The following is a 72,089-nucleotide window of genomic DNA, read 5'->3' as shown; positions in this document are numbered from 1 at the left end:
CATGCAATTCAATGCATGTTTTAGCTTGGGCTTTTAAAATCTGAGTCATTCCTGAGATAGAGTGATTGTGTTTATCTGAGAAAGCAAATCAATGCAGAAGTGTGGAGGGCACGTGGAAAAGGCAAAGGAAGACGTGAAGCAAGGTGATGTGACGTGGTTCTACTGGTGTACTACAATAAGCTAAGAAAACCAGGGCTCAGCATGTGTAGGAACTTTTCTAGGAAAGTTCAGGGGGAACCAGATTGAACATTAGTCCATGAAAGAGAGGAGTGACTATTCATGTCAACTCTTCTCTCTTCGAATCCTTTGGTCAGAGTTTACCCAAGGGGGAATTTATTAAAAGAAACTTTTATTATACTGCCCCCTAGTGGCCATTTACAGAGTAAGATCTTAGGCTCATAGAATGGAATTCTGCTACAGTACAAAATAGAAGGATAACCTGGACCACACAAGATGTTGACCAAGAGAATAGGAGATAGGAAATCTAAGGATATACACAAATTTGTATTCCACACAGTCCACCTCTTGGAAAATCAGGTGCTCATTCCCTCCTACAGTAAATGACTTTGTAAATGTATGACTTTTGTAGTTGTTGAGGGCCCTGTGCTTAGAGGGACCTTATGTTTGTTTTAACCATCTGCTCTTACCATTTTATTTCTCAGACACAGTGTACCCCTTTGCTGAAGAGGGGATGGCCTCATCCTAATTCAGTAGGCATTCAGTCACCCCTTTTCCTATGAGTTGTGTCAGAGACATACATAGCATCCTTGCCCCCTACAGACACTTCTATTAGCTTTGAACTGCAGAATCATCTTGCAAAGCAATGGTCAGAGCATTTTGGACGCTGGTCTACACTGGATATACAGCTGTCTTGAAAGCAGCAACTTTTAGGGAAACTCCATAAATGGTTCAGTGCAATATCCTCAAATGTAGTATACCTGGCTCCAAAGCACAACACGTATTATGGGACGTTTTTAGTAATAGGAAATAGAAGATAGCACAACATGCCATTTACTTTAGTAAGGATGTTTGCACAAGTAGATCAGACCACTGGACCCCTTAAACAACATTGAAGGTGGAGGTCCCTAAATCCTCTCTTACTTCTCTCTCCTTATAGTGCTTTTCTCTTCTGTACTGTTATGATATTTTACAGTATTTCAGGAAATTCCCACTTCCTGCTTATAGGTACTAATTAGTAGAACATCACTAATATGTTATGTTTAATGAACATAATGTTTGAAAAATGTAAATGAAACTGGGAGAAGAAGAGATGTAATTCTGACATACCTCTGCAAGGTGTGCTATAACAACATTATAAACAAATGTTAGATTGTTTGATTTTCCCCAAAATGGCTATAGATGGAAAATTATTCACCAAATCAATAGCCCGAAATGAAGCATCACAGGCAATTTTCTGCTCAGTTAAGATTCTTCTCTGATTGCCTCTGGCTATGGCACAGTCAGTAGAGGTTAATTAAATAGTGACATGAGAAGGAACATGGCTCCTGTGATTTACAGTGTTTTTATGGTGGCAGAAATTAATTTCATTCCCTAGAGAATGCAGTTATATTGTCTAACAGTAAGGAAGAATTTCAGAGGCTTCCCCATGTTCCTTTTACAACAATGTCCCTTACATGTCCCTGTAGTAAGGGTCATGGAGCAGATGTTGGTGTGAGGTGAGGGCAGGTGGCTATTCTGAAGGTCTCTGGTGCTGTGGAGGAATGGTTCCTACCGGGCAAGGAAAAGACAAAAAATGAGGAGTATTCTTGTTTCTTGGATGAACTCATTCACTGCAGTGACTGCTTTAGGGGACCAGAGAGATTTCCATTGCTTTTCATATGTGCAGGTTATTAGTCCCAAAAATTACATTAATACTGCAAAAATTATACTTGAAACATTTTTATCTCAACATCTATCATAGTACTATACATGAGTCACATGCATAATAAATGTTGAGTAAATGAAATGCTGAATTATTGAAGTGGATAATAACCAGGATTTGGATCCAAATAGTGTTTATATGTGAATTGTATGTGTGTGTGTGTGTGTGTATGTGTGTGTGTGTTATACATGACCTTGTACAAAGTAAAATAATAAAGAACTGAATATTTGAGGGATAACAATCTCCATGAGATCACTAGATAACTGATGATTTACAGAAAAACTTTGTACAATGTGTGCATAGGTCCTTGTAGAGACCAAATTTTCAAGTGTTTATAGAACCTCAGTGCTTGGGAAGTTCTATACACCACTGAGATTCTCATTATCTTTTTTGTACACATTAGAATATTGTGATGTTGCTTGCCCATAACTCAAGTAGCCAGATTAAAATATGTAAATAAGACAGAGCAAATCAATGCAAATAAATATATCTTTATTTCCATGTTTGCCTATGAGATTTTAGTGTTTCCTTCATCCTCAACTACCACAGACTCCTGTCTACTGAGTGTGGAGGCACAGTATCTGTTTGAAGCTCAGTTGGTCTGTCTTGGAAAATGCATGTTTGTCGTGAAGAAAACTGGTTATTGACAAATCTTGATGTTCGCTTGTTTGTTATTGTAGATGGGAATTTTAAAAAGTTGAGTATATGAATATTGAAGAGTCAGATATACTTGGCACTTTAAATGAATGTGTGAACAAATCTTCAGCAGTATACTAGAAATTGGGGCATTCTGTTATAGACAATGAATGGTGTTGTACAGAACATATTTGGAGTCATTTTAAATGTGGAGTTAGTAACTGGGAGTTTAGGAAATGGATTCATAGCACTGGTGAACTGTGTGGACTGGGTCAAGAGAAGAAAGATCTCCTTAGTTGATCAAATCCTCACTGGTTTGGCACTCTCCAGAATTGTTGTGCTCTGGTCAAACATGGTGTATTTATTGGTATCTTCACTGTACCCAGGTTTAATGATCACTGGAAACATGTTAAGAATCATTTTTAGTATCTGGACAGCAGCCAACTATATCAGTGTCTGGCTTGCTACAAGCCTTAGCATCTTTTATTTTTTCAAGATAGCTAACTTTTCTTATTCTTTTTTTCTTTACCTAAGGTGGAGAGTTAGAATAGTTATTTCAGCGACACTGCTGGTGTCTCTGGTTCTATTATTTTTAAATATTATACTTATAAGCACACAATTTGATGTCTGGAATAGTGGATATAAAGGAAACCTGTCTTACAGTTCCAGTTTGAGCAACGTTGAACATCTTTGCAACCTCTTTTTTATCAACACTATGTTCATGCTCATGCCTTTTATTGTGTCCCTGACAACTATTCTCCTGCTAATCTTCTCTCTGTGGAAACATCTGAAGAGGATGCAGCACAGTGTCAAAGGGTCCAGGGACGCCAGCGCCACGGCCCACGTGAAAGCCTTGCAAACTGTGACCACCTTCCTGCTCCTGTATGTCATTTACTTTCTGTCGCATTTTGTACAAGTTTGGAAGTTTCCAGAGAAACATCTGATCATTTCATTGATCTGGGTTATAGGAGCAGCTTTCCCTTCAGGCCACTCATTTGTCCTGATTCTGGGGAACAGTAAACTGAGACAGGCCTCTCAGTCGGTACTGTGGTGGCTGAGGTGCTGGTCCAAAGATGTGGAACCATCGGATCCCTAACACATTTTGAGGATTGTCTGGTGTATCCTAAAGGAAAATTTGATCATAAGAAATTCTTGTATTTATGAATTTTTACTTTCTGAATAATTTGTTACATGTAAGTTTATCAAATTTACAAAATATGTTTGGATTAAGCAGTATTTAGGCATTTAACAACTTTAGCAAAATACATACAAATATGTATATTAGAATACTTATGAAAGAAGGATATAAATATATCCTTTGCCTAAATATAAGAACTCTTTTTTAAAAATTTTTATTGTTGGTTGTTCAAAACATTACATAGTTCTTGATATATCATATTTCACATTTTGATTCAAGTGGGTTATGAACTCCCATTTTTTCCCTGTATACAGATTGCAGAATCACATTGGTTACACATCCACTGATTTACATATTGCCATACCAGTGTCTGTTGTATTCTGCTGCCTTTCCTATCCTCTACTATCCCCCCTCCCCTCCCCTCCCCTCTTCTCTCTCTACCCCATCTACTGTCATTCATTTCTCCCCCTTGTTATTTTTTTTCCCTTTCCCCTCACTTCCTCTTGTATGTAATTTAGTATAACCCTGAGGGTCTCCTTCCATTTCCATGCAATTTCCCTTCTCTCTCCCTTTCCCTCCCACCTCTCATCCCTGTTTAATGTTAATCTTCTTCTCATGCTCTTCCTCCCTACTCTGTTCTTAGTTACTCTCCTTATATCAAAGAAGACATTTGGCATTTGTTTTTTAGGGATTGGCTAGCTTCACTTAGCATATTCTGCTCTAATGCCATCCATTTCCCTGCAAATTCTATGATTTTGTCATTTTTTAATGCAGAGTAATACTTCATTGTGTATAAATGCCACATTTTTTTTTATCCATTCATCTATTGAAGGGCATCTGGGTTGGTTCCACAGTCTTGCTATTATGAATTGTGCTGCTATGAACATCGATGTAGCAGTGTCCCTGTAGCATGCTCTTTTTAGGTCTTTAGGGAATAGACCGAGAAGGGGAATAGCTGGGTCAAATGGTGGCTCCATTCCCAGCTTTCCAAGAAATCTCCATACTGCTTTCCAAATTGGCTGCACCAATTTGCAGTCCCACCAGCAATGTACAAGTGTACCCTTTTCCCCACATCCTCGCCAGCACTTGTTTTTGTTTGACTTCATAATGGCTGCCAATCTTACTGGAGTGAGATGGTATCTTAGGGTGGTTTTGATTTGCATTTCTCTGACTGCTAGAGATGGTGAGCATTTTTTCATGTACTTGTTGATTGATTGTATGTCCTCCTCTGAGAAGTGTCTGTTCAGGTCCTTGGCCCATTTGTTGATTGGGTTATTTGTTATTTTATTGTTTAATTTTTTGAGTTGTTTGTATACTCTGGATATTAGGGCTCTATCTGAAGTGTGAGGAGTAAAGATTTGTTCCCAGGGTGTAGGCTCCCTATTTACCTCTCTTATTGTTTCTTTTGCTGAGAAAAAACTTTTTAGTTTGAGTAAGTCCCATTTGTTGATTCTAGTTATTAACTCTTGTGCTATGGGTGTCCTATTGAGGAATTTGGAGCCCGACCCCACAGTATGTAGATCGTAGCCAACTTTTTCTTCTATCAGACGGCGTGTCTCTGATTTGATATCAAGCTCCTTGATCCATTTTGAGTTAACTTTTGTGCATGGCGAGAGAAAGGGATTCAGTTTCATTTTGTTGCATATGGATTTCCAGTTTTTCCAGCTCCATTTGTTGAAGATGCTATCCTTCCTCCATTGCATGCTTTTAGCCCCTTTATCAAATATAAGATAGTTGTAGTTTTGTGGATTGATTTCTGTGTCCTCTATTCTGTACCATTGGTCCACCCGCCTGTTTTGGTACCAGTACCATGCTGTTTTTGTTACTATTGCTCTGTAGTATAGTTTGAAGTCTGGTATCGCTATACCGCCTGATTCACACTTCCTGCTTAGAGTTAAGAACTCTTTATAGTAACATTATATAATTTCTTGTCACTCACTAACCTTCTGTTAGGGTCTGTAAACAAGTCAGGATGGCGCCTGGCATTTTGCCAGAGGGAGTGGTTTGTGAGGTGGCGCCAGCGAGCCATTAAGTGTGGAGATTCCTTATTGGGTGACTGCTGTATGTAGTTTATGTTAATTAAGATAAGCTGTGTGGAATGTATATATACCCCTCCTGTCCTACAATAAACAGCTCCCACTCCTGCTGTATCAATGTACACAAGTTGCTCGTCACCCCCGGTTATTTTGCTGCAGCCAGACTGCGGCAGATGGTGGCCCATACGGGGAGCCCCGGACACTCCGGGGTAAGTGATGAAAAAAAGCTGCCCGTCTCTAGATAGGATGGGAGCAAATCTGCTCATCCCTAGGCAGATAGGGTGAGAGGAAAAATGGCCATTTTGAAAAAATGGAGAAGATTGATACAGTATGTTTGTGTCTTGTTTTGTCTTGAAATGTTGTATTGTCTTTGTGATGAAAATATGGAAGGGGTGAGAAGTAAATTACTAAGGGAAAGAGGCACCCCAGTGGAACCAAGAATAGTTAGGGCATGTGTTGATAAAAGCCCAGGAACTCTAGTCAGAAAGAAAAAGAAAGTTCAAAAGAAAAAGGATTATCAGGAAAAAAGTTGCAGCAAAAGGCTATTATTGAATACTTTTTGTTACTGGAGGGTGCGTGAATCGGAGCGGCGGCTGCCACGTGCGCGAGCCGGTCATGGTGTAGCAAGGACTTTCCAAGTGGCTGCAGCCGGCTCTTCCCCACCTGCCCTGCCCTGGGAGCGGGACGCCACTGCCACGAGCCCAAATCCGAATCCTGACCCGGAGGCACAGTCTCGCAGGCTCTTGCTCCCTGTGCCCAGTGGCAGTTTGAGTCTGGAACACTCCCCGGACTCTCCCCGGGACCATCTGGGGCTGCCTGGATGCTGCAGGCAGAAGACAGCCTGCGTCCCTGAAGTTTGATCATTTCCAAGGCCAGTAACTACAATGGTTCTCCCACACCTGGAAGCTAATGAGTAATGAGCACTATTACGGCTTATTTCAAATGTAAAAAACCTTGAGATAATGTACTAAATTGTTCAGAAGGTTGTTTTCTTAGTGTTTGCTGGAATACTACAGGATTTTCTTTAACAGCATTGCCAGAGTTCCTGCCTTCATCCCAGTGCCAGTGAAAACGAGGGTGGAAGAATTTCCAGTGTTGCTGAGAACCGGAGGAGACTTCGGATCAAGCTAGCTGCCTGCAGAACTTACCTGGACTATAAACTTACCTGGACTGTGATTTACTTGGACTGTGAGTTAATCTATTGAGACACTGCTTTACCTGGACTAAGACAACAAACTGTAATCTACAACAAATTGTAACTCAGTATCTTTGCTAACGGTGTCATTGCTGGTATAATTTTTCCAAGGGCTTTTTACATGGAGCCATCAATTGGCTTGGTATTGTGGCATTTTGTATCCTCTCCTTCTGCTTGTAGCAGATTATTTATGGTGTTTGTGTAAAAACCACTATGGTCGTTATTTAAATTAAACAAAAGGGGGAAATGTTAGGGTCTGTAAACAAGTCAGGATGGCACCTGGCATTTTGCCAGAGGGAGTGGTTTGTGAGGTGGCACCAGTGAGCCATTGAGTGTGGAGATTCCTTATTGGTTGACTGCTGTATCTAGTTTATGTTAATTAAGATAAGCTGTGTGGAATGTATATATACCCCTCCTGTCCTACAATAAACGGCTCCCACTCCTGCTGTATCAATGTACACAAGTTGCTCGTCACCCCCAGGTTATTTTGCTGCAGCCGGACTGCGGCACCTTCTTTGTTGTGGGCCATCTATAGGTTGTGTATGTGAGCTATGTGCATTTGAGTGTGAGAGGACTGGCCTGGTGTTGCGTGCTCTTTGGTCGGTGCAACACATGTGTGTACTTTTCTCTCACTCTGCCTATGATCCCCACACAAGTAAGATGATCTTAGGTAAGATGGATGTAATTTTCCAAGATGTCGGTCAAATTGCCGACCAAGATATCACCAAGCAAGAATTGACCCTCTGAAACCCGACTCTTTGTTTTCTTGTAATAGTACCTTTCTGCCTTAATTGGATGGGAGGTTCTATGGAACAGTGCTCCCCAATAAAAATTAGGGTTTGAGGCATGCTCTCTCTGTTTCCAATGGATCTCTGAGGTCAAGAGCCGTCCTGGATTTTAAAAAGGTATTTCTGTGCTTGTGTACTTTCTTCGCCATTTTCTCAGTTATTGATTTAGTCAGATTTTGTGAACCCAGCATAGATCGCCAGCTTTGCTAGATGGTGATACTTCTTGATACTTTAAAATTATTTACCTATAACATATATATGTGTGTATATGCATGTGAGACATATAAAAAATAAAATTTATAATCGTATGCCCATAAAAATAATTCCCCAATCTGGAATATGTGCCTACAATTTCAGATAAGAAATGAAGACTAACATGTGGACTTGGAAATCAGATGCACTAATATGATGTTTTAAATATAAGACCCAATTTAGAAAGGTGTTTTACAAATTCCTCAGAATTGTGAGGCTGTTTTATTTCGATTACCTTACCTATATTATTAGTTTTATAATAAGAATTCTTGGAACATATATAGTATTACTAAAAATATGTAATTTATATTTGGAAATATATTGTATTTTCCTGTGAATATCACAATCAATTTTAATTTGAATGCACAAGAATAACAAGTCATGGCTAAAGATAACCTTGTAATTAAATACCACACTGGAAAATTAGTATTTTTAAAAAAAATTTTTTAGTTGTAGGTGGACACAATACCTTTTTATTTTATTTATTTATTTTTAAGTGATGCTGAGGATTGAACCCAGTGCCTCACACGTGCTAGACAAGTATTCTGCCACTGAGCCACAATCCCAGCCCCTAAAACACTTTATGTCATCACATATTTGTATTTTACCTATGTTTTACTAGAGTGGAAAATATTCTTTTTTTTGGGGGGGGGGGAGACTTTATCTACAAAAATGAAATGGCTGGAACATTCCAAATGTTGAGTAATTGTGGTGATGAACAGCAACATTTTTGTAAATGGAGAGTTCCCTAGTGTTTCACTATGAATTGTAATACTGTCTTTAGCTTTAAGATAAATATTTTTAAAAACTCATGTTCAGAGTGAATTATACTTACCTTTATTGATGAAACCTGTGTCAAACATGTAATATTATCAACTGTGTGTTATTATTTATAAATATGATTATATATTTCCCTCTGACCAATGAAAATAATGATATGTGTTAATAGTGGCTCATGAAACAATGGTATATCTTTTAAAGCATGCATTTTTATATTCTATGAAAAGTCCCATTAACTATTCCCCTGTATGTATTTTAAGAAACTTGCAACCAGCAGAGGCAAAATGAAATTCAGAAAGAATCAACAAAGTAATGACAGGTGATATCCAAAGGTAATAGAAAAGCTGTTTTTACTAAATGCACAGATTCTTCATTTAGGCCTACTGATGTCCAATGGGTAATTAGGAGCAGGATAAAATCTTCAGATTCCTGCCCCAAACTTCATGTAGGTATATTAGTCATTTGAGGAGTGTTTCTAAAAACTGGTAATATGAGGCTTTATTAGGTCTAATTTTACTTATCTACCTTTAATGCAAAATACCAAAATAAGAATGACTAAGCTATTTTCAAGATTTTTAGGATTGAACTGTTTGCCTCCAAAATCCAAATATTAAATCTATAAACCCACAATGTGACTTTATTTGATGATAGGGAAAGGATGGATGTCCTTAAGGTTAAAGGGGGTCATAAACTGAGGCCCTAATCTGGTAGGACTGGCGTTCGTATGAGGAGAAACCCAGGTGTCTGAGTGTGCAGAAAAGGCCATGTGTGCTCACAGAGGACATGTCATCCTGTGAGAAGGTGGCCTGCTGACCTGTGGCAAGAGTGGCCTCACTAGCCCTGCTGGCCACTTGATTGGGATCTTCATCCTTGAGAACTATGTGGAAATAAATATGTTGTTTAAGCATCCAGTCCTTGGTGTTTTTTTATGGAAGTCTGGGCACACTAATATAGAGAGATATAAATGAGAGGGACTCATGGATCCAGTGGCACACACTTGTAATCCCAGCAGCTCGTGAGGCTGAGAAAGGAGGATCACAAGTTCAAAGCCAGTCTCAGTAACTAAACAACTAAGCGAGACTCTGTCTCAAAAACTAAAAATGACTGGGGATATGGCTCAATGGTTAAACACCTTGGATTCAATCCCTGGGAGAGAGAGAGAGAGAGAGAGAGAGAGAGAGAGAGAGAGAGAGAGAGAGATCAGAAACAAAAATCTAAGGTGCTGAAAAGAATTGGGTTCATATGAGTTGTAATAAAGTTGAAATTGTTTTTAAAGCAAACTGTTATTAAGATTTTACATGAAATAAACTTAATTCTCATAATACTCAATTTATTTTTCATAAATTCTTCTTTTTAATAAAGCTGGGTATTACAGCAAAAAATATTTACATGACACATATTGAAAGGGTATTTTTAAGCACGTCAAGACCTTCATTTAGATTGAAAGAAGACAGTGATGTAATTCAGAATCATTAGAAAGAGAAGTGTATTAACTATGTTTTAACAAGAGTATATGAACCAATAAAAATCATAAGCAAACTCTAAATAGCTGGGAGAAGGTTGGGGGGAGAGAGAGAGAGAGAGAGAGAGAGAGAGAGAGAGAGAGAGAGAGAGAGAGAAAGAGAGAGAAAGAGAGAATATGAATAATATCAATTCCATCAATCCAAAATAAAGCAGAAAAAAAAAGAATTGGAGAAGGCATGTTAGACTACAAAGAGTAGGACATCAAAGAGTCCCATGAAACAGGTGGGCTGTCAGGCAGAGAGGAAAATAGGCCTTTAGTACATGGAGACTTGGATCTACAATTATGACCAGTCATGTTTGCCTTTTAATTAGATGAACAAAACTTCCAGCTCAACTAGAACAAAAACATACTCCATTTAAATGTCACCAGATTCAAAGATTATACAAGGCACCCACAATTGATTTATGACTGACTGTTCAACCAAAAACAAATGTTCTGAACCCCAAATATAAATGATTGCCGTGGGACTTGATTTTCACAGAAGCTTACCTGAGAGAATGTACATTTCTTCCCAGGAAAATCATATATATAGTCAGAGAGTTCAATCTTGGGTGTAGTCACTCCTCTTTTCTGAGAGGCCAGGGGCTCCTACATCCTGCTTTCAGGGTGTGTAACTTTGCTGTACTTAGATAAATCTTTGCTTGTGCTTTGATTTTGATGTGTCCTGGAAGTCTTTTCAGCAGGAAAGTCAAGAACCCCTCAGGCCCAGTTGATGTCTCATTCTCTTCTTTGGAGGGACCTCCTCTTACCCCTTGTCTGGTAACACAAAGTCATCAAAAATCCATGAAGTACCTTGGTCATTAAAAAGAAGATACACTCAGAGTTGAGATATACACACCTATCTTTAAGATTACATATTCTATATTTTATATAATTCAATATTTTATATTTTATAAATTCATGAACTTTATATGAATATTTCATGTTTTATATATTACATCTTATATACAAGAGTCACACCTAAAAGAAATAAATAATAAGTAGTAAGATTTTGGATGCCTTTGTTAGATGAGAGATAAATAAACTTTTGTCTAATTAAATCACTGTTTTTACTCCTCTATTTATGAAGCTAAATTCTATACTAGCATATCAACTAAATAAAAGCTGGTGAACAAAAATTAATACCAAATGAAAAATATTTAGGTAATTTAAAGAGAGATGTTTAAACTGATAAAGAATTGAAAAACAGGAAAATACAGCCATAAGTGCTTTAAAAATATAGTATCAAAATGAGTACATCCCCTGGGTATGGAAGCATATACCTGTAATCCCAGTGGGTTGGGAGGCTGAGGCAGGAGGATCACAGTTCCAAAGTCAACCTCAGCAATTTAGCAAGGCCCAAAGCAACTCAGTGAGACTCTGTCTCTAAATAAAATACACACACACACACACAAATTATCCCATTTTTAAAAGTGGAGAAAAGACTGAATCCATGTACAGTAGAAACTTTAATTTTTTCATAAGCTGATCTATTAATCAGAATTAATATTTATAAAGAGATGTGAATAATACAATTCTAACAGATAAGTGTAGATTTTTTTTTAAAAAACCAACACAGAATACAGGAACCTTTACATTTTGTGAACATATTCCTTAAATTAGACAAAATTTTTTTGATTATATGTCAGAATGATTATTACATAGAATATATTTTTATCACCATGACTCAATAACACTCTAATGAAATAATGGTAGGAACTCTAATAATAATACTCTATAAATTTGAAAGGAAAATTACACTCCAATGAGTTAAAAGTAAGACAACACATTAGCAATAATCTCAAATTTAGAAATGAACAAATAATGATGTACTACCTAAATTGAAGCTTGAAAGTTTCAGCCAATTTGGAGAATTCATATCTATAGTTGTATTTTATTAACAAAAGTTGAAAAGATGAATTAATAAAGTGTTTAACTCAAGAAGACAGAAAATAATGACAAATAATCTTAGAAAAAGTAGAAGGAAAGTAGGAGAAATAGGTATCCTTTTTATGGACACCAAAATCCATGGCTTTTGTAAAATGTGTGACAATGTAAAATGGTGCAATATCTGAACACAAGCCATTGCCCTTAACTTTCCTTATACTTTAAATCACCTCTAAATTACTTACAATTACCTAATACAGTGTAAATTCTACGTAAATAGTTCGAACCCTACTGTTTGGGAAATAATGACTAAAAAAGTGTATAAATGTTCAGCACAGATGAAAATATTGTTCCCCATGATTTTCAGTATCCAGTTGGCTGTATCCACTGATGTGGTTATGAAGAGCTGACTGTAACAATGAAAGAAGAAATTAATTACTTAGAAAACTAAAATAAAATATAGGTGTGGTAAAAACTGAAGAATTCTTTCTAAAATTCAATAAAGAGAAAAAAATATAGATAATATTGGAAATACAATAAGTCCATAGAGGGGAATACATACACACACACACATACACACACACATGCACATATTAGGAAAAACACAAAAATTCCAATTTATTGGGCAGTTATTGGATCCATAGCATGGACAAGTTCTCCAGGACAAATCCCCAAGTGGGTTATGGACAACAATACCTAGCTCTGGAGAGCTTTTCTCATACAGAGCACCTCTGCCACGTTATCTTTCTATAAGCAGCTTTTTTCATATCCAGAAGGAGGATTTCTGGCCAGGTCTGGGCAGTGGATTTCTCTTTCTGTTGGGTCAGTGGGGGAAACAATTGCTGTTTTCTTCAATGAGATCTTCTTAGTCTTGTATTAGTGTGTGTGTGTGTGTGTGTGTGTGTGTAGAGGAGGCTCCTTGTTGGTTGCCACATGTTAGCCTAGGGTTAACAACTGTTCCTTTTATGTACTATTTCTGTATTCTGTAGAGTCATCTGTTAATTCTTTCTTTTTAATCACTTATTATTCCCTCAACTCTATTATGTATAGTTAATCATTCTTTATGGTGATCATTTTGTGATCAAATTTCACTGTGATCTCTCTCCTGATTGGACACTGACCATTAAGTGGACATAACCAAAATTTTAGCTGAATCAAAATGTGTAGAAGGAAACAATATTGACTCAGTAAATTATGTATACTAAATGAATACAAGAATATTAGGTTTATTGTTGAAATGCAGAAATATTCACATTGATACTAGAATTAAGGAAAGGTTTGTATAGGGATTTTTTAGCTAGTGAAATGATGAAACACAAAACAAACTCATGGAATTTTGCATGCAAATGACAAAAGTTTTATTTTTTGGACACCTACTGTTTTAAAATATGGATATTCCAATGTAATACAAAAAGAAATAAGTAACTTTGTCAAATAAAGTAATAAGTTAAGGAAATTTTGCAATTATGATGTTGAGATATAGCTATTCACCTAAAATATCTAATTAGAATATGACATTTGAAACTGGACTCTTTCACAAAGCAAATAACCCCCCAACCCCACGAAACTAGGACTTATTGTATCTCCAAACTCTGCTTGGAAAACAGTTTTATGTGTTGTATTTCATTAAGACATCTATTGAAATTCTATTGAAAAGTCTAAAAACTCTGAAAAATGTAAATATGTACCATGTTCTTGAGTACATAGAATCAATTTCTTAATGTAGATTTTGTGTACACGATGATTCCAGTGAAAATCACAATGGATTTATGGAATCTCTAGAGAATTCCTGAATCTTTTTTTAAATTGAGGAACACTTAAAAATTAAATATGTCAGGATAGAAGCCATTGTATAAGATTTATGTGCAAGAGACATGATTAGTAAATATTTCGGGCAAACAGCCTAAGTATGAAGGAAGGGGATTTAAATTCCAGTAAGTGCTCAGACACTCATTTTTCATTTTGGAAACTACAGGATAATAATTCATCTCTTTCATTTTCTTGGCATTTTCAAAAACCAAAACTAATGTGTGGGTGGTAGTGGTGAGTTTGTGTTTAGGGCTTGTGAACAATAAAGCTACCTATACATACTAGCTATTGGCACTCAAGTTTAGAGAGATTAGCTTTCATAGGGGTTCCTCAAAATAAATAGGAAGGTTTTGAAAGGAAAAACATGGCGAGCCTCTGGACTGTTTCCTTTCATCTTTCTATTAGATACATTTTCACCCATGATAAACCATCCATGTCATCTCCACAAGAGTATCTCATTTATCAGTTTGTAGGTTTTGGGGGCTATTGTAAGTTTAAAATTTTATTAGCTGAATCCCAAATTGTTGAACCCAAATTGTGCAGAGGTTAGGCAAGGCCAAAAAACCTGCAAAACTATGAAAGATAATATGTCTTCATTTGCATTGCTAGCAAATGAGAATTTAGCTCTCACTCCAACATCTGCTGTGAAAGGTTCTAGCTTATGGCGAAGCATTTGGAAAGGAGATATTTTGAGCTGTTTTGAGAATAAGTGTTTTCCCTAAGAGCAACACTGAATCTATCCTTTAGCATACTGAATCAATTTCTGTTTAACATTAGTTAAAGACTATAAGAGAAAACAAAAACTTAAGAGCATACCCAGAAACCTGGTTCTGGTAGAACTTCGGGTCTGGAGATTGTGAATCACAACCAGGATATTAGGTCTGACTTTTCTCTCCTTGCACTTCATAGGTTTACTATTGAGCATCATTACAATCCAAGTAATGGCAGAATTTATTGGAAATTTTGTCCACATCTTCATAATACAGTGAACTTCAGTGACTCTGTAAAGAAACAAAATAATTCTCAGCTGATTGAATCCTCTGGTCTCTGGACATCTCCAGAGTTGTTTGTTTTGAGAAAATCAACAATATGTAACTATGATTTTCTAGGTTCATGCAGGGAAGGGACAAGGAAGAATTATTGTTCTTTAAATTTTTTTTAAAATTTATATATGACAGCAGAATGCATTACAATTCTTATTACACATATAGAGCACAATTTTTCATATCTCTGGCTGTATACAAAGTATATCCATATAATTTGTATCTTCATATATGTACTTTGGATAATAATGACCACCACATTCCACCATCATTTCTAACTCCCTACCCACTCCATTTCCCTCCCACCCCTCTGCCCTATCTGGAGTTCATCTATTCCTCCCATGCTCCCACTCCCTACCTCAATATGAATCAGACTCCTTATATCAGAGAAAACATTGAGCATTTGGTTTTTTTGGGATTGGCTAACTTCACTTAGCATTATCTTCTCTAACTCCATCTATTTACCTGCAAATGCCATGATTTTATTCTCTTTTATTGCTGAGTAATATTCCATTGTGTATATATGCCATATTTTTTATCCATTCATCTATTGAAGGGCATCTAGGTTGGTCCCACAGTTTAGTATTGTGAATCGTGCTGCTATAAACATTGATGTGGCTGTATCCCTGTAGTATGATGTTTTAAAGTCCTTTGGGTATAGTCTGAGGAGAGGAATAGCTGGGTCAAACGGTGGTTCCAAGAATCATTGTTCTTATTGCCTGGTCAGTAATCAACCATTTTAGCACCAGTCTTGCTACTAGCCTAAGCATATTCTATTTATTCTAGATAGCAAATTTCTCCATCCTTACTTTTTTTTTTCACTAAAAGGAAGAGATAAGAGTGCTGTTCTAGTTGGGAACTTTGATCATTTAGTTTTCTCATCCTGCTGGGGCAAACAAAAGTGAGGCCATGCTGGTGAAGGACTATGAAGGAAATGCAACTTGGAAGACCACATTCAGCAATATGGTAAGCCTTTCAAATATGACTGTATTACTCTAGTGAACTTCACATACTTTATTAAATCCTGATCTGTTTTTGCCATGAATCTAATGCCTGTGTAAATATCCCAGAAAGATGCAGCTCCACAGCAAAGGATGCACAGATGCTGTAAAGAAAGTCCTCAAATAATCTTTGCAAAATGTAGTCTTCTTTCTCTTATTTGCCATGCACTTTTGTCTGCAGCCATATCAGGGTGGAGTTCTAATAAGCTTCTTAATGAACTGGTCCCCTTGCTTTACCAGTCTACTGGTATTGTTTATTCTTCAAGCAATTCATATCCTGATTTGGGAAGGAAAGAGCTGAAACAGTTCTTTCTGTGGGTTTTGTGGCAGGAGAGGTGCTGATTAAAGAAAAGAAACCATCAATGTTTATAGCTGCTCAATTCACTATAGCTAAGCTATGGAACCATCTTAGGTGCCCTTTAACAGATGAATGGATAAAGAAATGGAATATCACTCAGCCATAAAGAATAATGAAATTATGGCATTTGCAGGTAAATGGACAAAACTGGAGACTATCATGCTAAGTGAAAAAGGCCAGTTCCCCCAAACCAAAGGCCAAATGTTCTCTCTGATATGTGGATGCTAACACACAATAAGGTGGGGGGAGGGAAGAATAGATATTCATTGGATTCGACAAATGGGAATGAAGGGAAGGGAGGAGGAATGGGAATCGGAAAGAGAGTAGAATGAATTAATCATAAGTTTCCTATGTTCGTATATGAATACATACATATATATATATTTTTGCAAATGATATAGTTATGACAAAACAGTAGGAAAAATTTTAGAATTATGAATTTATGTGTTTCATATACATACTCTATGCAATCCTTCAATTAAAGTGTTTATGATATATTTTTATACATTATCTAGAACTGCCAACTTTTCCTGGGAAATCATTGCTATTTTGCATTGTAATTTGTATTGCATATATGTACTACAGTGTGTTCTGTTTTCATTATTAAATTAAATTAAACCTGAATTACTTTGGATGGCAGAACCATCCAAATTTAAATCACTTTTGAGGTATTTTTTTGTTTGAGATAGATTTATTCCATCATTAATTCTTATTTCATGTTTAATAAAGGGTAAATGGAATTCATATTATAAAAATATGCAGACAATAAAATCAGAGTGTCAAATATATTTTAATTTAGTATATGTATACCATGTACAGTACTGAAGAACAATAGACCTAACATAAATAGTTTTAAAGCTTAAGAAAGGATCATACTACTGAGACAGAGTCTCACTAAGTTGTTTAGGGCTTTGTTAAATTCCTGAGGCTGGCCTTGAACTTGAGATAGTCCTGTCCTAGCCTCCTTAGCTGCTTATATTACAGGCATGAGTCACCACACCTAGCTCTTAAAATGCTTTTTACAGTTAACATGAGAAGTCTTTTCTATCATGAAAAAATGCCCCATATCTAAGTCATGTAAAATTATATATAATTCAATGAGCCTTTCTAAAAACACTGAAACAGCATTTGTGAAATCCAAATAATGATAGGGAATTACTTTAAGTTTTGTTTCTTGAAATTTTGTGTAAAATGTGCAAATATTGACATATTCATTAAAGAAAAGTGAATTATAAGAATGAAATATGTAAACTTATTCAAGAACTGAGTTCTATATGACTATAATAATTATGCAACTTTAACAGTATTACAAAAACAAATCCCAATAATACTACCTAAACTTTTAGGTAATCACTTCCACATCTGGTTTATCTGTTGATTTCTTTATCTTCTATCTCCCCAGTGCAATGTGAGCATGATAAGAGCAGAAATGACGTCTGTGTTGTTTACTGTTGACTTCCAGGATCTAAGGGCCAGTGCAAAGAATAGATGGTCTAAAATGATGCTGTACTGAAGAATGAATGAATGAATAAACCTTATCAGGACTGGTAAACAAATGAAAATAAAACCCGTCACAAAAATCATGTTGGATGGGTTTCCTGATTCTGGTTTCATGTATCCAAATAGTGTATTTCAGAGTAAAAGCCCAGATAACATGTATAAGATTTTGGTAAATTTATGTATATGCATTTTTCTAGTGTGAATGATGCATATTTTTTACTATATTTTGTGGGTAGCTACATTTACTCAGAAATGCCTTTTGATTTTTAAAAATATATTCAGTAATTTCTTACCTTAATAGTATTTTGATATATTTTTATCCAATATCCTTTCTAATTAGGAAAAAAATAGAAATTAGTTTTAAAAAATATTACCATGTTATAAAACTATATAAGAGAAAAACAAAAGTTGTACAACTCAATGAATACTTTATCTGGAGATTTTCAAATCCAAGTGAATGTCAGGGATAAATATGATGTCATTTGTTTGAGAAGGCAGGTCCAGGGAAAAATGTGGTGAACATAAGGTGGCCTCTTCACCATGATCTGAGAGGCAGTGGGGTGAGCACTTGGGCCCAGGACTTTTCCATCAGGGTCCAAGGGAAACCAGATCCAGCATCAATCCATGAAAGAGAGAGGAGCAGCTACGGATATTCTTAGCTCTCTTCTGTCTTCTATTTCTCATTGGCCAGGGTTTACCCTGCCAGAACCATCATCTCAGCTTTTCTGGTTTACATCATCCAGCCCCTTGGTGGCCGTTTCAAAAATAAGATCTGCTCACAGTGTGGACTTTATGAAGGAAGGATAATCTGCAACATAAAATGTGCTTACCAGGAGAATAAGATATAGTCAGGGAATCTGAAGAAGCACTCAAATTTGTTTCTAAAATAGGCCACCTCTTATGCCACTCAATTGAGATGGAGCCATGCGATAGTTCCTGGCTTTATAAATGTATGACTTGTGTAGTCACAGAGTGCGTTGTGCTTGGAGGGCCCTATGCTTGTATTCGTCTCCTCTTGCTATTTTGATTCTAAGACACAGGGGAATCTGTGGAAGAGGTGGCAGTCTTGGAGAAATTCAGTAGCAGTTTAGTCTCCCTTTTTCCTGAGTCCTTTAGAGATAAGCAAAGCATGGTATGCTTGTACTACGCAAATTCCTCTATCAGATTTGATCACTGACTCATCTGGCACCAAGGGCAAAGCAGCTTGGACAACAGTCTGAACCGGGGTAGAGCCCTCTCTTGCTCTGTGTCCACTTGAACCCTTCAGCCTTTAGGGAAATCTGTTAGTGGATTAGGGCAATGTCTTTGAATATGGTGTATGTTGCCACTTTTGATAGGAAATAAAGATAGGGCAACATGATGTTTACTTTAACAAAGATGTTGCAGCATGTGAAAGAGACCACTGAAGTCTTAAAAATTCATTGATATTGGAGTCTTATCAGATTTTTATATACCTTCTTCCAGAGTTTCATAATAATTAAGAAACTTGCCATTTCCTGCACGTGGGTATCAATTAACATAATGTCATTAATACAATACATTTAATGAGCAGGATATTTTACAAAATATAATGAAACTTAGAGCCAGAAAAGTGATATAACGCTAACAGAAAATGGTAAAGATATGTAATTGCATTAAAGACAGAAAAACAAATTGTCTAGATTTTCTCTCTTCATAGGTTTAGATTAAAAAGTATTTACCAACTCAATTGCCAGAGGCTATCTGGCAATAAGTACTATCTCCTGTAGAGCATCTGGCAATGTAATGTAAATTTATATTAATCTGCACCCATCCTATATCCCAGCTGTTTTTGGTAGAGTCTAGATACTTGAATTCAACAGGGATATGAAAAGGAACATGATCCTCTGCAACTTTTAAGGTTTCTGTGCTGGCAGTAATCTATCCCATTCCTTCAAGAGTGTGGTTTTTAATTTTTATTCATTGTCTTTCAGGAAGAGAGAGTTTCAGAGGTTATTCCTTGGTCCTGCTTACAATCATGTCCCTTACTGTACAGCTCAGGAAGCAATATGAGAGTTTTGCCAATGGCCAAATCTGTCCATTTTAACTACACATTTTGAAATAAGGAAAACCCTCAAGTGTATGAAATCTGCCTTGGAATGAAATTCAGTAAAAGCTCTCAAGAGCATGTGACATTTAGAAGCTCCCATTTCATGCAGTGGACCATAAGGTCCCTTTGAGTTGATTCAGTCTCCATATGTAAGACTCCTAGAGAATGTGGATCCAGGCCTTCTCCTCTGGGATGTTGGTAAATGGCAAAAGGTTTTTGGAAAACGTCATATAAACACACTCTAAACATACTTGTGGTGCACTATCAGGGCACTTTATCAGGGACTGAGGGAAGCTTCAGTTGTTAGACTCTGGTTCTTTGCAGAAGCTCAGTGCTCAGAGTCCGGTGAGGGCCTTTGACTTTCCACTTCAAAGACTAAGCTCAAGAATCAACTGCTCAGCTCTCTTGGTTTATAGTATTATTTAGACTGTAACACCTCTTCAACTGCTGTCTCATGAACTCATTTCACAAGGATGTCACTCTCCCCACTTAATCTGAATCTGACATTGCAGGGTCACCAGTGAGTCTTTGCTGCCAGCGCTCAGGCTTCACCCTGCATGGCCCGTGAGCAGGGTGGAGGCAACTTCCATGCTTCTCAAGACACAGCCTCTCCTGCTCTATACTCTGGCTCATCAAGCACTGCTTTTTAGTTTCTTTTGCTACTTCATCCCCTTCCCCTGTGTTTCCCCAGTCAGAAAATATCAGGCAGCCTATCCTAGTTCTTCAATTTGTAACCAGTTATGCTGATGTTGCTCATGATCTCACAATCTCATTCCTAAGAACATAGCTTATCAGTTCCACAGAGATGGGCAAGGCTCATTATTCAAATCCATATAATGATTTATCTACCTACCTACCCATCTCACATTGGAAAGCATACTTTTTTCTTTACATGTTGAAGTTGGATTTAAAAATAAAAATATTAAAACATTTAGGGAAAAAATGGAAACATCAGCAACAATTTTGTTTGAATTTCTATAAAATCAGGGTAATGGTGACCCAGACCTAATTTAGTGTTATTTAAATTAACAGTTGGGCTGGGGTTGTGGCTCAGCGGTAGAGCGCTCACCTAGCACATACGAGGCCCTGGGTTCGATCCTCAGCACCACATAAAAATAAATAAATAAAATAAAGGTATTGTGTCCAACTACAACTAAAAAGTAAATATTTAAGAAAAATAAATAAATTAACAGTATAGATGTTGATAGACTAATATTGAGAGTATCATTATAGATATAATGATCTAAATAGAGAAATGTTTTTAGATGGAATTATGGTGGATTTACCCCTTCTTGATTACTTGCATTTGGTGCAGTCAGTGTATAAAAAAACTGAAATGAAATCTACTAACATCTAACTTCACCTAAATGTAACATTTCCAGAGAACTGGATGGAGACACTGCTCCTTTCCGAGGGCTGACTTGTTATTCTGCTTTGTGGATGAGATGTGTGGGATTTATCATCTGTGCCATCCTACCTTCTCTGGAAACATCTGTCTTCTCTAGAAGCTATTGTTCGGGTGAAAACCTAAACCATTTCTCATCCAGAGTGAAAGGTGCAGTGTTGGGGCCTCAGGGAGAGCTGCTCAGGGATGAACGAAGCCCTCACTGGGACCCAAGTTCTGTCTTTTTTCTTAAAATGTTCATGAAGCTCCTTTACCAGTGCCTGCTCTACACAGCCCCACCCCCAGGGTTATTTGCATTGCTCTTTGTCTCCTTTGCAACTTCTTTGTTACATGGAAGGAACTGAGCTGTAATGCCTCTTCATTGATGGTATAATTTTTTTCCTCCTTCTTCGTTTCCCTTAAATTTTATCCATACAGTCCTATTTTTATCTTTCAACATATATCTCTCCTATATAAAGGGCATTTGAGAGAAGTTTCAAGATATATTGGATTCATTTCCTCTGCTAAGGAGGGTTGTGTTGGATGTTCACAATGCAATGTCTCAAGTCTTTCTCTGCCATGCCTGAAAGTTAGGATACATGTTTTTTTTCTGCTGTTTCTGATAGCTGTGGCTGTATTTCTCTTGTCTGTCCCCTGCTTATTTCTTAGCTGTTGAGGAGAAACAATGTCACCAGGCTACTTATTCCCTATCTTGCCCAGGCAGGGTATCATCCTTCACCTACCTGGGTGCCTGCAGTGAGAGTCATGGAGCAGATGTTGCTGGGAGATGAAGGGAGAGGGATGAAATCTGAAGGTCTCCGGTCCCTACTGGGCAAGGGGCAGACAGAATGAGGAAGATTTTTGGTGTGGGGATGAACTCTTTTGCTGCAGTGACTACTTCAGGGAACCACAGAGAGATTTCCACCATTTTTCACATGCACAAAAGAATATTCCCAAGGTTTACTGAATATTCATATTTATTAAGATATAATATCAACCTGGAAGCAGTTTTAAAGGAATAACTTATCACTGTACTCAGTATGAGGCAGATGTATATTGAATGTTGAAAATCTTCAATTATTGGGATGGGAGGAGAAGGGGATTTGGATTCAAGTAAATGTATTTTTGTGGGTGTGTTGTATGTGCTACAAATGCATTGGTAAAAAGTGAAATGATAAATATTATTCTCAGTACTCAGCATTGTAGAAATAATGAGCTCCAGGATGTTAGACAATCCTGACACTTTGTAAGAAGAGCTCCGGAAAACACCTGCATAGGTTTCTTTGCATACCTAACTTTAAAAAATATTAAAATCCTTAGGGCTTAGTAAGTTCCACATACTTATGCATATATTCATTGCCTGCCATGTTATTAGAATTTTTGTAATCTTACTTGCTCAGAACTCACTTTGCCAGACTAAAATATGTAATTAAGGGAGAAATATCAAAATAATGCAAATAAAAGATTACAGTTTGCATGTTAGCAAATGGGAGCAAAGTGTTTCCTTCATCATTGACTACAAAAAAACTACAGGCTATTGTGTGTGAAGTACACAATATCTCAATGAGATCAGCTGGGCTGTCTGGGAAATGCAATATTTTCATGATAAAAGCTATTAATCCATTCATCAGAAATTTTTGTTTATTTGATGCTCTATCTGTGAGTTTTAAAGGGTGAATGAATATTCAAAATCAGATATACATAGCATTTTAGATGAGTGCCTTAAGAAATCTTCAGCAGTGATATTAGACTTTGAGGCAACCTCTTACAATGGACCATGTCATAGAGAGCATGTTAAAATCATTTTAAGTGTGGAATCCATAACTGGGAGTTTAGGAAATGGATTCATTGTGCTGGTGAACTTCGTGGACTGGGTCAAGAGAAGAAAGATCTCTTCAGTTGATCAAATCCTCACTGCTTTGGCACTCTCCAGAATTGATGTGCTCTAGTCAGTACTCATAAGCTTATTTGTTCCTTCATTTTATCCAGGTTTATTGATAACTGAAAATGATAAGAATGATTAATATTACCTGGATAGTGACTAATCATTTTAACCTCTGGCTTTCTACAAACCTTAGTATCTTTTATTTTTTGAAGATAGCCAATTTTTATAATTCTATTTTTCTTTACCAAAAGTGGAGAGTTAAAAAGGTGGTTTTTGTGATTCTGCTGATGTCTCTGATTCTTTTGTTTTTAAATATTGTATTGATCAACATTTCTAATGAGATCTGGTTTGGTGGACATGAAAGCAACATGTCTTACAGTTCTAGTTCGAGGAAGTTTGCACAATTTTCCAGGTTTCTCTCATCCACCAACTGTATGTTTATGTCCATACTCTTCACTGTATCCCTGCTGGCTTTCTTCTTGCTAATCATCTCTCTGTGGAAACATCTGAAGAAGATGCAGCAAAATAGCAAAGGGTCCCGAGATGCCTGCACCAAGGTCCACATGAAAGTCTTGCAGATTGGGATCACTTTCCCTTATACTATATACCATTTTCTTTTTGTCTTTTGTCACACAAGTTTTAGGCTCTGAATTTCAGGGGGAAAAGCTGGTTGTTCTATTTTGCTGGGCTGCTGGAATTGCTTTTCCTTCCAGCCACTCACTTGTCCTGATTCTAGGCAATGGTAAGCTGAGACAGGTCCCTCTGTCAGTGCTGTGGTGGCTGAGGTGCAGGTCCAGAGATGCTGAGCCACCAGGTCCATAGGCCATTTTGGGATCATCTAGAAAAAAATCAGTTCACAAAAATTCCTGCATTTGTGAATCTATGTTTTTCTAATATTCTCCTTTTATCGACTTTGTGAATTTTATAAAATTCTGTTTGGCACAGGCACTAATCACATTACAACCACATTTATAACCATGTCATAAATAATAAGTTTATTAATACACTTATATACAGAAATATATCATTATAGATGTTTTAAAGAGATCTTTATAGTAACAAATAATATTAATTTTGTGTCAATTATTAACCTTTTGAGATTTTAAAATGAGAAACCTACAATATACAAGCTATTATGTGTATGCATGCATGTGAGACAGTTACTAAAAATAGAATTTTATAATTTCATACACATAAAAACAAGTTTTTACATAGTAAATGTGCCTAAAGTTTTAGCTAAGATGTCAAGAATAAAATGTATACTATGGGAAATCAGATACTCTAAATCTATCTTTTAACTCCAAGTTCCAATTTATAAATTAAGAAAAATTTCCTCAGAATCCCAAAAGTGCTTTATTCTAATAGTTTTGTCTATATTTTGAGTTTCAAATTCCAGAGTTTTTGAAACATATTTATTATTATTAGTGATATGTTATTTAGATTTGGAAATATATTGTATTTTTCAACATAGTTTTCAAGTATGTAACAATCCATTTTGATTTTAATATACACTAATACCAGATCATGGCTGCAGATAGTCTTTTAGTTGAATATCATACTGGTACATTGGTATTTTAGATTTAATTTGTCTCACCATATATCCATATTTTATTATGGTTGCAAATAAGATTGTCAAAGGAATAGAAATTTTGAAAAACTTATAGGTGGCCCCCCAGTAGAGGGAGGAGGTCCCCAAAATTCAAATGATATATTAATAGAAAGAGGCTACTCACAGACACATCCAGAATCTAGTGGGAAAAAAGACATAAAGGAATATATAAATTTGGTGTTTATATTAAACATTATTAAATACTTAACATGGAACTTGGTTATGTGCATATAATAATAATATTGGTTGCATCACAGAAATAGAAAGTAATTTAATTAAATATGTTAAAAATATAAATAGGTTTAAGTTGTGGGATGAGGAGAGGAAAACATGGTCATGTATATTGTATTCAGTGTTGTTGAAACAGATAAGTTAGAACCCTATGTAATTTCAGAAATGAAGAATTCTTTGTTCATGGCTTATTTTCACAAAGAAATCCCTTCAAATTGTAGAGTTTGCATTTGGAATAAATTTTCTTGTTTTCGTAATATTGCTCATTTATTTATTTATTGAAAAAAATATATGTTTAACATCTTTTCTAGGTAGATTCTATGAAATAAAAAGTGGGCATTGGAATAAGTGGCAAGTAAAAAGAGAAAGTTGTTCTGTTTTTGTGGTAGGTTAATATGCATTCTTCATAACTTTTTAATATTCATGTATGTCTAATATTATTCTTCATGTGAAGAACCTGAGTGTCTGAGATGTTAAAAGACTTCTCCAGCAGTGCGCGAAGAGGTCAGCAAAGAGCCAGAGTGATAATCCCCAGTAGAGGGAGGCGGTCCCCCAAATTCAAATATCTATCAATAGAAAGAGGCTACTCACAGACATATCCAGAACCTAGTGAAAAAAAGACTTAAAGGAATATGTAAATTTGGTGCTTATATTAAACATTATTAAATATTATATTTACAATATAATACATATTCTTAAGCTTTAAAAATGATATTTGGTACTTGGTTTATGTGAACTTAAAAAGGTACAATAATTGTTTTTATTTGTTCATTTGGTGAGTTAGAATGCAATTTGCTAAACTATAGCATATGCTTTGCTTTTTACTCTCATCCTCTTTCCTTTTGCAGATAAAAATATCATATCATCTGCATAGTTATTTATAATGATTATTTTATTATTTGAAATAATGTATTACTGAAAATTTTTGTTGGTTTACATATAAAATGGCTTAAACATTCAAATGCTAAGCAGTTGTGGTAATAATTGACATCTCTGTAAATGGAGAGTTGATTGGTGTTTCACCAATAGCATAAAAATCACTTTAGTATTGAGGTACTTTTAAAAATAATTTTCACGGAGAATATTTTTCTTATTTTTCCGCATATGATATTCCAATAAAACCTGTGTTTAAAGTAGCAAATATACAGCTCTATGAGTTTAATACAAGTATAAAATCATGTATCCACCACCACCTTCAGAGCAGATCATCACTCAAAGACTTGCCATGTGCATCTCCTGGGTGATCAAACCTTCATTCCTCTCTGATTCCTGCAAATTCTCATGTGTTCTCTTTTCCTATGTGACTTTTCCAGAACATTACATAAATAGGTTCACTATAGATGGACCTGAAGATTGCCTTTTTTCAGGGTAATTTCTTTGATATTAATTTACATTTTTACTTTTTATGTCTGGTAGCATTTCCTGTATGTGTGTATCACAATTTGCTTTCCATGACCTCTTTAAGGATATTTGGGTTGTTTTTCCAGTTTGGGGTACTTATGAATAAATTGTAATAAAAACAAACAAAAGTATCAAATGTTTTGTAATTCATTAGGATGATCACATATTTCCCTTTTCTCTGACCAATGAAATAATGATACATGTTAACAGTGATACACAAACAATATATAGAATATATACATATTCTAGTTAATGAAATATCATACACATATTCACTTTTGCATATGTTTTAATAAAATTGCAAATATCAGAGGCAAATTGAAATTCAAAGTACCTACAAAGTAATGGGAAGCAATTGCCAAAGAATAAAATAATCAATCTGAGTTTTCTGAGAAATCTCATCAAAAAATTATACGTCACATACAAGTGATTCATATTTTAAAAGTGATGAGGAATTAAGCTGTAATATTTAATTCTTGGCTAAAAAATGCCAGAGGAATTGAATTCACACCATTTCAGAATAAATAAAATTAATGCTATATTATACACATACTTCAGTGAAAATGTTAGTATTGGAAATAGTATTACGGACTGGATCATTTGCCAGAAAAATTTAGTGTTGATGCCCTAAACCCCAATGTGACTGCATTTTAGGACAGGTTCCTTATGGATATAATTCCAGGTTAAATGAGGACATAAGGAGGAATCCTAATCTAATAGGACTTGTGCCCTGGAGAGATACCAGGAGTCTGAGTGTGCACAGAGGGTCACATGAGCTTACAGAGGACAAGTGCTATGAGAAGGTAACCTGAACACCAGCCAGCAAGAGTGGCCTCAACAGAATCCAGCCCTACTGGCCCCTTGATCTTGGACATCCAGCCTTTGAACTGTGAGAAAAAAAATTTGTTGTTTAAATGGCCAGTTTGTTAAGGCAGCCTAAGCCCATTAATATGAAGACAAAAATTTAAAGGGAAAAGAATGAAGTTGAGCAAATAAAATGTTTAAGTAAGCTGAGAAAAATAACTAACCATTGGCTGAAATAAGGTGTAATAAAGTTGATATTTTGTAATTTAAAGCAAGTTAACGTTAAGATTCTACATGAATAGGAATGAATGATTTATTCTACTGTCTTTCCTATTACTATCCCCACTTCCTTCCCTTCATTCACCTTTGTCTAATCCAATGAACTTCTATTCTTTCCTCCTCAACCCCTCCTTATTGTGTGTTAGCATTGGTATATCAGAGAAAACATTCAGCCTTTTTTTTTTTTGGATTGGCTAACAGTGTACAACCAAAAGAATGGGAAGCTATACTTCATGTAGGTATAATATGTCAAAATACACTATACAATCATCTATATCTAAAAAGAACAAATTAAAAAAAGACATAATTTACATACCATAAAAAGCTTCTATGTAAAATAAAATAACTCAAAATGATTAAATTTTATCCTATGTAGATTATTCTGTGAAATTTGGTTAATAAAACAAAAATATTTATATATGTGTATTGGAAGTCTTGACCTGTGCAAAGGGATTTAAAACCACGTCAAGGTCTTTACTCAGATCGACAGGAGACAGTGATATAACTAATCATGATTAGAAAGAGATGTGGTATGTAAATTGCAAAATGTATGATACCTAATAAAAAAATTAAAATAACAAGTAAACTGCTAAATAGTGAGCTGGGGGTGGGGGATGGGTAGGAAAAAATGGCATTTCCAAGACAAAGCAGACAGGAATATTTAGAGAAGAAAAGAGAAAGCATGATGAGCAACTGAAGAGGCCATTTGAACTTAATATAGTTAGAAATCACTAAATGAATTAAGTTAATCATTAATAAAAACACTCAAATTTCAGATTAGTCTATATTTATTAAACATACAAATTTAGTATTATACACATTTTCTATGATAAATCATATATTTTATAAATATAAATTTTGTATGTTTTTTCATATATTACAGCCTATAAATGAATTGCATCTAAAAACAGATATAAATGGTTAAAATATGTGAATAACTATATAAAAATTTAAATGGTCAAGGGACTGCTAGGTATTTTCCAATATTCATTCTTCCACTTCTGGTTTATGACAGAACCTCAATGTTATCACGTGTCTGATCTACTAAATATTGGATGCTTTTGTTAGATGAGTTGTAAACTTTCATCTAAATTAATCACTAAGTTTTTACTCACTTATTTAGCTTTGTAGTATGATCCTGAATTCTGAAACTACATACCAATTAAACAAAATCTGGGGAAGCAATGCAAATATCAGATAAAATGTTTATTAAAGTGAAATTAATCAGTGTTTGAACAAAGATATTTAAAGTATAAAGGGAAACAGTAATAGACAAAACACAATAATTGAGACAAAGACTGCTTCTAAAAATGTAGTACCAAGATAAATGCATTAAATTTTTTAAAATGGATAAAATACTGAATCAATATAGAGTATATATTTAAGGTATTTTACAAACTGATAGACGAAAAGAAAGTAGTAAACATAAAAGAGGCATGAATCACATAACTAACAAGATTAATATAATAGGCAAAAGTAGAGTCCTTTACTAACAGAATACACTATCATCTCAACGAAATACATATTTTTTACAAACACAGACTATTGATAAGCCACAAACTCTCAGTGAATGTTAAAGATGGTTATTATAAAAATATTTGATTACCTGGTATAAACAGTACTTTTACTAAAAAGCAATAAAAATAATAATAATGCCCAATTTTGTAATAAAAATTGCTCTTTTTTTAAAAAAATATTTTTGAGTTGTCAATGGAACTTTATTTTATTTATTTATATGTGGTGCCAAAAATCAAACCCAGGGCCTCATATGTGCTAGTCAAGCACTCTAGCACTGAGCCACAACCCTATCCCTAAAAATTTCTTTATAATAAATAAAAGATAAAATGTATCTTGAGGTCAATCCATAATTTAGAATTAAACAATTCTGAAGATTCTTCTTTAATATTTTTTAATTGTACATGGATGCAGTATCTTTATTTTCTTGATTTACTTTTGTGTGGTGCTGAGGATTGAACCCAGTGTCTCACATGTAGGAGGCAAGCGCTTTACCACTGAGCTGCACCCCAGTCACCTGAAGGTACTTCTTAAACTGAGGTTTGAAGATTTCAGTCAAATCTGGAAAATTCATAACTATGGAAATATTTGGTTAAAAAATGTTGAAAAGATGAATGGGTAGAATATTTTTTCTCAATTTTTAAAAATCACTTTGTTTATTTTTTATTGGTGCATTATAATTACATATAATAGTGAGTTCAATATGCCGTACTAGTAGATGCATATAATTGAACATTTAAATCAAGAAGATGTAAATTAATGGCAAAGTAATCTTTAAAAAGGAAGAAAGAAGTTGGAGGGAGTAGAATAGTCTTAACTTGGCCTTGTTGTATACAGACAACTGTACTTAGTGCTCCACATGCAAATCATGTTTAATCCCGGAAAAAAGGGTTTTACTTTTGGAATATAAGAAAAATGAAGGATAAAAAAGATGAAGTGAGCTGGGATTGTGGCTCAGCTATAGAGTGCTTGCTTAGCACGGGCGGGACCCGGGTTTGATTCTCAGCACCACATAAAAATAAAGGCATTGTGTTGTGTCCATCTACAAAAAAGATTCATTCTCTCTCTCTCTCTCTCTCTTAAAAAAAACAAAAAAAAAGATGAAGTATTTTGCACAGGTCCCATAACTATAGAATGGAAAAATTTGAAATGCTAGCACAAGCAATCTAATTCCCAAGCCTTGCATTCTTAAATACTTTATAATCTGCACAGTCTTGTCTTGGTGTCTGCAGGGAATTTGTTCTAGGACTCTTGATGGACTTCAAAATCAATGGATGTTCAGGTCCCCTTTGTAAAAAGATATAATATTTTCATATAACCTACCTATATCCTTTCATATATTTAAATCACATCTAATTTACTTATAATAGTCAAAACAATGTAAATGGTATGCAAATAATATTTATGATATATTTTTAGGGAATAATGACAACAAAAGTTTTGTACATGATAAGTACAGATGTGATCTTTTTCCAAATATTTTTTTATCCACATTAGGTTGAATTCACAGGTGGATACAGAGGGACAACCATAATCATGAAAGAAGAGACTAATGGAATAGAAAACTAAAGGTATAAGCCAAAAACCCAAAGAATTTTAGGTAAAAATTAATAAACAGAAAGAAGCAAATAAAAAATATTGGAAACACAATAATAATCTATAACAAAACTTAAAATAAAAATATATAAACACAGTTTCTCACCAAAAGTACAAAATTCAGGCAAATTGCACATTTTTAGTGCTTGGATGCATACCATAGATGGCTTCTTCATGCCAGACTCTGGTGGTGTGTGGTAGATCAGTCTGACCAGGTTTCCCATTTACTATTTCTATATTATGCCCAGTTGTCTATTTCTTTCTAATTAATTTTCTATCCTTTGTAATACTTAATAATTCTTTATGATAAATGCTTCTTGGTCAAATTTGTATGTGGTTTGTACCCCAACTGAAATCTAAACATTAATAGTTATTGAAATATTACTTGACCCAAAATTTCACTGAACCTATAAGGAAATAATAATATAAGATGTAAGTATAAGGAAACAATAATAACCAAATGAAAAGATTATGTGAAACAAGTACAGGAATATTATACTTAATGGTGAAATGTAGACATTAACAACTAAAGCTAGAATTAAGAGAAGCTTAGAGTTTTTGGCCAAAGCAATGAGAAGAGGTAAAAATGCGTGAAAATGTGAATGCAAAGGACAAGATATTTATTTTTTCTCACAGACAATATTTATGATCAATGTAATTCATGAAGAAATAAGTAGTTTGTCAAATAGAAAAAGTAAGTTTAGGGCTGGGGATGTGGCTCAAGCGGTAACGCGCTTGCTTGGCATGTGCGGGGCGCTGGGTTCGATCCTCAGCACCACATAAAAATAAAATAAAGATGTTGTGTCCACCGAAAACTGAAAAATAAATATTAAAAAATTCTCTGTCTCTTCTCTCTCTCTCTCTCTCTCTCTTTAAAAAAAGTATATTTAGAAAAATTGCCAAAAATAATATTAATGTTTAACTATTTACCAGTAATGTCCATTGAGACTTTAACTTTTGAAACTGGACTTTTTCATAGTAGCAACAAACAGTAGAAGGAGGGCTGAGGATGTAACTTGCCTAGCATGTCGGGGACCTGGGTTTGAGCCCCAGTCCTGAAAAACAAATAATCAATAGAAAGGGCATGACACTAAGTCTAATATATTATATATTATTGAAGCATTTATTTAATTGTATTGAGGAACATGAAAAATATGAATAAATGTTGATATTTACCACTTTTTTTGATCAACAGAACTAATTTCTACACCTACTGTGTCCAAATCCTTGTGTCCAATTCAATGCAGTGAAAAAATCACAGTGGATTTCAGAAATGTCTGTAAAATTTGTGAATATTTTCATTAAATATATTCATTAAATATTTTCATTAAATAATAAATTTTTTTCATTAAATAATAATCTTTTTTTGGTACTAAGGATTGAATGCAGGGGTGCTTTACCATTGAGCTACATTCCTAGTTCTTTATTTTTTTATTTTTTATTTTGAGATAGGGTCTCTCAAATTTGCTGAGGCTGGCCTTGAACTTGTGCTCCTCTTGCCTTGAGTCACTGGGATTACAGATGTGTGCTATTATGCCCTCTTGAATGGTTAAGGATTAAATAGAACCAGGACAGAAGCTTTTGTAAAAGGCCTAAGTATGAGAAACATGCTTGATAAACACTGTGGGTTAAAAAGCTTGAGTGTGAAAGAAGGGGATTCAAATCTCATTAAGTTCTCTGAGACTCACTCTTAATTTTGGAAGTTCTGGGAAAATGATTCGTGCTTTGTAGTCTCTTATAATGTTCTTAGAAGCTTAATGAAATACATGGATTTTATGGTAGTTGTAAGTGAGGGTCTGTGTTTATGGCTTGTAAACAATAAAGCTATGTATATGTACTAGTTATCAGCACTCGATTTTAGGGAGGATTGGCTTTCCTGAAGGTTCCTAAGGAAACTGTGAAACTTTTGATAGGAAAACATAAGCAATCTATAGATTATGTTCTTTAAAGTTTTCTACATATATCCAATATTTTTGTTCAAATGAATTCTCAGTGGTGATCAACCATTCAGTTAATCACTAGATAACTAAGTTCCTTCTATCAATTTAGATTTTTTCTTCATGGTCTATGGATTAAGTTTTTAAATTTACTAGCCAATATGTAAACTTAATGAATTCAAATTATGTACATATTAGACAAGGCAAAAAACTGTAAATCCATGAAAGAGAATATGTCTTCATTTGCATGCTAGCAAATGTGAACTCATATTTCACACCATCAACTGTGAAAGATTGCAGCCTATGGGAGTGATATAAAACATGTGCATAGGGTTTATTTTGAGCTTGTTTGGAAATAACTGTATTTTCCATTAAAAACAGCACCTGTGGTCCTTTTCTATTTGACATAGGTTGCAGAATGCTAAAGAAAACAAGAAGTTTAGTGTCCAGAAACCAGGTGTTGGTAGAACTCAAGGAAAGAGATTATAAATCATAACCAGGATTTATTTATTAAACCCTAGACTTGATAAATTTTCTACTGAATATCCTCTCCATCCAAGTAATGGCAGAATTTGTTTTCAGAAACTTTCTCTGTGTCTTTATAACACTGATGAACTGGCAGTGACTAGGTCAAGAGAAAAAAACATTTCTTTACCTGACAGAATTCTCTATGTTTTGGTCATCTCCAGAGTTGGTTTGTTTCGGGAAAGTTAACACACTGATATAAAACTGTGATTATCCAGGTTCATATAGTGGAGAAGTAAGAATTATTGTTATTTCCTAGGCAGTAATCAATCATTTTAGTACCTGGATTGCTTCTAGCCTCAGCATATTTTGTTTGCTCAAGTTAGTCAATTTCTCCAGATTATTATTTCTTCACTTGAGGAGGAGAGAGAAGAGTGTCATTCTATTGATTCTTTTGAGGATAATGGTGGTTTTATTATTTCATGTTGTAGAAACAATTATAGAAGGGCTGTGAGAATGAATATAAAAGAAATTGAGTGTAAAAACCAGATCGAGGGATGCCATAAATTTTAAAATATGATGGCATTTACTGCAGTAAATTTCATACATGTGAAATACTGTTTCCTGCTGTTAATACACTCCTGTGTAAATTTGTCAGGAAGATGCAGCTCTATGGCACAGGGTCCCAAGATCCCAGCATCAAGTTTCATATGAAAACCTGGAAAACTGTGATCTCCTTTCTCTTATTATCTGCCAGATACTCTCCTTCTGCAACCACATTGGGTTGGAATTCTAACAGGCTGTTGATGCACTGATTTCTTGGAGTTCCCTTGGTACTAGCATCATCTGTCCTTCAAGTCATTCATTTGTTTTACTTTGTGGAAGAAAGAAGCTGAAACAAGCCTTCTATCAGTTCTGTGGCAGGTGAGACACTGGCTGAAATAATGGAAACCTTCATTCAGGTTCATTGATTGCTGTCAGGACTATTGAGTGACTTCTAGCAGAAATCCAACAGCTGAAGTCTGTAACATTATGCTTTCTACCACTTTTTCTGCAGTTTAGTATTTGATTAATTTCTAAAGACATGCCCCCAAAGTCTGGAACCTAAACTTATTAAATAAAAGGACACATGGTCATGTGTATCTTTTTAATAACACATGAGTATATGAAAAATATGAGACAATGACAATAATATGCCCTTAATCATTTTTTTCATGGAAATGACCTAATTATTCAAAATGTGGAAGAAAATTTCAGAAAATTAAGCCATGTGCATTTCACATGCCTACTCCATATTGACCTTCCTTTGAAGTATTTACAATTTTAATTTATACATTATGTAGTACTATCAGCTTATCTCAGGGATCACTGCTATTTACTATTGTACTTTGTATCACACATGAGTACCACTGCATGTTTAGATTTCATTGTTTGAGCCACCAATTTTTTTTGGATGACAAAAAAAAAAACTCAGTTCTAAATGGAATATTGAGGTGGATATGATGAGTTCCGTCATAAACTCTAATTTCATGTTTAATATGAATTGTTAAATGGTATGATTATTGTAAGACATGCACATAATCTGATTCAAGAGTGAGAAAAATATTAGAGTAAATTTAGTATATATATATATATATATATATATATATATATATATATAAACCTTAAGTAGTACAGAAGAATATTAGATTTAATGCAAATAGGTAAAAGTCTTAGAAAAAGATCATTTTTATGACAGGAATGAATCTGATTTAATTGCTGTCATATACTTCCATCTGCAGTAAGGAAAGTCATTTTTTCCAGTTGTTAAATTAAGAAAGACCTTTTTGGAATGATTTCTTTTCTTTTTTTTGGGGTTTGTGATATTGGGGGTCGAATTCAGGGTCTCATGCATGCTAGGCAAGTGCTCTACCCCAGCAAGGAAGACCTTTTCAAAGTTGAGATATGATTTTAAATATTTACATTTTGTCCCAAACCACCAGGGTCTTGCTTTCCAAAAATTTCCTGTATCTTCCATTTTAAAAATGCTTTTTAAACTTAAAAAGAATCTAAACTTTCCTTACTTAAGAAAATAATATAAAAGTAATATGGAAATCATCACACATATTCAATGAACCTTCCTGCATCCGTTAAAATGACATCTATGAAACTTGTATTTGAATTACAGGAAATTTCTCATATACCTGTTCTGTTACCATATGTGAAATGTGGAAACAAGAGAAAGTATATTGATATTACCATTGAGGGCAGATTCTTAGTCTCTTTTGCTGGTTTCTCCTAAAAAGTAAAAAGGCAACCAAAGACTCAGTTTTCACTAGTAATCTCATACAGTCTCCTTACTGAGAATGTAACTATGCACTTCCTTAGAGGTGAATGAAGCTGACTGATCAAATCTGTACCTCTATTTGTCTATTTATCTCACATTGGAAAAAGTACTTTTTCTCCCTAAAATGTAAAACGTATGTTTAAAAGTCATACTACCAGAAACTAGAGAGAAAAAGGGAGTTTCAGTACTACTTTTTATCTGAATTTCTGCTAACCTGTTAGAGTCTGTAAACAAGTCAAAATAACACCTGGCATTCAGCCAGGGGAATGTTAGAGTTCGTAAACAAGTCTGGATGGTGCCTGGCAAAATGCCAAAGGGAGTGGTTTGAGAAGTAACAAAAACAAGCCATTAAGTGTGGAGATTCCTTATTGGTTGACTGATGTATCTAGTTTATGCTAATTAGATAAGCTGTGTGGAATGTATAAATACTGCTCCTGTCCTGCAATAAACGGCTCCTACTCCTGCTGTATCAACGTAAACAAGTTGTTCGTCACCCCCCCGGTTATTTTGCTGCAGACAGACTGCGGCACTAACCTATTGTGATGGTGACCAAGAAACTTATTTAGTTTTATTTAAAAGAAAAACATTAAAGATTTATATGTAGGGGAGGATTATGATTACAAATAATGATGTAAGTAGAGAGATACATAGATTTTGTTTGGTTAAATCCTTTTGGATGACTTGGTATAGTCAGTATATAAGTCTTGCCACAAATGAAAAAAAACTAACATGAAATGCCCTAACTTCTAAGCACACCTAAATGTATTATTGATAGAGAAATACTTGAAGATACTGCCCCTCACTGAAGACCTGACTTGTTTTGCTTTATGGATGAAATGTGGGGAAATTATCCTGGGTACCATCTTCACCTTATCTGGAAAAAGCCTGTCTTCCCTAGAAGCTATTGTGCAGGTGGAAACCTAAACCTAAATTAAAGATTTATATGTCTTGAATAATGGTTACAAATAACCAGAGTGAAAGGTGCAGTGTTGGGGCCTCAGGAAGGCCTGCTCTGGTGTGAGCGCAGCCCTCACTGGTACAGGATGGATTTCTGTCTCTTTTCTAAAAGGGAATGAAGCTCTGTACCAGCGCCCCCACCACACAGCCCCACCCCCAGCACTGTTTGCTTTGCTCTTTGTCTCCTTTCCTACCTCCTCTTGTTACATGGGATGAGCCAAGCCAGGGAAACTTCTTGCCTCTACAAGGATGGTATGCTTGTGCTTCTAAAGAGTTTTCTCTAAAAATGTTCTAATGTTGGCTAATTTATTTTCTCTCTCTCTCAGATTATTTGTGGATTTTTTTCAAGTGATCTTGGTTTCATTTCTTAATGTTCAGAGGTCAGGGTCTGCCCTTCCCAGTATATACCTCATGTCTTTCTCTGCCATCTCTGAAACATGTTTTTCTGCTGTCTTTGGTAATAGTTTCTGCATATGTTTCATTTGTTCCTTGATTATTCCTTAGTAAGGGAAGAATGATTATTTCATGTTGCTCATTAAACATCTTCACTAGGCAGTGTACCATTCTTCATAAACCTGGGTACCTGTAGTGAATGTCATGGAGCAGGTGTTGGTAGAAGGAGAGGGGAGGGGGATAAAAATCTGAAGGTCTCTGGTTCTGATGAAGGAATGGTCCCTATCAGGAAAGAGGCAGGCAAAGAATGAGGAGGATTCTTGGTCTATGGATGACCTCATTCACTGCTTCAGGGGACCACAAAGATTTCTACTGCTTTTCAGATGAACAGATTTAATAGCTCCAAGTTTACTGAATATTCACATTTATACTACCCCATTATACTGGAAAATATTTTTAAGCAATGTCTGAACAACTATTGTAGTACTAGACATGAGTCACATGCATAAAAATACTGAGTACCTGAAAAATTGAAGTGAAAAACAAAGGGAATTTGGAACCAAATATGTGTGTATTTATGTGTGAATTGTGTGTGTATGCATGTCCTTGTAGAAAGTAAAATGATTAAGAAGTATTATTCTCAGTACTGAATATTTGAGGAGTAATAATGATATCCACAAGACTCTGATAGTTTGTAGGAAGAGTTTTGGACAATATGTGCTTAGGTCCCTGAACAGGCCAAACTTTGAAGTATTTAAAGAAGCTTGGTGCTGAGGAAGTCCCAGTGAAGTTCCACACATGGTTAGCTTCTTGTTACCTTCTATATATATTAGAATTTTGTAATGTTGCTTGTCCAGAACTCAGGTAGTTAGATTAAAGTAGGTAGAGTTATACAAAACAGTGCTAATAAATGTATCTCCTATCTCCATGTTAACACATGAGGTTCTAGCATTTCCTTTGTCCTCAATACAGAAGACTACTGTCTACTATGTTTGAGGCACAGTATCTGGGTGAAGCTCAGCTGGTATGTCTTGGAAAACACAATATTTTCATGAAGAAAACTATGAACCTGGTTATTGACAAATCTGGATGCTTGCTTGTTTGTTCGTTCATATGAGAAATTTTAGAAGTGGCAATGCTGTGAATATTCCAGTATCAGATAAGCATAGTCTTTTAAATGAATATCGAATTTTTAGCAGTGTATTTGAAGCTGGGTTATTCATTCTCTTACAGGCAATGGATGGTATTGTATATAGAATATTGGAAATCATTTTAACTGTGGAATGTACGATTGGAGTTTTAGGAAATGGATTCATAACAGTAGTGAACTGTGTGGACTGGGTCAAGAGAAGAAAGATCTCTTCAGCTGATCAAATTCTCACTGCTTTGGCACTCTCCAGAATTGCCCAGCTCCTTTTCCCATTCATATATGCGTTGATCTATGCACTGCATCCAGATGTATTTATGTCTAGAAAAATGTTAAAAATAATAATTGTAACTGGGGCAATGGTCAACCATTTCAGCATCTGGCTTGCTGCAAGTCTCAGCATCTTTTATTTTCTCAAGATAGCCAATTTTTCTAACTCTCTTTTTCTTTACCTAAAGTGGAGAGTTAAAAAGGTGGTGTCAGTGACCCTGCTGATGTCTCTAAACTTCTTGATTTTGAATATTGTATTGATGAACACTCAAGATGATGTCTGGATTGCTGCATATAAAGGAAACCTGTCTTTCAGTTCCAGTTTGGATAAGTTTGCACAGTTTTCCGATACCTTTTCATTCATCAACGTTATGTTCATGGTGATACCCTTCACTCTGTCCCTGATGACTGCTCTCCTGCTAATCTTCTCTCTGTGGAGGCACCTGAAGAGGATGCACCACAGTGCCAAAGGGTCCAGGGACGCCAGCACCGTGGCCCACGTGAAAGCATTGCAATCGGTGATGACCTTTCTGCTACTGTATGCCATTTTTTTTCTGTCGCTTCTTGTTGAAATTTGTAACCCTGTGTTTCTTGATAAATATATTATTATTTTAATTGTCTGGTCTATTGGAGTGACTTTTCCTTCAGGCCACTCATTTATCCTGATTCTGGGAAATAATAAGCTGAAACGGCCTCTCTTTCGGTGTTGTGGTAGCTGAGGTGCATGTGCAAAGATGTGGACCCATTGGTCCCTGAAACTTTTTAGGGATTATCTCTTTTTTCTTTTTGAAAGTAATCTTCTTACTTTGACATAGATTAACATCTTTTTAAAATATTTTTTTTAGTAGTAGATGAATACACAGTATCTTTATTTATTTTTATGTGGTGATGATGATCAAACCTAGTGCCTCACACATGTAAGGCAGGTGTTTTACCACCAAGCTACAGACCCAGCCCCAGGGATTATCTTTTATAGTCTAAAAGAAAATCAAATCACAAGAAAGCCTTGTATTTATGTATTTTTATTTTCCAAATATTATTATTGTATGTAACTGTGCATTTTACAAAATATGTAGCAATAGTTAAATAAAAACAAACATAATACTTAAAAAAACAAGCATAATATAGACACAAGTATGTATATGACTATATTCATACTAAGAAGTATGTGAATATGGACCACTTAAATATGAATGCTCTTTTTTTTTTTTTGGTTGGAGGTACTGAGGATTGAACCCAGGGGTGCTTTACTACTGAGTTACATCCCAAGCTATTTTTAATTTTTAAATTTTGAGACAGGGTCTCACTAAGTTGCTTAGATCCTCCCTAATTTGCTGAGGCTAGCCTTGTTGATCTTACTATTGTCCTGTCTCAGCCTCCCAGGTCACTGGAATTATAAGCACGCATCGCCACACTCCAGTAAATACTCTTTTTGTAACATAATTTTTGCATCAATCTTTGTCCACTTGGAGATTTAAAAATGATCAATGGATAATATATGAGACATATGTGTTTATGTGTACATCTAAGACATAGTAAAAATAAAGTTGTATAATTATATACACATAAAAATAATTTCCTAATGTAGAATATGTGCCTAAAATTTCAGATAAGAAATGAAGAATAACATAATATATAGACTAGGAAGCCATTTATATTGACTCTGTACCCAATGACCCAAATTCAGTAATACCTCTGACATGGTTATACAAATTTCTTGAATATTTATTGTACATGTTGATTTTTTTTGTGTGTGTGTGTATGTGATGCCATGGATTGAAGCCAGGGCCTCATACATTTTAAGGCAGGCACTCTACCTCTGAGCCAGGTTTCTAGTACTGGGCTTGGAAATCAGTTGCACTAAATACAATGTTTCAAATATAAGATCCGATTTAGAAAAGTACTTGAAATTCCTCAGAATCATAAGACTACTTTATTTCAATTACCCTATCTATATTGTGAGTTTCAGAATCAAGAATTTTTGGAACATATGTAATATTATTAGGGATATATAATTTGCTTTTGGAATGTATTGTGATTTTCTGGGTAACTTACAGGTATTTATCACAATTCATTTAAATTGAATACCACACTGGGAAATTAGTGTTTTTCTTGTACTTTAGTTCATCACATACTTCTAATTTACTAGGGTAGAATATATCTAAGTTGTCATAGGACAGGACTTTAGAGTCAGCTATGAGTGGTCTACTCATAATTAACATGTACTTATATATATGTATTATTAGTGTTGATTGTATGGCAGAAAAAAAACAGATGCTTTGGTATCATATGTAGTTTGCATTATAAGCTTATTCTCTTGACTTTTGCAGATGAAAATTATACCATCTGTATAAAATTTATTTGTAATCATTATTTTACTTCTTCTAATTATTCATAAATTATTTTTGGTGGTTAGTTACATAAAGAAATGGCTGGAATATTCCAAAGGTTAGATGTATCTAAAATTGTATAAATTTAGTAAAATAGGTGAAGATTTTACAATAAATTAGGTTTAAGAGAGGAGATTGAGAGGGAAACATGTGCCTGTGTTCATTGCTATTATTATTATTATTATTATTTGGTATCAGGGATTGAACTCAGGGGGATTCAAACACTGAACCACATTCTCAGCCTTATTTTATTTAGAGACAGAGTCTCACTGAGTTGCTTAGTGCCTTGCTGTTGCTGAGACTGACTTTGAACTTGTGATCCTCCTGCCTCAGCCTCCCAAGACACTGGGATTACCACCACTCCCGGCTTCCTATTAAATTTTCAATAAGATAAAAGTCTATAAATTTTTAAACATGAAGGATTCTTTGTGATTTATTTTCTTGACAAATCCCTTTGAACTGCTGGTTTGAATTTGGTATGTAGATTTTCCTGTTCTTCTATATATTTCATTTAATTATTTATTCATTGAGCAAATATATGCAGCACAAATTTTCTATTTGTCTTTTTGAAATGTCTGACAAACTTTTTATTTGTAAAATAAAAAGCAGATATGTATAATAGGTAGCCACTAAAAAGAGAATATTATATATGTGTCAGGTAATCCATATATTTTATAACTTTTTAGTATTACACATATATGTGTAATACTATTTTTCATGTGAGGAGTTGTGGGTTCTGAATGATAAAAGAGTTATCTGGTGTTACCTGAGAATTCCAGCTGAGAGTTACAGTAATAACGTGGCATAGGGAGGATCTCCCCCATGTTCAGATTAAATGTCAATTGGAAAGAGGTTGCTTATAGCCACATCCAGAATACAGTGGAAAAAGACATAAAAGAATATATAATTTTGTTTTTTATATTTAATGTTGTTATTTTTCTATGACATTAAGAATTTGATCAACATGCACATGACAAAGTACAGGTATTTTTGTTTGTTGACTTGGAAAGCAGCTGCTTTACTAATGTAGCACATGTATCTTGTATTATAATCTTATTCTCTTAACTTTTGAAGGTGAAAATGATATTATCTGCATAAAAGTTATTTGTAATCATTATTTTACTTCTGCTAATTATTCATAAATTATTTTTGGTGGTTAGTTACATAAAGAAATGGCTGGAATATTCCAAAGGTTAAATAATTGTGGTGAAATTTAGCATCTTTGTTTGCAAATAGAGTTTCATGGTAAGTGTAACAGTAAGCATAGCATTGTGTTCAGTTTTAAGAGTTGTACAAGTTATCTGAAGAGAGAATCATTCTCTTCCTACCTTTTCTGATAATACCTGTGTTAAAAGTATCAATTGTAAAAAAAAATAAAAATAAATAAATAAAAAAGAAGTATTAATTGTATTTTATGTACGAGGATCAATATGTATTTCTCTCTTACCAATTCAAGTCATGTTAATAATGGCATATAAAACAGTGGTATGTCTTCTAGTGTGTGCATTCTATAGTCAGCGAAATGCCTCATATATATTCACTTGTATTTTGTAAGAATTTGCAATCCTCAGATGCAAAGAGAAATTCAGAAGGAATCTACAAAGTAATGATAGGCGAAATAATGAAATTGAACTACACGAGAAAGTCTTTAAAAAGTATGACAGAAGACAATTGATTCACATCATCGAAGTGCAAATAAATGTAACTACAACCCTAAATTCTTTTTTTAATATTTATTTTTTAGTTGTAGTTGGACACAATACCTTTATTTTATTTATGGGGTGCTGAGGATCGAACCCAGGGCCTTGCACGTGCTAGGGGAGCACTCTACTGCTGAACCACCACCCCAGCCCCCTAAATTCTTCACTAAAAGTACATCTATAAAGATTCAATTAGTTAATATAATTTCATACAAAAATACCTGGAGAAATTTCCAGTACCCATCCCCTAACTATAAATGCTTCCTATGGACCTACTTCAGAAAGACTGTGTAATGAACTGAACTGTTTGTCCTGAAAATCCAAATGTTGGATCTCTAACCCCCAACTTGACTATATTTGATGATAGGACAATCATGGATGTCATTGGGTTAAGGGAGGTCATATGCGGAGTCCCTAATTCAGTAGGACTGATGTTTTTATGAGAAGAGGAGAAACGCTGGGCATCAGAGAAGGCTGTGTGCACTCATGGAGGACAGGTTTCTGAGAAGGTGGCCTGTCGACCAGCAGTGAGAGTGGCCTTACCAGAATCCAGCACAGTTGGCCCCTTGATCTGAATTTCCAGCCTCCAGATCTGTGAGGAAATAAATCTCTGTTGTTTAAGCTACATGGTGTTTGATATTTTGTCATGGAAACCTGGGCATACTAATATATATATATATATATATATATATATATATATATATATATATATATATGGGAAGGGTACAGAGAACAATGCTCAGAAAATGAAATGCTAGGGCTGGGGATGTGGCTCAAGCGGTAGCGTGCTCGCCTGGCATGCATGGGGCGCTGGGTTCAATCCTCAGCACCACATATTAATATTATTATTAATTAGCTGTGAATGTTCTTGTCCCAGCCTCTAAACTTTAGATTTTTTGTTAGAAGAGTGAGAGATAAAATTTCATCTAATTAAATCACCAAGTTTTAACTCATTGATTTAACTTTGTAATACCACACTGTATTCTGTACTGACATACCAAACAAATAAAAGCTGGTAAAAAAATACTAATAGCAAATGAAAAAAATCATAAGATTAAAATGTGTTAATATTAAAAGATAGATGTTTAAATTAATAAAAGATAAGAATCATAAATAAGAAAATAATTAGGGTCATAATCAGTATAAAAATAAGTACCAACATAAGTCCAAAGATTTTTAAAAGTGGAGAAAATACTGAACTATGTACAATAAAAATTTTAAATATTTTCCAAGCTGATAAATCAAGCAGTTAATATTTTAAAAATGTGGATAATACAGCTAATAAGTCTAATTTAATAGATAAATGTAAAGTCTTTTACCAGCAGAAAATACACAATCATTTAAAAAAAAAAAACTGGTAACGTATGCAAACATAGATTATGTCCCCTTAATTTTCTTTTTTTTAAATAGCTTTTTTACAATTGATTTTAAAAAAACAAATGACAGCAGAATGCATTATAATTCTTATTACACATATACAGCACAATTTTTAAATATCTCTGGTTGTATATAAAGTATGTTGACACCAATTCGTGTTTTCATACATGTTCTTTGGATAATGATGTCCATCACATTCCACCATCCTTGCTACCCCCCTGCCTCCTCCTTTCCCCTCCCACCCCTCTGCCCTATCTAGAGTTCATTTATTCCTCCATGCTCCCCCTCCCTGCCTCACTATGAGTCAGTCTCCTTATATCAGAGAAAACATTCGGCATTTTTTTTTTTTTGGATTGGCTAACGTCACTTAGCATTATCTTCTCCAGTGTCATCCAATTACCAGCAAATGGCATGATTTTTTCTCTTTTATTGCTGAATAAAATTCCATTGTGTATATATGCCACATTTTTTTTATCCATTTATTCACTGAAGGGCATCTAGGTTGGTTCCACAGTTTAGCTATTGTGAATTGTGCTGCTATAAACATTGATGGGGCTGTGTCCCTGTAGTATGTTGTTTTTAAATCCTTTGCATATAGTCAGAGGAGAGAGATAGCTGGGTCAAATGGTGGTTCCATTCCCAGATTTCCAAGGAATCTCCATACTGCTTTCCAAATTGGCTGCACCAATTTGCAGTCCCACCAGCAATGTATGAGTGTACCATTTCCCCCACATCCTCTCCAAACTTATTGTTGTTTGTCTTCATAATAGCTGCCATTCTGACTGGAGTGAGATGGTATCTTAGAGTATTTTTATTTGCATTTCTCTGATTGCTAGAGATGATGAGCATTTTTTTATATATTTATTGATTGATTGTATATTCTCTTCTGAGAAGTGTCTGTTCAGGTCCTTGGCCCATTTGTTGATTGGGTTATTTGTTTTTTTTTTTTTTGTGCTTAGCTTTTTGAGTTCTTTATATACCCTAGAGATTAGTGCTCTATCTGATGTGTGAGGGGTAAAGATTTGCTCCCAGGATTGTAGGCTCTCTGTTCACCTCACAGATTGTTTCTTTTGCTGAGAAAAAACTTTTTAGTTTGAATCCGTCCCATTTGTTGATTCTTAGTTTTAATTCTTGCGCCATAGGAGTCTTATTAAGAAAGTTGGTGTCCCCTTTTAATTTTCAACTATTGCCTTCAGTAAACTAATGAACACAAATTGAAACACATGAGTCTTGCCAGGTTCTGAGACAGTGAAAGGGTTTCCTTCAGCATTTAAACATATTTGTATAACCAGTTATGTAAATCTAAACATAAAACCAGTCTTTAATAGGTTTGAGATGTCAATCACCATCTCTGTAAGAAACTGAACATGAAATCCAACCAGATTTTTAGAAAGGTAAAACAGTGATGCCATTTACTGATCTGTTATTCCTATGAAAACTGAAAAAAAAAAGATTATGTTCATTTATCTATAGGCCGATTTTACTTAAATCGGGACTGTCCAACAAAAATATTCTGCCAACCATTCATGATTTGAATTCTGATATGATGTCAATTTTTTATGGTGCACATAAAAAGTCAAAAGAAGACTCTCTTTTGTATACATAAAACAAAAGGCAGTGGCCATTATTTGTTAGTAGCTTCTGTTTGATGTAAGATATTAAGTCTGTCCTTTTTTTCTTTCTCAATACCAGCAAAGATCAGGGGTGGACTTTGTGGGATTCTCTAAATAATCCGTCAATGTCTCCTCTCCTTAGGGGATGGCTTTGTGTGCACTGGTGTCAGTGTAAGAGAATCCAACAGCCTGAACTGTCTTCTGCCCAAACAGCCCATGGAGATTTGACCCTGTCTTGTGTTTTTGCCTCTCCTTTCCACAGTGTGTCTTTAAGCATGCTTCAGAATAAAACTACCTTTCTCAATCTCACTCATTTTTAATTCTGCTGCATTTTCTGCACCTGATATTCACAACAGTCTTTTAGGGCTTGTGCAATAAAAGTTCCTGCTCTGAAGCCAGCCATCCAGCTGTCTCCAAACATGGACTTTTATTGAGCCCCAAATTCTTAATATATGTCATAGTGATTATTACACAGAACATATTTTCTTTCCACCATGATTCAGTAATACTTTAATGAAATGATGATAGTAATCATAACATTCTACATATTTGGAAGGAAAATTGTACTGTAATTCAATGAATTAAAAATAAAACAGCACAGTAGTATCAGTGTCAAATTTACAACTGTATAGTAATGTTAGCACTTCCTAAATTGAACTTTGGAAATTTCAACAAAATTTGAAAATTCACATCCAGGATAGCATTTTGTATGAAAAGAATGTTGAAAAGATGAACGGGTAGACTATTTAACTCAAGAAGATAGAAATGGGGCTAGGGCTGGGGCTATAGCTCAGTGGCAGAGCACTTGCCTAGCATGTGTGAGGCACTGGGTTTGATCTTCAGCACCACATAAAAAAATAAATAAAATAAATGCATACTGTTCATTTACAACCATATGTATATACATGTATATATATATACATGTATATATATAAAGAAGATAGAAATGAATGATTAAATAATCTCAGAAAAAGTACAAGGAGCCAGGTGTGAAGACATAGGCCTATAATTCCAGTGGCTCGGGAGGCTGAGGCAGGAGGATCGCCAGTTCAAAGCCAGCCTCAGCAATATAGTGAGGCCCTAAGCAATTTAGCAATTTAGTCTCAAAAAATAAAATGGGTTGGGTTGGAGATGTGGTTCAGTGGTTAAGCGCCCCTGGGTTCAATCCCTGGTACCAAAACCAACAACAACCAAAACAAAAAAACAAAACCACAAACAAGGAAAATAGGAATAAGTAAAATAATGTTTAAATAATTCTGAACAGAAAACCATCCTCGATGTTCCACCTGTATTATCAGGTTGAAGTCTGATAACAGTGATGACACTTTGGTACATGAAGAAACTGGATGATAAAAGAGGCTAAAAACCTTGCCAAGTTCCCATATTATATGATGGAATTAAAAATCAAAATATTATACAAGAAATCTGATTCCCAAGCATATGTTCATTACTACTATATAGACTGTTGTGTCATATTTTGAAAAATTGAAGAACAGTAAAACACCATGTCCTTGAAATGCCTCTTTTAGTTCCCAAGAACCTAGCCAACCTAAGGGAACAGTGAGGGTTGGCCCAGGCTCTAAAGCCTACATCAGTTTTATTTTGAAGGACATTGTCTTTCTCTCAAGCAGCTGGGAAGTAATTAGTGTTATGTGTGGAAAGTTGCTTTTTTGCATGTATTACAGGACAATGGCTCCTTGCAATGCTGATTATGCAAGGAGCAGAGCAAACTAAGTGAACTAGGGTGTCACTGTGTCTGCAGTCTGACTTATAAAACCCCTCTCCCTGTGTAACTGGTGTGGGACAAAGCACCACAGAGCAGGAAGTGCTCAGATAGCCAGCTGTCTCTGGACAAAGCATCCTGAGGAATGGAGATTTTATTTTCTGGCAAAACCCTGAAGGCACTGTGGTAAATGGAGGCCTATCAGTCCAGCCTGTCGCCATGGAATTTTCTGGTATAGCATCTGTTCAGCCCATAGCCACTGACCTTTCCCATAATATTTTTACATAAACCTTTGCCTCAGCCCCAGTTTTCTGGGTGTCTTCTTTGGTTTCTTGGCAACCTATCTTACTGTGCTAGCATAGTGAGCTGTGGTCAGTACCTCTGCATGTACAGTTAGTTATCCTTGGGTATCTATGAAGAAGTGGCCCAGGCCTCCTCAGGGACACCCAAATCTGGACACACTATTCCCTTATCTAAAATGGTATAAAATTGGATATAAATTACCATCCTTATGCTTTCTTATATTTTAAAATGCTTTCAAAATATGTATAATGTGTAATACAATAAAATACTATGTAAATAGTTTTAACATATTACTGTTTAGGAAATAAGGAAAAATTATGTACATGTTCAGTGTAAATGAAAATGTTTTTCCCATTGCTTTTCAATACCCAGTTGGCTGTATCCACTAATGTGGAGCCTGTGGAGACTGAGGTCTGACTGCAATAATGACAGAAGAAATTAATTACTTAGAAAACTCAAATTATTAAGTGTAGGTGTGGTACAAACCAAAGGATTCTTTCTAAAAACCAATAAATAGAAAAAGTAAATATAGAGAGTACTAGAAACACAATAAACTTACAGGAAAAGAATAAAAGTGTATGCATATGCTTATTCAGGAAAAATACAAAATTCAGAGAAATTGAACATTTTTTCTTTTTTGGATTGATAGTGTAGGCAACTTCTCTATATCTGACTCCTGAAGGATTCTCTCCTTTTCCTGGATATTATGAGTTAAACACTTTCCTCTTCCATAACCTTCTATCTTGAAATTCTGCCTCACTCAGATCCAAAGCCATGGAGCCAGCTAACCATGGACTGAGAACTTTGAAACCATGAACCAAAATAAAACTTTCCTCCTTTAAGTTGTTTTACTCAGGTATTTGATCACACTGACAAAAAGTGCACTAACGCATGATCCAGAAAGATACAATAGATAACTATCAAATAGAATAACTAAGTTTAGGAAAACTATCCTTTATGATATTAAGATATAACTATTCACCAGTAATACCTAATGATATTGCTCAAAACTGTATTCTTGAATAGTAGCAACAAAAGCTAACAAGTGGTTGGAAAGTGATCTCATGTGTTATAGTTCTTAAGTTATTTATTAAATTGTACTGAAAAACCTTTAAAAAATCCTAAATAAATATAGATGTGCACTGGGTTCTTGAGCAGAGGAAACAACTTTCTACTGTAGTTATTGTGTCCAATTCCTTGTATCCAGTACAATTTCAATGAAAATCATAGTGAATTTCAGGAATGTCTATAAAATTCCTGAATCTTTTCATTAAAGAAGGAAAACCCAAATGTAGTTGAGAGAGAGTCTTTGCAGGACTCTTAAGTGTGAGGACAAGCTTGATAAATATTATGCACTGAGAAGCTTGAGTGTGAAAGAAGGAGATTTACGTTTCAGTAAGTTCTCAGATACTAATTTTTCATTTTGGAAAATATAGGATAACAATTCATCTCTTAAATTTCCTTAGAACTATTTCAGAAACCCAAGAAAATGTGTTGGTGGTCCTGGTGAATATGTGTGTCTGTGTTCTTGGCTTGAGAACAATAAAGCTATGTACAAGTAAGTACTAGTTGTCAGTACCCAGTTTTAGGGAGAATTAGCTTTCCTGGAGTTTCCTTGAGGTTTTGAAAGGAAAAACTTAACACACCTATGGATCACTTCATTTAAATCTTCATATATGTTTTTTTAAAAGATAAATCTTCAGTAATAATAAATCATTCAGGTAATTTCCACACGACTAAATTTCATTTATTAATTTAAACACTTCTGGTAAATTCCATGTACTAGGTATAAAATTTTACTAGCTGTCCTCCAAATAATGTAGAGACAGACAAGAGGAAAAAACCTTGCAAAACCATGAAAGACAATATATCTTCATTTGCATGCTAGCAAATGAGAGCTCATCTTTTACTCAACACCTGCCATAAAAGAACCCAATCTAGGGTAAGGACATGCAGTATATGGATATGAAATATTTTGAGCTGTTTTTGGGATCATGATGTTTCCCATAAACCAGGGTTAAAATAATTCTTTAGCATACGATTATGATATTCTGCTTGACATTGGTCACAGAATGTAAAAGAAATAAAGAACATTCAGAAAAGTGGAACTGATGAAACTTCAGGTCAGGAGGCTATAAATAACAACTGGAAGAGTAGGCCTGTCCCACTCCCCAGACTTGGTAAGATTACTATGAATCATCATTTCAATCCAAGTAACGGCAGGATTTATTTTGGAATTTTTGCCCTTGTCTTCACACTACTGATAAACTGCAGTGACAGAGTCAAGAGGCAAAGTAGCTCCTCAGTTGATGGAATTCTCTCTCAAAGTTGTTTGCTTTGGAAAAGTTAATATAATGATATTAAACCGTGGTTATCCAGGTTATAGTGGACAAGTAAGAATTGTAGTTTTCATTGTCTTGTCAGTAGTCAACCATGTTGGTGCCTGGCTTGCTACTAACCTCAACATATTTTATTGGTTCTAGCTAGCCAATTTCTTCAATATTATTTTTCTTCACCTAAGGCAGAGAGATAAGAGTGTTATTCTAATGACACAGTTGGGGACTTTGGTCATTAATTTTCTCATCTTGCTGTGGTGGTAAACACAAGTAAGACCGTACAGGTGTAGGAATATGGAGATGTGACTTGGAAGACCACATTCAGCAACTTTGTAAGTCCTTCAAATATGACTGTATTCATTCTAGTGAACTTTAAACCCTTTATTAAATCCCTGATCTGCTTTTTCTCTGAATTTACTCCCTGTGTAAACATCTTGGGAAGATGCTTCTCTATAGCAAAGGATGCACAGATGCTGTAAATAAAGTCCACTTGTAGTTTTTGCAAAATGTCGTCCTCTTTCCCTTATTTGCCATGCATTTTTTTTCTGCAGCCATATCAGGGTGGAGTTCTAAGAGGCTTCTCAATGAACTGGTCTCCTTGCTTTACCAGGCTACTGGCATTGTTTATTCTTCAAGCAATTCATATGTTCTGATTCAGGAAGGAAAGAGCTGAAACAAGTCTTTCTGTGGGTTCTGTGGCAGGAGAAGTGCTGGTGAAAGAATGGAAACCTTCAAGTGCATAGATCAATAGCAGGGCCATGGTGTGACTTCTAGTAGAAATCAAACTGTAGGAGTATAGGTCGGTCTTCTTTCTGTCGCTATGACAAAAAACCTGACAACCATCTGAAAGGAGGAAAAATTTATTTTGGATCATGGTTTCCAAGGCTTCCATCCATGGTCATCTTGCTCCATTGCTTTTAGGTCTTTGATGAGGCAGAAACATCATTGCAGAAGGAAACATCATTGTGTTGAAGGAAAACCTCATCTTATAAATAGAAGAGTATATGATTGTGTATATTTGTGCATATAGATGAAAAATAGAAATGATTCATAATAAAATACCCTTAATTTTTTGTAAGTAAAAGTGATGCCAAATATAGTAGGAAATTTTTTAGAATTAAGAGTCCATGGGTTTCACATAATACTGTTATCCTCTGATTGAATAACTTATGATTTATATTTATACATTTTGTAGAATTGCCAGCTTTTCTTGGGAAATCATTATTTTACATTGCAATTTGTATACACATATGTAACACAGGGTATTTGGCCTCATTTTTCAAACCCCAGTACTTTGGATGGCAAGAACATTCAATTTGAAGTTAACATTTTGAGCTTTTTGTTTTGAGATAGTTATTCCATTTTGAATTCTTATTTCATGTTTAATAGAGAGTATGCAGCATAATTCTTATAAAAACAGGCACCCAAAAAACAAAGAGCGACAAATATATTTTGAATTAATTTAATATGTACACACACACATAGACCATGTGCAGTACTGAAGAATATTTGATTTAGTACAAATATATGAAAAACTATTAAAAGAATCATTTCTATAATAGAAATGAAGAATGAAGGACAATTATTGTGACCTGATTTTAATGCTCTTACAGAATTCCATGTACAGTAGGTAAGGCATTTTTTACAGTTGTTAAATTATGGAAGACCTTTTTTGTATTTGAAATTTGATTCTGTTTCTTTCCTACACCACCCAGGAACCTCTGAATTGCCAATCATCTCCATCTTCCATTTCTTTCTTTTCTTTTTTTTTTTTTTGGTATTAAGAACTGAACCCAGGGCCATTTTACCACTGACCTACATCATCCCCAATCCCCCCCCCCTTTTTTAAAAAATTTTGAGACAGTGCCTTCTAAATTGCTTAGGGCATCACTAAATTCCTGAGGTTGGCCTTGAATTTGTTACCTTCCTGCCTCACAAACCTGAGCTGCTGAGATTATAGGTGTGCACCACCATGTCTTGCTCCATCTTCCTTTTTTTTTTTTTTAAATTTTGGTTCCCAGGACTGAAATCAGGGGTACTCGACTACTGAGCCACATCTCCAGCCTTATTTTGTATTTTATTTAGAGACAGGGTCTCACTGAGTTGCTTAATGCCTCGCTTTTGCTGAGGCTGGCTTTGAACTCTGATTCTTCTGCCTCAGCCTCCCAAGCCACTATGATTACAGGCATGCACTACTGCACCTGGCTCTATCTTCTATTCTTAAGACTCCTTCTAAATTTAATATGAAAATGATCTTTCTTATTATGACAAAATGCTCAGTATATAAAATTATTACGTATAATTCAATGAACTTTTCTGCAAACATAAAAATAGAAACTATGAAATTCATGTAATAATTACAAGGAAGATCCTATTTTTAATAATGTCGTGTAAAACGTGTAAATGAGAGAAAGTGTGTTGAGTATTCATTAATGGCAAATTCTATTACAAGAAGGAAATGTATAACCTATTCAACAATTGAGTTCTATCTGACTTTATTTATTTGGGCTGTCACGAAATTTTAACATTATTCAATAACATTATTATTGAAATTTCAGATAAATCATGTCCCAATCTGCTTCATCTGTTGACTTCATCATTCTTCTCCCTAATGCAGTATAAACATCAAGAGAGCAGAGACAACGTCTATGTTGTTGACTTTTGATATCCAGGACCTGAGAGCCAGTGCATGGATAAGGTGGCCAAAAAATACATTTTACAGAAGAAATTAGTGAATGAATGAACTAGATTAGAAATGATAAGTCAATAAAATTAAAACCCATCATAAAATCTGCACACTGCATGGGGTTTTGTTCCTGGTTTCATGTTATAGTTATTTCAGTAAGTTTCAAGCTGTTGAAATTGTGGCTATCCCATGATTCTAGGGAAGCCATCAGTAAAATTGAGTCTTTATGTAGCTATGTTAGGAATGTGGAGATGAGTTGGAACATCAAAGTTCAATGACAGTTTTCACAGTACAATAGTTTAAAAAATACAGAAGGTTTGGATAAATTTATATAAATTTTCTATTGTGAGTGATGTGTTATTTTTTTGATATTTTCTCAGTGACTATTTTTTACACAAAGTGGCATTTGATTAAAAAAATATGGTTAGTAACCAGCTTCTGCCTAAAAATTATTTGAAATATTTTTTTCAATATCTTATCTAAATAAATGTTTTTTTTTAATTATTTCTATGTTGTAAACTCACAGAGAGGGAACAAATAGAAAATGTACAACTCAATGAATATCCTAGCTGAGACTTCAAAAACCTGAGCAGATATCTGGGATTAATGTGATGATACTTGTTTAAGAAGGCAAGTCCCAGGCAGAAATGCAGAGGACATATGGAAACTGAGCCATGAGAATGGGTGGAACACTGTGATGTGGTGTGTGACTCTCTGCTGGTGGCCTCCTCACCAGGAGCTGAGAGGCAGCAAGGTGGTCAGCACAGGTGAGCACTTGGTCCCACGAATTTTTCTAGGAGGTCCAAGAGGGAACCAGATCTATCATCAATCCATCACTGACAGAAGGATCAGAAATTTATGTTCTCTCAGAAATTTATGTTCAGCTTTCTTCTCTCTTCTATTTCTCATTGGTCAATGTTTACCCCAAGCCAACATCTCTACTTTTATGTGTTACATTATTCATTCTCATTTGTAAAATAAGACCTGATGCTGAGACTGTTGTGACTACTCTCAAGTTCATAAAAGAAGGATAATTCAGATCACACAAAGTGTTGACTAAGACAATAGGATATCATCAGGGAATCTCAGGAACCAGCCAATTTTGTGTTCGAACAGTCCATCCCTTGTACCATTCATTTGAATTTGTGCCTGCAATAGTGACTTGCCTTATAAATGTATGACTTGTGCATTCACAGAAGGTGTGGTGCTGAGAATAGACCTATGCTTGGTTTAAATGTCTGCTCTTACCACTTGGTTCTCAGACACAAGGTGTTCCTCTTGAAGAGGGTATTGCCTTGTACTGAATCAGCAGGACCTTGGCTTTACCCCTTTGCCTGTGAGTCTTGTCAGAGACTTGTGCAGTGTCTTTCCTACATTCATGTCCTTACCATATTAATGTTAGATCTGGTTCCCTCTTGGACTCCACTGGAAAAGACCTCTCTCAAATTTGAATTTGCTGACTCATCTGGAACAATGGGAAGAGCAACTTGGACAATAGCCTGTACCAGCTGCAGAGCCCTCTCTTGCTCTGGGTCCATTTGAAACCAGCAGCTTTTAGGGAAACTCCATCCATGTCAGTACAATGTTCATGAATGCAATGCATAGTGCCACCTTTTTATTAATAGGAAATAAAAATATGACAACATCATATTCACCTTAGGAAATGTATTGGAACATATAAATTGAACCATTGACTCCTAAAAATGACATTGATTTTTTTTTTTAAATTTTTTTTTAAAAATTTTTTATTGTGGGTTGTTCAAAACATTACAAATTTCTTGACATATCATATTCCACACTTTGATTCAAGTGGGTTATGAACTCCCACCTTCACCCCATACACAGATTGCAGAATCACATCAGTTACACATCCATTGATTTACAAATTGCCATACTAGTGTCTGTTGTGCTTCGCTGCCTTTCCCATCCTCCCCCCTCCCCCCTCCCCAAATGACATTGATTTTTGAAGTCTCTAAATCTTATCAGGTTTATGTACCTTCTTCCAGTATTTCATTTGTGTTTTTAAAGTTATGGTACTTTATAATAATTAAGAAACTTGCCATTACCTGATTATGGATATCAATTAATATAGTGTTAATGATATGAACCATTTGACAAACAAATGTTTTGCAAGATATCAAAGAAACAGAATTGAAAAAGTGACATAGCGCTAACATAAAACAGTGAAGGTATACTATTGTATTTAAGAAATAAAATTAAATTATTTTGACCTTTTCTCTTCATGGCTATAGATTAAAAATACATTCACCAAATCAATAGCCACATACAAAGGGCCAGAGGATGTGTCCTACTCACTGATGATACCACTTCTTGGAAAGAGCAACCAGTGAAATGTAAATTTATGGTAATCTGCACTCACATTCTGTATCCCAGCTGTTTTTGGCAAAGTCCAGATACTTAAATTCAACAAGGATATGAAAAGAAACATGATCCCCTGCAACATTAAGGTTTCTGTGCTGGCAGTAATCTATCCCATTCCTTCAAAAGTGTGATTTTTAATTTTTATTCATTGTCTTTCAGGAAGGGAGAGTTTCAGAGTGCCCCTTGGTCCGGCTCACAATCATGTCCCTTACTGTACAGATCAGGAAGCAATGTGAGAGTTTTGCCAATGGCCAAATCTGTTCATGTTAACTACACATTTAGAAACACATAGGGATGGACTTCTGTTGCGTGTGACATTTAGGAGCTCCTACTCCATGCAGTGTACACAAGGTCTCTTTGGTTCCACAGATACTGGAGTTATGCTAACCTCACTGATCAGTTTATATAATCTTTTACCAGACTTCAGTTAAGCAGCTCCATAGAGGTGAATAAAACTGAGTGTTTCACTCTATGTATGTATGTATGTATGTATCTATCTATCTATCTACTTACTTACCTATCCATCCATACGTACATCTAATATATCATCATCCATCCATGCATCATCTATCTCACATAAGAAAACATACTCTTTTCTCTTCAAATATGAAAGATATATTTAGAAGTAACACTACCAAAAATTGAATAAGGAGAGGGGAGCTCTAATAATATTTTGCCTGAAATTTTACTAATTAGAGTGACGATGACCAAAAACTTGATATAGTTTTACTTAAGATAACAATATGCTTATCACTTGGTTTATGAACATATACTGTTATTATGGATATAGTGACCTAGCAGAGAGCTACATAGAATTATGTTCCATGAGTCCATTTCATTTTGTTTGCATTTGATACTGTAATCACAATGAAAATGTTAAAAAGAAATTCCTCAACCTTGTCTAAATACAACATTGCCTAAATATAACATTAACTATGAAATGAATAAAGAAACTGTTTCTCCCTGAGGAACTAAGGTGTTATTTTTCTTTCTGGACTATTGTTCAGGTGGAAACCTAAATTGTTCCCCATCCAGGGGAAAGGTGCACAGGTGAAGCTTCAGGGAGAGCTGCTCAGAGGTGAGTGTGGCCTTCGTGGGACCCAAGTTCTGGCTTTTTTCAAAAAGCCCAAGAAGTTGCAGTCCCAGTTCCCCCTCCACATAGCCCTATCCCTAGGTTGTCTTTCTTGAGCTCATCTTTGATGTGTGGAGTAAAGCCAAAGGACCTTCCAGCTGCATACTAATGGTATGCCTTTCTTCTGTTCTGAGGAGTATTCATTGTATTTTCCCCAGGCAGGTCTACATTTATTCAGTATTTCTCTTCCCTAATTGTTGGGCATCTGTGAGAAATTTCAAGATATATTGTATTCATTTGCTTGGTTCAGTATGGCTTTAGGATGGAGGGTGTGTCACATGTTCACCATGCAATATCCCGTGTCTTTCCTTGCCATGCCTAAAGTTTAGGATATATGTTTTTTCTGTTGCTTCTGGTAGCTGTTGCTGTATTCCTCTTATTTGTTCCCTACTTACTTCTTAGGTATTGAGGAGAAACAATGTCACCAGGCTGCTTAGTTCCCATCTTGCCCAGGCTGCCTTTACCTGGGTGCCTTTACCTTTACCTTTATTTGCCTTTACCTTTATCTTTCATTACCTGGGTGCCTGTAGTGAGGGTCATGGAGCAGATGTTGGTGGGAGGTGAGAGCAGGTGGATAAAATGTGAAAGTCTCTGGTGCTGATGGAAGAATGGTCCCTACTGGGCAAGGAGCAGGTGGAGAATGAGGAGGATTCTTGTGTGGATGAACTCTTTTGCTGCAGTAACTGCTTCAGGAGACCACAGAGAGATTTCCACCACTTTTTATATGCACAGAAAAATAAAGTTTACTGAATATTTACACTAAATATATTATTTAGTATTGTATATATTTAGTGTGTATGTATGTATGTATATATGTGTATATATATATATATATATATATATATATATATATATATATATAGTGATAGTTAGTTATTCTGTCATTCTTTTAAAAATGTTTCCAGATATATATGACAGAATAACTATCACTTTACTCAGTATGAGGTAGATATATATTGAATGCAAATCTAAAAATCCTCAATTATTAGAGTGAAAATAGAAGGAGATTTGGATTAGAGTAAATGTGTTTTTATGGTTTGGTTGTGTAGGTTGTCTACCCATGTATTTATAAAAACTAAAATGACAAATATTATTTCAGTCCTCAAATAATGAGCTCCATGCTGACACTTTGTGGGAAGAGCTCTGGAAAACATATGTATAGGTTCCCATATATACTTAACTTTTGTTTTAAATCCTCAATGCTTTGGAAGTTCCATTTACCAGCTCGGCTCCCCACCCCCCATTTTTTTGTGATGTTGAGGATCCAGCTCATATTTTTGGTACCTGCTATGTGTGTTATGTTAGGATTTTGTAATATTACTTACTCAGAATTCATGCTGCCATAAATGCCAGACTGAAATATGTAGATAGGGCAAAAAAAAAAAATCAAAGCAATGCAAATATTAGCACAAAAGAATTCAACATATCCATCATCAACTTCAAAAGACTCCAGACTACTATGTGTAAGGTACACAATATTTTGAGGAGCCCAGTAGAGCTGTCTGGAAAATACAAGATTTTCATGCACAAAACTTAATTCAGTCATGAGAAAATCTGGAGGTTTCTTGGTTAGTCATTGTATACACAAGTTTTTGAAGGGAGAATATTTCTGAATTTTCAATAATCCAACATCCATTGCATTTTAAATGAATGTATAACTTAGTCTTCAGCAGTGATATTAAACCTTGGGACATTCTTTTAGGATGGTGGGTGATGTCATATACAACATATTTACAATTATTTTAAGTGTGGAATTAATAACTGGGAGTTTAGGAAATGGATTCATAGCACTGGTGAACTGTGTGGATGGGTCAAGAGAAAATCTCTTCAGTTGAATGAATCCTCAGAGCTCTGGAAATCTCCAGAATTGGTGTGCTCTCATCAATACCAATCAATATCCTTGTACCTGTGCTTTGTCTAGATTCGTTGCTGACTGCAAAAATGATGAAAATGACTGTTTTGATCTGGACAGCGATTGTTGGATTGTTGAAACCTTTCAACCTCTGTCTGTCAACAAGCCTTGGCATCTTTTATTTTCTTAAGATAGCTAGTTTTTCTTAGTCTATTTTTCTCTAATTAAGGTGGAGAGTTAAAAAAGTGGTTTCAGTGATGCTGCTGGTGTCTCTGATGTTCTTGTCTTTAAAAATTATACTTACAAACACACATATCGATGGCTGGGATAAAAACATGAAAGAAACCTATCTCACAGTTCCATTTTCAGAAACTCTGTACAAACTACCAAACTTCTTTTTCTCATCAACTCTATGTTCATGTTCATCTCCTTTACTGTGTCCTTGCTGGTTTTTCTCCTGCTAATCATGTCCCTGTGGAAACATCTGAAGAGATGCAGCACAATGTCAGAGGGTTCAGAGATGCCTGCCCATGGCCCACCTGAAAGCCTTACAAACTGTGATCACCTTTCTCCTGCTACATACCATGTTATTCTCATGTCATAGAAATTTCTAGCTCTGAATTAATGGGGAGTAATCTTATCTTTATTTTTTAAGGAGAGAGAGAAAAAATTTTTAAAATATTTATTTGTATGTAGTGCTGAGGATCAAACCCAGCGCCCCGCGCATGCCAGGCGACTGCCCTACCGCTTGAACCACATCCCCAGCCCAATCTTATCTTTTTTATTGGCCTGGTTACTGGAACAGCTTTTCCTTCAGGCCACTCATTTGTCCTTATTCTGCGAACCCATAAGCTGAAGTGGTCCTCTTGTTCAGTGCTGAGGTGGTTGAGGTGCAGGTCCGAGGATGTGAGGACCCTAATTAATTTCAGGGATCATCTAGAGTATTCTTGAAGGACAAAGTCTTGTGTGTTAGAAATTTGTACTCTCCCAATGTTCTTCTATTGAATGTAAATTTTTGAACTTTACAAATATATGTTTGGAATAAACACTAACCAAACATATTACAACCTTAGCAATCTATTTAAATGTATATATGTTAATATACTTTACACAGGAGAATATCAATACAGACTATATTATACAATATGATCAGTATGAGGACTTTGATTCCTTTAGGTATATATCCAAGGTAAGAAGTCTTTATAGTAATAAATACTATGAAGTTTTTGCTGATAATTAACCTTGTGGAGATTTTAAAATGAGAGACCTATAATTCAGAAGATGTATGTGTGTATGCAGGCATATGAGGCATAGTTATTAAAATAGCACTTCATGATATTATGCAAATAAAAGTAAGTTTTAATGTAGAAGCTGTGCTAAAAGTTTTATAATAGAAATGAAGCATAAAATGAGAATTTTGGGAATCAGATACTATAAAAGCTTGATTTCAAATGTACCCAACAGTTTCAAAACCTTAAAAAAAATTTCTCTAAATCACGAGGCTGCTTTATTCCAAGTATCCTACCTTTGTGTTATTAGTTTCAAATTCAAGAGTTTTGGGGACACATCTAACAGTATTAGATATATCTTATTTACATTTGGAAATACATTAAAATTTTCAATGCGTTTTTCTAGTATGTGTCACAATTCATTTTAATTCCAATGCACAAGAACACCAAATCATGGATGATGATAGTCTTTTTAAAGTATATTATTATCTTTTAGTATAATTGTTAGGGCATCTTTGTTGTATAAAATAATGGATTTCATTGTGACAGTTGTATACATGAATATGATTTTTTTTTGGTACCAGAGATTGAACTCAGGGGCACTTGACCCCTGAGCTCTATTCCCAGCCCTATTTTGTATTTTATTTTATTTTATTTATTTTTTAATTTTATTACGGTCTCTCTGAGTTGCTTAGCACTTCACCATTGCTGAAGCTGAAGTCTCTGGGATTACAGGCCTGCACCACCACACCTGTCTAGGTTTAGTGATCTTATCCACCCTTCTTGTTGTCTCTTTTTTCCCCTTCCCTCCTCCTGTCGCACTTACCCTTCTCTAATAGTTCCCTTTCTACATTCATGTCATCCTTTAAAAAAATTTTCTACATTATGAATTGTGTTACAATAAACATGGGTATGCAGGTATCTACAGTATGATCAGTATGATGACTTTAATTCCTTTAGGCATATATCCAGAAGTGGTATAGCTAGATTATTTGGTAGATTTAGTTTTAGTTTTTTGAGGAACCCTAATACTGTTTCCCATAATGGCTGCACTTATTTACATTTTCTCCAACAGTGTATAAATTTTCCTTTCCCCCTACATATTCACCAGTATTTGTTATTATTATTATTATTTTTGATAATAGCCATTCTGACTTGGATGAGATGGAAATTCAATGTAATTTTGATTTTCATTTCCCTTGTGGCTAAAAATGTGGAACATTTTTTTTGTTTTTGTTTTTGGTGTAACTACTGGCCATTTGTACTTCTTTTGAGAAGTATCTGTTCATTTTTTGTGTATTTATTAATTGGATTACTTGTGAATTTTGTTGTTAATTTTTTAAATTCATTATATATCTTAGATATTAATCTGCCAGGAGCTGGCAAACATTTTCTCCCATTCTGTAGACTCTGTTTCTATTGATTGATTCCTTTGCTGTGCAGAAGTTTTCTAATTTGATGTAATCCTATTTGTCAATTCTGGTTTTTATTCCCTGAGCTACTAAAGTCTGTTAAGCACTGTGTCTTGAAGTGCTTCCCCTGTTTTTCCTCATAGTTTCAAAGTTTCAGGCCTTACATTAAGGTCTTTGATAGATTCTCAGTTGATTCTTCTATAAGATGAGAGATAGGGATCTAATTTCAATCTACTGGTGGAAGTTCAACTTTCTCAGCACCACTTATTGAAAAGGCAGTTTTTCTCCAATCTATATATTTGACTTTCTTGTCAAGAATAAGATGGCTGGAAGGGCTGGGGTTGTGGCTCAGTTGCAGAGTGCTTGCCTAGCATGTGTGAGGCACTGGGTTTGATTCTCAGCACTACATATAAGCAAATAAATAAATAAAGGTCCATCAGTAACTAATACAAATATTTTTTAAAAAAGAATAAGATGGCTGCAGCTTTGTGAGATTATTCCTGGGTCTTCTATTCTATTCCTTGGTCTTTGTGTCTATTTTTATGCCTATACCATGCTATTTTTGTTACTATGGCTCTGTAGTATATTTTGAAATTGGGTATGGAGATGTCCTCTGGCTATTGTTCTTTTTGCTCAGGATTGCTTTGGCAATTTGGGTTCTTAGTGCTTCCGTATGAATTTTAGGATAGTTTTTCCTAGTTTCTGTAAAGAATGTTATTGGTATTTTGATGGTGATTGCATTGAATCTGTAGATCACTTTCGGTGGTAGGAACTTTTCAACAATATTTATGTTTCCAATCTGTGAACATAGGATTCCTTTCTGTCTTCTAGCATCTTCTTCAATATTTTATAATTTAAATTGTTGACCTCCTCAGTTAGGTTTATTCCTGGGTATTTAAGAAAGGTTATTGTGAATGGAATGTTTTCCTGATTTCTTTCTCAGTGAGTTTATTGTTGATGCACAGGAAAGCTGCCATTTTCTGTTCAATTTGTATCCTGCTGAATTTGCTTATCAGTTCTAAGAGATTTTTGGTGGAATCTTTACATTTTTCTAGGTACAGAATCATATAAACAAAGATAATCTATTTTCCTCTCTTCCTAAGTTTATGCCTTATTACTTCTTTCTCTTGACCAATTGCTTTGGCTAAAATTTCTAGTGCTATTGAGTAAGAGTGTTGAGGGTGTACATCCTTGTCTCATTACTGATTTTAGAAGAAACACTTTCAGGTTTTCCTCTTTAGTATGATGTGAACAATGGTTTGCCACACATAGCATTTATTAGGTTGAGTTATGATCCTTTTATATCTAGTTTATTCATGACTTTTATCAAGAAGGGATGATGAATTTTATTGAAGAGTTTTCTGCATCGATTGAGATAATTATGTGATTGTATCTTTGATTCGATTTATATTGTGCATTTGAGGTATTGATTTGCAAATGTTGAACCAATCTTGCATCCCTGGTGTATGATTTTTTAATATGATGTTGAACTCAATTTGCAAGTATATATTTTATTTCTTGTGTCTTTATTAAGTTTAGGTAGCAGGGTAATTCTGTTTTCATAGAATGAATTTGGAAGAATTACTTTCCTTTCCATTTTATGGAATAGTTTGAGGAGCATTTGTATTAGCTTTTCTTTAGAGATCTGGTAAAATTCAGTTGTGAATCTGTTCAGTCCTTGTGATTTCTTTGTTGGGAAGTGGGAACTAGTGCATGGAGTCCTGCATACATTGCATATGTTAAGAGCATCTGAGTGGCAAATCACTTCCCTGGTGCGAGGCGCAGGAGTGGCAAACTGCCTACCCTGTATGCACAGCCCTTGGAGTGAGGTCATGTGCTGCAGTCCAGGCGCTTGCTCCAGGGCTCATTGATTGGTCACTGCAAGGACAGTTGGCAAGACATTGTATTGGTGGCTGTCTATAATCTGCCTAGTTACTGCCCTGGTATATATACATGGTAACTGCGCAATAAAATCAGACCTCCTTCCAGCTTAGTCTTCAGAGGTCTTGTCTCTGCAGCCACATTCTTCTCTACCCTGTTCCATGGACCTCCTTGCTGAACGAGAGAGAGCCCATGCATTGGGAGGCTTTTTAATACTGGTCTAATCTCATTGCTTGCTATTGATCTGTTTAGGCTTTAGGCTTTTCATTTCCTTTTGATTCAATATTAGGTCAGATATTTCAGAAATTTGTCCATTTTTTTCTCTAGATTTTCTGATTTATTATTTTGAGAATTTTCAAAATATTCCCTAATAGTTCTCTGAATTTCAGTGGTGTTATACTGTCCTTTGTCTCTTAATTTATTTGTTTGCTTTTTCTCTTTTTCCCTCTCTTCCTTTGGTTACTTGGTTTCAGTGTTTGTCAATTTTGTTTTTCTTTGCAAAGAACAAACTCTTTGTTTTACTGATCCTTTAACTTGCTGTTTTATTCCCTATCTCATTAATTTCAGCTCTGATCTTTTTTTTTTAAATTGGTTGTTCAAAACATTATAAAGCTCTTGACATATCATATTTCATACATTTGATTCAGGTGGGTTTTGAACTCCCAATTTTACCCCAAATACAGATTGCAGAATCACGTCGGTTACACGTCTACATTTTTACATAATGCCCTATTAGTAACTGTTGTATTCTGCTACCTTTCCTATCCTCTACTATCTCCCCTCCCCTACCCTCCCATCTTCTCTCTCTACCCCATCTACTGTAATTCATTTCTCTCCTTGTTTATTTTCCCATTCCCCTCATAACCTCTTATATGTAATTTTGTATAACAATGAGGATCTCCCTCCATTATCATGCAATTTCCCTTTTCTCTCCCTTTCCCTCCCACCTCGTGTATCTGTTTAATGTTAATCTTTTCTTCCTGCTCTTCCTCCCTGCTTTGTTCTTAGTTGCTCTCATTATATCAAAGAAGACAATTGGTATTTGTTTTTTAGGGATTGGCTAGCTTCACTAAGCATAATTTGCTCTAGTGCCATCCATTTCCCTGCAAATTCCATGATTTTGTCATTTTTTAGTGCTGTATAATACTCCATTGTGTATAAATGCCACATTTTTTTTATCCATTCATCTATTGAAGGGCATCTGGGTTGGTTCCACAGTCTTGCTATTGTGAATTGTGCTGCTATGAACATCGATGTAGCAGTATCCCTGTAGTACGCTCTTTTTTTTTTTTTAAATTTTTTATTGTTGGTTGTTCCAAACATTACAAATTTCTTGACATATCATATTCCACACTTTGATTCAAGTGGGTTATGAACTCTCACCTTCACCCCATACACAGATTGCAGATTCACATCAGTTACACATCCATTGATTTACATAATGCCATACTAGTGTCTGTTGTGCTCCGCTGCCTTTCCCATCCTCCACCCTCCCCCCTCCCCACCTCTCCCCTCCCCTCCCCTCCTCTCTCTCTACCCCCTCCACTGTATAACCCTGAGGGTCTCCTTCCATTTCCATGCAATTTCCCTTCTCTCTCCCTTTCCCTCCCACCTCTCATCCCTGTTAAATGTTAATCTTCTCCTGCTCTTCGTCCCTACTCTGATCTTAGTTACTCTCCTTATATCAAAGAAGACATTTGGCATTTGTTTTTTAGGGATTGGCTAGCTTCACTTAGCATAATCTGCTCTAATGCCATCCATTTCCCTGCAAATTCTATGATTTTGTCATTTTTTAATGCAGAGTAATACTCCATTGTGTATAAATGCCACATTTTTTTTTATCCATTCGTCTATTGAAGGGCATCTAGGTTGGTTCCACAGTCTTGCTATTGTGAACTGTGCTGCTATGAACATCGATGTAGCAGTGTCCCTGTAGCATGCTCTTTTTAGGTCTTTAGGGAATAGACCAAGAAGGGGAATAGCTGGGTCAAATGGTGGCTCCATTCCCAGCTTTCCAAGAAATCTCCATATTGCTTTCCAAATTGGCTGCACCAATCTGCAGTCCCACCAGCAATGTACAAGTGTACCCTTTTCCCCACATCCTCGCCAGCACTTGTTTTTGTTTGACTTCATAATGGCTGCCAATCTTACTGGAGTGAGATGGTATCTTAGGGTGGTTTTGATTTGCATTTCTCTGACTGCTAGAGATGGTGAGCATTTTTTCATGTACTTGTTGATTGACTGTATGTCCTCCTCTGAGAAGTGTCTGTTCAGGTCCTTGGCCCATTTGTTGATTGGGTTGTTTGTTCTCTTATTGTCTAATTTTTTGAGTTGTTTGTATACTCTGGATATTAGGGCTCTATCTGAAGTGTGAGGAGTAAAGATTTGTTCCCAGGGTGTAGGCTCCCTATTTACCTCTCTTATTGTTTCTTTTGCTGAGAAAAAACTTTTAGTTTGAGTAAGTCCCATTTGTTGATTCTAGTTATTAACTTTTGTGCTATGGGTGTCCTATTGAGGAATTTGGAGCCCGACCCCACCGAATGTAGATCATAGCCAACTTTTTCTTCTATCAGATGGCGTGTCTCTGATTTGATATCAAGCTCCTTGATCCATTTTGAATTAACTTTTGTGCATGGCGAGAGAAAGGGATTCAGTTTCATTTTGTTGCATATGGATTTCCAGTTTTCCCAGCACCATTTGTTGAAGATGCTATCCTTCCTCCATTGCATGCTTTGAGCCCCTTTATCAAATATAAGATAGTTGTAGTTTTGTGGATTGGTTTCTGTGTCCTCTATTCTGTACCATTGGTCCACCCGCCTGTTTTGGTACCAGTACCATGCTGTTTTTGTTACTATTGCTCTGTAGTATAGTTTGAAGTCTGGTATCGCTATACCGCCTGATTCACACTTCCTGCTTAGCATTGTTTTAGCTATTCTGGGTCTTTTATTTTTCCATATGAATTTCATGATTGCTTTCTCTATTTCTACAAGAAATGCCGTTGGGATTTTGATTGGCATTGCATTAAACCTATAGAGAACTTTTGGTAATATCGCCATTTTGATGATGTTAGTTCTGCCTATCCATGAACAGGGTATATTTTTCCATCTTCTAAGATCTTCTTCTATTTCTCTCTTTAGGGTTCTGTAGTTTTCATTGTATAAGTCTTTCACCTCTTTTGTTAGGTTGATTCCCAAGTATTTTATTTTTTTTGAAGATATTTTGAATGGAGTGGTTGTCCTCATTTCCATTTCAGAGGATTTGTCGCTGATATACAGGAATGCCTTTGATTTATGCGTGTTGATTTTATATCCTGCCACTTTGTTGAATTCATTTATTAGCTCTAATAGTTTCTTTGTAGAGCCTTTTGGGTCTTCTAGGTATAGAATCATATCATCTGCAAATAGTGATAATTTAAGTTCTTCTTTTCCTATTTTTATGCCTTTAATTTCTTTCGTCTGTCTAATTGCTCTGGCCAGTGTTTCGAGAACTATATTGAATAGAAGTGGTGATAGAGGGCATCCCTGTCTTGTTCCAGATTTTAGGGGGAATGCCTTAAATTTTTCTCCATTGAGAATGATGCTAGCCTGAGGCTTAGCATAGATAGCTTTTACTATGTCGAGGTAAGTTCCTGTTATTCCTAGTTTTTCTAATGTTTTGAACTTAAAGAGATGCTGTACTTTGTTGAATGCTTTTTCTGCGTATATTGAGAAGATCATATGGTTCTTATCTTTAAGTCTATTGATGTGGTGAATAACATTTATTGATTTCCGTATATTGAACCATCCTTGCATCCCAGGGATGAATCCTACTCGATCATGGTGCACAATTTTTTTGATGTGCCTTTGTATCCGATTTGCCAGAATTTTATTGAGGATTTTTGCATCTAGGTTCATCAGAGATATTGGTCTGTAGTTTTCTTTCTTTGAGGTGTCTTTGTCTGGTTTCAAAATCAGGGTGATGTTGGCCTCATAGAATGAATTTGGCAGAGTTCTTTTTCTATTTCCTGAAATAGCTTGAAAAGTATTGGTATTAGTTCCTCTTTAAAGGTTTTGTAAAACTCCGCTGTATACCCATCCGGTCCTGGGCTTTTCTTGGTTGGAAGTCTTTTGATTGCTTCTTCTATTTCATCTATTAATATTGGTCTGTTTAAGTTGTGAGTATCCTCCTGACTCAGTCTGGGCAAATCATATGACTTAAGGAATTTATCGATGTCTTCACTATCTTCTATTTTATTGGAATATAGGTTTTCAAAATAATTTCTAATTGTCTTCTGTATTTCTGTAGCGTCTGTTGTGATATTGCCTTTTTCATCCCATATGTTAGTAATTTGAGTTCTCTCTCTTCTTCTGTTCGTTAGCATGGCTAAGGGTCTGTCGATCTTATTTATTTTTTCAAAGAACCAACTTTTAGTTTTGTTAATTTTTTCTACAGTTTCTTTTGTTTCAATTTTGTTGATTTCCGCTCTGATTTTAATTATTTCTTGCCTTCTGCTACATTTGCTGTTGTTTTGCTCTTCCTTTTCTAGGGCTTTGAGATGAAGTGTGAGCTCATTTATTTGTTGGTTTTTCCTTTTTTTGAGGAATGACCTCCAGGCGATGAATTTCCCTCTTAAAACTGCTTTCATTGGGGCTGGGGATGTGGCTCAAGTGGTAGCGCACTCACCTGGCATGCGTGCGGCCCAGGTTCGATCCTCAGCACCACATACAAAGAAAGATGTTGTGTCCGCCGAGAACTAAAAAATAAATATTAAAAAAAAATTCTCTCTCTCTCTCTCTCTCTCTCTCTCTCCCTCCGTCTCTCACTCTATCTTTAAAAAAAAACTGCTTTCATTGTGTCCCATAGATTCCGATATGTTGTGTCTGTATTTTCATTTATCTCTAAGAATTTTTTGATTTCCTCCTTTATGTCTTCTGTAACCCATTGATCATTCAGTAACATATTGTTCATTTTCCATGTGATGTAGGATTTTTCCTTCCTTCTTCCCAGTTTCATTCCATTATGATCAGATAAAATGCATGGGATTATCTCCACCCCTGTATATTTACTGAGGGTTGCCCTATGGCATAATATATGGTCTATTTTTGAGGAGGATCCATGTGCTGCTGAGAAAAAAGTATATCCACTTGATGATGGTTGATATATTCTATATATGTCAGTTAAGTCTAGGTTGTTGATTGTGATATTGAGTTCTATAGTTTCTTTATTCAACTTTTGTTTGGAGGATCTGTCCAATGGTGAGAGAGGTGTGTTGAAGTCACCCATAATTATTGTGTTGTGGTCTATTTGATTCTTGAACTTGAGGAGAATTTGTTTTATGAACGTCACAGCACCATTATTTGGTGCATAAATATTGATAATTGTTATGTCTTGTTGGTGAATGGTTCCTTTTAACAGTATATAATGTCCTTCCTTATCCCTTTTGATTAAATTAGTCTTGTAGTCGATTTTATTCGATATGAGGATGGCCACCCCTGCTTGCTTACGAGGACCGTGTGCGTGGTATATTTTTTCCCAACCTTTCACCTTCAGCCTGTGTATGTCTTTTGCAATCAGATGTGTCTCCTGGAGGCAGCATATTGTTGGATTTGTTTTTTTAATCCATGTTACCAGCCTATGTCGCTTTATTGGAGAGTTTAAGCCATTAACGTTTAGAGTTACTATTGGTATATGGTTTGTACTTCCAGCCATGTTTGATTATTTATCTTCTTTTTTTTAAATTTAATTTAGTTTGTTTTTCCTTGGTTAGCTTTCCCCTCACCCTCTGTTTTTATAGAGGCACTTCCCACTGATGGTTTTGGTTATTGTTTTTCATTTCTTCCTCGTGTAGTGTTTTGCTCAAGATGCTTTGCAATGCTGGTTTTCTGGCTGCAAATTCTTTTAGCTTTTGTTTATCATGAAAGATTTTTATTTTGTTGTCATACCTGAAGCTTAATTTTGCTGGATACAGAATTCTTGGTTGGCATCCATTGTCTTTCAGTGTTTGAAATACGTTGTTCCAGGATCTTCTCGCTTTCAGCGTCTGTGATGAAAAATCCATTGTTAACCTTATTGGTTTACCCCTGAATGTAATCTGACTCCTTTCTCTTGTAGCTTTTAATATTTTCTCTTTGTTCTGTATATTGGATATCTTCATAACAATGTGTCTTGGCGTTGGTCTACTGTGATTTTGTGTGCTCGGTGTCCTGTATGCATCTAAAATTTGTATATCCATTCCCTTTTTTATTTCTGGAAAGTTTTCTGTAATTATTTCATTCAGCAGGCTACTCATTCCCTTGGTTTGAACCTCTGTACCTTCTTCTATCCCGATGACTCGTAGGTTTGGTTTTTTTATGTTATCCCATATCTCTTGGATGTTTCTCTCGTGATTTTTAACCAGCCTTTCTGAGTTGGCTAGGCTCTTTTCAAGATGATATGTTTTGTCTTCATTATCTGATGTTCTGGCTTCTACTTGCTCCACTCTGTTAGTGATACTCTCAATTGAGTTTTTAATTTGGTTTATCGTTTCCTTCATTTCTAGAATTATTGTTTGATTTTTTTTATAATCTCTATCTCCTGATAAAGATGCTTAACTTCTTCTTTTATCTGTTTATGTAATTGATTTTCAAAGTGTTCTTTCACTGTTTGGATTTGCTGTCTCGTATCCTCTTTAAGGTTCCATTCCATCTGTCTAAGGTGTTCCTTGAGTTCTTTATATGACCATTTTTCTGCTGACTCTAGGTCCTCCTGAATATTTAGGCTGTCCTTCATTGTTTGTACCCCTTTTCTTCCTTGCTTTTTTATGCTGCTCATGTTACTTCTTGTTCTGCTTGACTGCTGAGTTACTGTTTACTCTTATAAATTTATTTGATGCTTGGGAGGAAAGATATTAGAAGGGAAGGGAAGAAGTCACTAAAGAGAATGAGAGTAGGCAGGTAGAATTCAAGGAAGGGGGAATAAGAAAATTGAAAAGAAATGAAAAGACAAAAGAAACAAAAACAAAACACACACAAAAAAGTTAGAAAATAAAGAAAGAAAAGAAAAAAAATTTTTACAAAAATAATAATGATAATAAAAATAATGAAAATTAAAATTAAAAAAATTATAATAATAATTAAAAAAAATAAAAAAATAGAAACATTAAAAAAAGTTAAAGAACAACAACAATAAAAAATTGAAAATGAAAGAAAAAAAAAGAAAAAGAAAAAAATGATAATAATAATAATAATAATAATAAATGCAGTCATAGAGTTCGATTAATTTCTCTTCCAGTAGGTGGAGCTGTGCCCACTGGGTCAAGCTTCTCCTCTCACTAAGTGGGAACCAATCACTGTGTAGCCGCTCTTCCTCACAGACTGGGCGGGTCTCCAATCCTGAGTGCCTAGGGCCTTCTCTTGTGTTTCCTCAAGCCAGGCCGCGCTCACCTGTGACGCTCACCACAATACTGGCTACACGCCATGTCTGCTGCTCCTGGGAGCCCTGTTGCGCTGGTTTCAATGCAGTTATCTCCTCCGCCCGTGACGTCAGTTCTCTGCCAAGGTGGTATCACATGTAAATGGTGACCGTTCGTTCCCTTTGCCGGGTGACCAGTGCAACGGGTGGGTCCTGACTGTCTCTCCCAATCCCCGTTTCAATTCTGTGGCCACTGCCTATGAAGGCTCGGTTGGTTTTTACCTCTGAAAGTTCCTAAGGGCCAACCAGTTATTTCAGCGGGATTGTTAGTGCTGAGTCACGAGAAGCAGGCGAACCGGAGGTTGGATGCAGCCGATCCGGGCTCGGTGTGTGTTCTGAGGGGCCCAGACTGTACACCCCAGATCCACGTCAGCTCAGCATTGCCTAGTGATCCTGGGCAAACAGCATTTATGCAGTTTACAGCTCCCTATGCCTGCGCAGTTGAAGAGGTCAGAGACTTGATCTCTCCCCGCCCGCTGCCATGTTAGATCTCCTCAATGATATTCATGTTGCCCTTACAGCTTCCTGGCATAAGCAAGTTCTTGGGATTATACAAACTGCTGCTTCTGTTTCCAGTCCAGATTTCTAGAAATTAAACCCTGCCGCTGTCGCCTCTTCCCCGGGGCCATGCTCAGGGGTGCCGCGCTCGTCCGCGACCGTAGCTGCGCTAAATAACCGGTGCCCAGCCCCCTGGGCCCAAGCGGCTGCTGCCGCGGCTCTCCAGCTCCCTCCTCTGAAGCACAGGTCCCCTCGCAGGGGCATGCAGAACGACCCCAGAGTAGGCTCTGCCCGAGGGTGCAGCGGCGAACAGGCGACCCAGGCGCTCAAGGCTGTGGTCCAGCCTTTGGAGGACAGGGCTCGGCACGCAGCCCAGCTCCAACCTCTAGGTGTGGCTGCCGGACAATATAGCCATAGTCATCAAGACAGCCGGCAGAAAGCAAATGGCGGCTCCCGCGGAGTGGATTTTCGGCACAGAAGCTGCAGCCCAGCCAACGATCCCAATCCACAAACTCTCCCTGTATAAAAAATATTCAAAAAAAAAAAAAAGGCAGAGCACACTGAGCTTTCTTTGCCTAGGGTACTCACAATCAACTGCTGATTACACATTCATCTTTTCTGCCTGGAGCGAAGTGAAAGAGGAAGCAGATGGGAGCAAAGTGCCCGCGGCTTTGGGCGGCAAAGCGTCCGGGAGCCAAGCGTCTCTTTTTCGATCTCTTTGTTCTTCCTGCTGCTTGGCAAAGTGGTCCGCTACAGATTAACGGTGAAAGGGGTTCTTACACGCTGTGCGAAATCTCGATTAAAGCCGCTGCTCTGAGCACCACGCTCAGCACTTCAGCAACCCCCGTGCGCAGCAGCCATCTTCTCAGCTCTGATCTTTATGCTTTCTTTTCTTCTACTGATTTTGTGTTTGGTTTGTTCTTGTTTCTCTGAAGCCTTGAGATTCATCATTGGGTTATTTATTTGAGATTTCTATTTTTCCAATGTAGGCACTTACTGCTACAAACTTACCTTTTATAAATGCTGTCATTGTGTCCCATAGATTCAGATCAGTTGTGTTTCCATTTCCACTTATTTCTAATAATTAAAAAATTTCCCTCTTATTTCTTTTGTGTCCTACTGCTTATTCAAAAATATGACTCAATTTTCATGTGTTTGTATAATTTCAGTAGTTTCTCTTGCTGTTGATTTCTAATTTCATTCCATTAAAATCTAATAAGATACAAGAAAATATTTCAGCTTTTTTTTGTATTTATTAAGATTTGCTTTATGGCCTAAAATGTGACATATTTTAAAGAAAGATTCATAAGCTAATGAAAACAATATGTATTCTATAGCTATTGGATGAAATATTCTGCAGATGTCTGTTAAGTCTATTTGGTCTATAGGGTAACTTAACTTGATATTTGTTTACTTTTTTTGCCTAGATGATTGTTTTATTGGTAAGAATGGCAAGTGGGGGCCTATCTTTCTATGTCCTGTAGAATTTGTTTTACATAATTAGGTCCTCTGATGTTAGTGCTTGTGTATTTATAATCATTATATTTTCTTGATGTTTTCCCTCATTTATTTAAGTGTAGTGACTTTCTTTCTCTTCTGATTTGGCTCAAAGTCTATTTTTGTCAGATATGAGTATTGCTATATCTGCTTGCTTTTTGATTCTATTTGATTGACATATCATTCTTCTTTATTTAATTTTCAGTCTGTGTATATCTTTGCTGATGAGGTGAGTTTCTTGCAAACAGCAAATGGTTGGTTCTTGTTTTCTAATTCAGTCAGCTAGCCTGCATCTTTCAGCTGGAAAATTCAGACCATTTACATTCAAAGTTTTCTTACTGGAGGAAATGTACTAATTTCTGTTATTTTGTTTTCTTTGTTCATTTTGAAAATTTTATGTTTATATCTTTCTTACTCATCATAGAGGTTTGATGGCTTATTGAAATAATTATTTTTATTCTCTCCTTTTTCTTATTTACTTAACTACTCTTTTATTGAGATTTATTCTTTCCCATGCTTTTGTTGTGCTTATCTTGCTACTTCATCTGCATGTAGGATTTCTTTGAATATTTTC

The 72,089-nt window shown here is 35.6% G+C and overlaps 2 protein-coding genes and 2 pseudogenes across 2 annotated transcripts; all 4 read left to right on the top strand.

Moving 5' to 3' along the window:
* The first annotated feature begins 2,684 nt into the window (after positions 1–2,684).
* Positions 2,685–3,614, top strand: LOC124087117 (taste receptor type 2 member 140-like). The gene has a single exon (XM_046435839.1). It carries the CDS (start codon positions 2,685–2,687, stop codon positions 3,612–3,614), a length of 930 nt encoding a protein of 309 aa, XP_046291795.1.
* A 10,726-nt stretch (positions 3,615–14,340) lies between these two features.
* On the top strand, positions 14,341–15,775 carry LOC124087116 (taste receptor type 2 member 43-like; annotated as a pseudogene).
* Positions 15,776–15,859: 84 nt separating this feature from the next.
* On the top strand, positions 15,860–23,968 carry LOC124087115 (taste receptor type 2 member 14-like; annotated as a pseudogene).
* Positions 23,969–37,772: 13,804 nt separating this feature from the next.
* Positions 37,773–58,521, top strand: LOC124087114 (taste receptor type 2 member 125-like). Its single transcript, XM_046435838.1, has 2 exons — positions 37,773–38,652; positions 58,376–58,521. The coding sequence occupies exons 1-2, from the start codon at positions 37,773–37,775 to the stop codon at positions 58,519–58,521; spliced, it is 1,026 nt and encodes a 341-aa protein (XP_046291794.1).
* The last annotated feature ends 13,568 nt before the right edge of the window (positions 58,522–72,089 follow it).

Source organism: Marmota monax, unplaced genomic scaffold, assembly GCF_021218885.2.
Source record: "Marmota monax isolate L192 unplaced genomic scaffold, Marmota_monax_Labrador192_F-V1.1 WCK01_AAM20220418_F8-fsc00012, whole genome shotgun sequence".
NCBI classification, from domain to species: domain Eukaryota; kingdom Metazoa; phylum Chordata; class Mammalia; order Rodentia; family Sciuridae; genus Marmota; species Marmota monax.
The sequence above is the reverse complement of the archived record's forward strand: the minus strand, read 5'-3'. Positions and strand labels throughout refer to the sequence as shown.

Coding starts and splice junctions, on each gene's coding strand:
- LOC124087114 (XM_046435838.1), top strand. CDS start 37,773: ATGAGAAATTTTAGAAGTGGCAATGCTGTGAATATTCCAGTATCAGAT. Junction 38,653..58,375: donor GTCGCTTCTTGTTGAAATTT/GTAACCCTGTGT, acceptor TTACTGGAACAG/CTTTTCCTTCAGGCCACTCA.
- LOC124087117 (XM_046435839.1), top strand. CDS start 2,685: ATGAATGGTGTTGTACAGAACATATTTGGAGTCATTTTAAATGTGGAG.